Source organism: Peromyscus maniculatus, chromosome 2 (assembly GCF_049852395.1).
Source record: "Peromyscus maniculatus bairdii isolate BWxNUB_F1_BW_parent chromosome 2, HU_Pman_BW_mat_3.1, whole genome shotgun sequence".
NCBI lineage: Eukaryota > Metazoa > Chordata > Mammalia > Rodentia > Cricetidae > Peromyscus > Peromyscus maniculatus.
In genome coordinates this window covers 91787672-91859760 of record NC_134853.1, presented here as the reverse complement: position 1 = coordinate 91859760, position 72089 = coordinate 91787672, and positions in this window count along the sequence as shown.

Sequence of the window (72089 nt, the reverse complement as noted above, 5' to 3'; positions counted from 1 at the left end):
CATTCTATTTCAGGGGATAGCTAAGTATGTGTCACTGATTCAAAAAGAGATTCTATAATATGAGGATTGTTATGGAACCCCTAGTGACTGAGGTATCCTGGACACCCAGGGTCTTTCTGAGACTTGAGTTCCTTTCCCAGATCCCCTGATGGTCAGAGCTGTAGATGGGATATGCATAGTGACTGCTCTGAGATTCCCTTTTGCCTCTATGCAAAAAACAGGAAGACTGAGATGTTGGGACACTGGGCAGCCCTTGCCAGTGTCATATCTGTAAGTAATGGGGATGTTAAGGCTTGGGCCTAAACCTATAGACCCCTACAAGCTAAAATGACCACTACACTTTCCTTTCATGTGACGAGTGGGCCTCACAGTTTATGAGAGCTCTCTATTAATGTACTTTTGTGCACTGCCAGTTACTGGATGTGTATTAACCTTCCCATCAGCCTCTCAAGGTTTTCATGAAGGAATATGGTCTGATTCCTGTCTGTCTCCTACAGGCAGTCCAAGACCTGGCATGTATTAGACACTTGATAAATATTTGATGAACTAAATTGAACACCAGGTTCCTAGGACTACCTTGACTCTTTCACAAATAACACTAACAATATCTCTTTGAAAATTGTTCCTGGTGGAACTTACAAAGGGTTTGCTCATTGGCAGTCTCCAGTTTAAGTTCCATCTAGTCAGATATAAAATGCTGCATTCGTGTGCATGCGTGTAGATGCACTCATGTGCATGCATGATTGGGAGGTTGCATGTGGATACCTTGCATGTCTGTGTGTGGAAGATTTAGTCTCTCAGACACCACAAAGACAAAGTCACAGGAAGTTGTTCACAAGACATCTGCAGCAGTTTTAGGGTTTGGAGAACTGGGCTCAGCAGTTTGGAGCCTATGCTGCTCTAGAAAAGGAGCAGAGTGTGGTGCTCAACGCTCACACAGGCAGCTCACAACCATCTGTAACTATCTCTAGGAGATCCTGATGCCTTCTTCTGGCCGCTGCAGGCACCACATATATGCACACCCCCACCTATATAATTAAAAATAAATCTTTAAAAATAAAGAAATAAAAACCATTTTCACTCTCGAGTCTACTAGGTAAGCCATATACATTGGGGGCCATGGTGAGGCCAGGATCCACCCCATACTCAGGAGGTCATGTGACTTTCTTGCTCACAGAGAATAGCCTACTACTCCAACCTAAACCCACTTAGAATAAAATCCTTAAACTTTTCCTCCTTGCAATAAATAATAGCCTGGCTCCCCAGGGTCCCTAGTTGTGTGCACCAAGAGACTCATCTCTAAATCCATTCTCTGAAATTTCTTCCCCCTAATGGGCTTATTAATGGAGAACTTTTTCTCACATCACATAAAAAATAAAGAATGTGGAATTCAGCGTTACCCCAAAATGTCTTTTTGGTTTCTCTGCTTCCTACTGCCTCATACTTTATGCCAAAGTTTATGAGTCTGTAATTTCCTGGAAGTTTATATAGCATGAAAGAAGGGGACGTGATAAAATATGCAGTTTAATTGTAAAAACCACGTACCAATCTCACTAATGTGCTAGATTAAGACTGTAATTCGAGAAGCTGCAAGGTGGTTAAACTGATTTAGAGCAAATTGTCCCCTAAGTCTCTTTGTCTGTGCCCATATTTTATGCCACCTAGACCTAATAATTTACTTTATTTAGGTTATTGATTTAGAGTCCAAGAATAATAATGTCACATTGGGCTGTATGTTATTTAGAATAATCCCCTCTCATGCTGAGCTGTGCGAGCCTCCAAGACAAATCCTGCTCATGGCTTTGTCCCTGCCAGAGGGCTCAATTTTGCTCTAAGACCACAAACATCTCATTTCTAAGTCATAACCCAGTGGCTCTGGCTGGCTCCTGCAGCAATGTTCAGGAATCAAACATTGACAGGAAGGGCCACTTTGACTGACTCTCACTCAGCACCCTCAGATAGTGGGACCCAGGGCTCTAGGGCCATGGTACCAGTTCAAAACTTGGGGTGAACTCTCATGTTGCTCTGCATCTTTGAGCTGAAGTTTAGTTATGTAATATGGCACTGGTTAGGCCTATCACACACATTGGGTGAGGAGTCAGTCATGTAGTTAGTATACCAAGTTCAGGGTCTAGCAGCTCCCAGTGATGGGGAATTTCAGAGAAGAGGAGGGACTTCCAAAACATTTTCTAATACTAACACTTTTGAATTGTAAAGTGTTTGGTTATCCTGAGAGAAAACACTGATTCTAGTTCTGGATATTTGGGCTTAGCTATCCTCCTCCCCTAGGGAAAAAGAAGAGGAAAAAAGAAAAGAAAAAGAAAAATGGAGATCAAAATGTATTTGAGTGGTTCTGGAGAGTATAGCTATCCAGAGTTTGGGTTCCATCCTGAAAGTAACAGGGAAGAACTCAAACAAAAACCTGATGGAGATAGACTGGGGATTTGAACTCAGGTTCTAATGCTTGCACAGCAAGCACACTTATGCATTGAGCTATTGTTCCATCCCCTAACTTGTTTGTTCTTCAAGAGTCTATTTGTTTTGTTTTGGTGTATGTACATTGAGAATCACCATACCCTCACGTGGTGTAAACTGTGCTGCTATTTCTTTTGGTGGCCCACAGATAATCTCAGCCGGTCTACCATGGGCTTTTAATTTTCAGACTTTGAATCTCAACAGGGACAGTAAAGGCAGTCTCCTGGCTACTTTCTCCAGAAAAGACATTTCTCAGTGGCAGCCTTGTTGGGTTGTTTCTGCTGGTCTAATTTCTGCTCTGGAGCTGGCATAGATCCCTGTAGGTTGATGCTGTTCAGGCTAACAGTCAAGCCTGACCATTCAGGAGAGCTGAGATTTTGATGCCCATTTGATGTATTAGTTCTCCACAAGTAAATCTGGACTGGTGCTGTGTAACTAGGGTCAAGGGATCCTTGCTTTAGTCATTTCCAGGAGCAAATGCAAATGTCCCCTTCACAAATCAAGGTCTTACTCCCAAAATGTTCAAGAGACATTTCTCTGAGTTACTGAGAACAAAATCCAGACTCCTGGGCACCATGCTGGAGATCACCCTTTGGGTTTAAATCTAGCCACCTCTTTAGTTCTGACTTTCACAAGCTTTTCATTTTGTTTACTCTTCTGCAATTACATCAACATTCTTCTTGCTTCATTGCAAAGCTTTTTTTCTACTCCGGGACATTCGAACACTTTCCACCTCTTCCTAGAGTGCTTCCTTCCAGACTTCACTCCAATCCCTTCCTCTTCCCTCCTGTCTGAACTTACGAACTGCGTCTTTGCAGAGGGCTTCCTCATCTAAACTTAACTTCTTGTTCACTCTTTCAGCACATCCCATGGGTTCCCTGTGGTCCGTCTTCCTTCCTTCCTTCCTTCCTTCCTTCCTTCCTTCCTTCCTTCCTTCCTTCTTTCCTTTCTTTCTCTTTCCTCCTCCTCCTCCTCTCCTTTCTTCTTGTACAACAGTCTGCAGTCATGTATTTGTTGAACTACTTATTCTTTGTTCTTTGCAAGCTCCAGGAGCCCATGGACTCAGGTTGCTTTATTTTTATTGTGGTGTCCAGAATCTTGGATAGTGCCCAGCAACAAAACAAAACAAAACAGGTTGGATAAACAAAAGAGGATCAGCATCACCCTCCTTGGAGCCAGTAAAGTGGAGTTCACATGTGGGATTTCCCAATTCTCTGTTCTCCTGCTTTGATTTTATGTCATCAGGGACTGTGTTTCCCGCCCCTGGGTATCTGCTTGTTTTCACCCTCAATATAATTGTCCATTTTTTGTGTCTAGCCAGAGACTTTGTGTCTCCCAGATAGATAGTTAGGATGGTTGTCTGTGTTCCACAGGGCTCTGTGGCGTCCAAGGGACAGACACCCAACTCAATGGAGAGAGGCAGAGAAATGGACTTACTGTAAGGATGCTGAATTCATCCTGGAAACCAAGGGCATTGATGTTGCTTCACCATAGTAACAGATGTTCCAGGCTTCCATACACCAATTGTACTCTCTATTTTCACCCTCATTTCATTATTCCTTACCTTGCCCCTCCTCCTCCCCCTCCTCCTATACTTTCTTCTGTTCCTTACGCTACCTACCTCTGCACCTCACTTCCACACATGCTCTCCAATCCTTGATGCCTTTTAGGGCTAAGCTCCAAGTATTCCCAAGCTCTCTTGTGTGCCATGTGTTAAGATGTGCTGAGCTCAGGAAGTTACCTCAGTGCAGGCAGCTGTGCCAAAGTTGTAGGGCCACATAGGAGCTTGAACAGAATGTGGATGCAATGGGGAGATTCCCATAGCAGGCAGGGCCACTAGACTTTTTTCTTGCCCCATATTCAGCAGGAAAATGAGCCTGTCACTGACCACGCTGGTCATAGTTTTGCACTCATTTTACATAGGAGAGAAACAGGGTTGGGTCATGAGCTGGGAGCTTTTTCTTATGTTGAGATATAACACTCTACTCGACTTCTGAAGTCATCTGTGCAGCCTGGATAAAAGTGAATCAGTATTCTTACTGGTTTTGGTTTCAGGATAAGGTGTAATGACAGAGTCCTATGGAATCAAGAAAGGAAAGGATTTAGTAGAGGGCACTGGTCACTTCTAAGAGATAAAAAAAAAAAGAACCTGGATAAGGAAGTCATGAGTTGCCTGGGGACTGAATGGGCACCCAACCAGAGATGTGGTCCAGAGGATTGGGCTGCAGCTACAGTCCCAACTTCTCTTTCCTGTGAAATCAGTCACTGCAATACTGTGTTGATATCCACCTCCTGAAAGGGCAGAAAATGACCCATACCTCTCTTATTCTGAGCTTCACATGAGTACATCTCATTGGTGAGGCTCTGTTTGTCTTCAAAACACTCACTGCAAGGGCATCATGTGGTTTTTAGCTTCTCAAGTTTATAATATAGTAAAGCATATAGTACAGAGACAATTTTCAAGTACTATTTGACCTATAATCTCCATAGTTACCACTAAGCTGTCAGTTGGTGACATGCCCACACTGATATGAATACAAATGTTCTTCTGGGTGAGCTAATTTCACTATTGTCTTCTGAGATTTTTTTCTCTTCTAAGATTTTAAAATTTTTATTTTATGTATATTTGTGTTTCGTATGAGTATATATCTGTGCACTATATGCATGCAGTGCCCATGAGGCTGGAAAGGGGCATTAGATCTCCTAGAGCCAGAGTTAAACATGGTTGTTAACCTTCACGTGGGTGCTAGGAATTGAACCTGGGTTATTAGGAAGAACATCTGGTGTTCTTTACCACTGAGCCATCTCTTTGGCCTCTTCTGGGGATTCTTGACACTATTTCTGGTCTGGGAAGTCAAGTCTGATGAGCTAACAGAGTCACTGGTTTCCTTGTGTGTATCAACCATTCTGAAAGGGAAGTAGTAGGTTAACAGAGCAAAAAGAAACTAATTATTCTGAAGTTCTGTGGCCTCCCACCACTGTCCAGATGGGGAAACTGAGGCTCCACAAAGGCACACAGGTCATCTTATCCATACCTGCATGTTTGTTTAGGAAGTATTTTTCTGTGTTTGGCTCCTTTTGTTTCCTTATATGCTTTTGACAAGGTACTGTTGCTTTACAGAGGAAGCAGTCCAGGGTCTGCTCAGCAAAGTAAATGCAGGTTACAATATATTTTACAGCACAAGTATGGCCATTTCACTGAGCTCAAGGTGGACTAGATCAGGGAGGTTAGAGAACAACTTCATTGCTTTTCTTCTTGTATCTTTATGTGGGTTCTGGGGAATCAAGCTCCTCCAGAGCTATGCTACTGTCTTTGTAACCATCATAAAGAGGATGAAGTGAACACTGCTCCATTGTTTTGAAAACCTGATATGTCAGCTAATTTTCTATCAGGCAGAAGCAATGTAAAGAAGTGTGGTAGTTTGAATAAGAATGACCCCCATACTCACATATTTGAGTTCTTAGTCAATAAGGAGTGGTACTGTTTGAAATAGTGGAATAGGAATGATGGCTTGCTGGAGTACGTGTGTCCTTGTTGAAAGTGTGTTGCTGGAGGGTGGTCTTTAAAATTTCAAAAGTCCAAACCAGTCCCAGTGCTACTCTCTCTACCTGTGGATCAGGATATAAAGCTCTCAGCCACTGCCCCATCACCATGCCTACCTACCTTCTGCCATGTTCCCTGCCATGCTGATAAATGGAGTAACCATCTGAAACTGTAAACAAGCCCTTAATTGAATGCTTTATTTTATAAGCATTGTTTCGACCATGGAGTCTCTTGATGGTAACAGAACAGTAACTAAGATAGGAGGGAAGGCTTCCTGTGATGCTCATTCTCAATATATCATGGGAGTGAGGGCATGGAGGGGTCATAGGTGCAGGAGTGTGTGATAGAGGCTTCTTGCATCTTGATACATCAGGAAGCAGAGATTTCAGACTGAAACTAGAAGCTGATGTTCCCAGTTTACCCACATTTACTAACTAACTCACAATCTAGAGTTTGCACAACTTTTCAGTAGAGTGGTGCTACCACATGGGAAACAAGTGTTCAAACACATGAGCCTGTGGAGGACCTCACAGGCTTATGAACTACAGGTGCATGACCATCTTAAATGAAAACTGGATTCAGACTAATGCTAAAGGTCCCATAGTTTTTGTAATAATTGTGGTGGTTTGAAAGAAAACGGCTGTATGCTGTGAATGTGTGTTGCTCTGATTTGGTTGATAAATAAAAAGCTGATTGGCCTGTAGCAAGGCAGGAAGTATAGTATAGGTGGGATAAGCAGAGAAGAGAATTCTGGGAAGAGGAAAGCTGAGTCAGGAGTTGCCAGCCAGACACATAGGAAGCAAGATGTGAAGGCAGAACTGAGAAAAGGTACCAAGCTACGTGGCTAAACATAAATAAGAATTATGGGTTAATTTAGGGGTAAGAGCTAGTCAATAATAAGCCTGAGCCAATGGCCGAGCAATTTTAATTAATATAAGCTTCGGAGTGATTATTTTATAAGTGGTTGCAGGGTCTGTGGGGCCAGGCAGGACACAGGAAAATTTCAGCTACAAATGGCCCTCAAAGGGAGTGGCACTATTGGAAGGTGTGGCTTTTTTTGAGTAGATGTGGTGCTGTTGGAGGAAATGCGTCACTGTGGGTGTGGGCTTTGAGGTCTCCTATGCTCAAGCTACTTCCAGTGAGATAATTCTTCCTGTTGCCTTCTGATCAAGATGTAGCCAGCAGCATGTCTGTCTGTGCACTGCCATACTCCCAGCCACCATGCTCCCAGCCATGATGATAATGGACTGGACCTCTGAAACTGTAAGCTGCTACCTCAATTAAATGTTTTCCTTTATAAGACTTGCTGTGGTTATGATATATCTTCACAGCAATAGAAAGCATAACTAAGACAATGATAGCTTTTTTTTTTGAAATTACAATATAATTACATCATTTTCCCTCCCATTTCCTTCCTCTAACCCTACCCATGCACCATCATCCTCTCTTTCAAATTAATGGTCTCCTTTTCTTTTATTATTGTTACACACACCTCTCTCTGTCTGTCTCTGTCTCTCTCTCTTTTACTCCCAAATAAATAAATACCACCTAAATAGATATTCCTATGAGAGTCAAGATAATCTCTTAGCTATAAGCCTCTTAAAATAAGACAACATAAGGAATAACATTTCTGGTATACAATGGCAGAGAGGAAACATTCTCATTCCAAGAGGGAAGAATGAGAGCACAGAAAGAATGGATGAAATTAAAACAAGACTCTAAGCCAGCTGGGTAAACATTCTGCAGCTCCCTATTCCACATCTGGGAATTTGGTGGCATCATATGGGCTCCAGTGGGCTTGGTTAGCTGTATCTTTCCCTAATGCCCACAGTACAAGAGTTATTCTTAGGCCATTCTCACTCAATGCCTACAGCTTTCCTTGGCAGGTATTCCACATTTTTGGCATCTCCAGCATCCCGGAGTATCCATTACCTAGTTTGTTTTGGAGCTCCAGAGACTCTGACACTGCTGGACATTGCCTGTTCTCATCAGCTATTTAAAATCTTGGCACTGTTCTCCACAACATTGTAACTCTTGCATTTTGCATGCCTGAGAAACAAGTACCCCTAACATCAACATTTGCTGCCAGCTTGAGATATATCTATATCTCTTTGGGACATGGCCGAGTGCTTGAATGGCTAAACCTTGGACAAAACATTTCTGTGGGCCACCTTGTTAGAAAAAGTGTGGACAGAGTGTCACTTTCTGCTTACATAGCCCTTACTCAGTAATTTACCTTTTAAATGAGAGCTTGTCAAATGAGTTTGTATCTTTGCACACCAGATCCTTCAATGGACTGAGCCTCATCATCAAGACACCTTTCCTATAGTTCTAGTGCAAAGTCTGTGATTTCTCTTTGATGCTATTATTCTCCTTAACAAGTACAGATATTATGTCTGTACCCACCTTGTCTGCAACTTTAAATGGGCTCAAATTTCTTTCTTTATCAAAGTGCACATTTTTATTACACCTTTTTGTTCAATTTTTATTGTAAAGCTTCGTAAAAGCAGTGAGTAATAACCATGCCTTAGTCTGAAAGCTAAAATTTACTCTGCCAAATAAATTACTTTATTTATTTTTAAATATGACCAACTCAAAATTTTAGAACATAGGAATAATTTGGAAAAATTCTTTGTCAGAACATCACGTTAATGACTTCTAGCTCAGTTCCTGGTAGGTCTGGTTCCTGTCTGAGCCTCAGGAGTACCACCTTTCCTCTCTGCATGTCTGTCTGCATTCTGGTCTTCTGAAATCACACTGTAGTTGCCCCTTGAGGGTCTAGTGACAGGATTATAGGGCTTCTCTAGCTCACAGCTCCAAACTCTTCCAGATTTCTCCTACAAACAAGTTTGGATGACCGATGAACCACATGCTTAGACTGAGCACAGCATCTCTAGTGCTGATTTTCTGTAAGACTTTTCTCTCAGGTGTGACAGAATTCCTAACAGAAGAAATTATGAGAGCAAAGATTTGTTTGGGCTTATAACTTCAGTCCATCGTGGCAGAGAAATCATGGTGGAATTCACAGCATCTGGAACATATACTGGAAGCTTCTCACATCTTGGTTAAGGAAGCAGTGAGTTCCAGAGGCAGATACCATTTTCAAGGTCTGTATTCAGCCACTCATTTCTGCTAGCTGGGCTACCTTCTGAAAGACAACACTTCTTCTCAAAGCAGCACCTCTAGCAGCTATGGGTCAAATGTCCCACTGCAAATGAAGGACATTTCACATTCAAATCATGATACTTGATATAATCAACCTTTTTAAAATGAAGCCCAGCAGTGGGGAAGCTGAAGATCTCAAAGACTCTTTGAAGTTCACGAGAATCAGCCCATCACAACAGACTGTAGATGAGCAAATGATGACTGGAGAAGGCAGCCAGCAAAAACATCTTCCCCTCTTCTCCAAGAGAACAACCATACCCTGAACCCAAAGAACAAATTCCTACACAGAACAGACGTTCTTAAGGTCTCCTTCCATTTTTGTCCTCTGGAAGGGTTTCATTTTGCCTTCACTGTGCCAGAATAACAACAGCACAGCTAAAAAATAAGTTTTCATGTTCATTTCCTTGTTGAATTTTACACATTTTTTTTTATTGAATCATACATTCTTTTTCAGAAGCCTAAGTGTTTTATTTGAAATGTGTGTTGATTTGTAAATTAGATTGTCTTCTGTAAAAAATCCACACTATTTATGCCAAAAAGAGATTATCATATTCTAGTGGGTACAGAGGAGGGTCGGGAGGAGGTCTGTGGGAGGAGGAGCACTGGTTGAAAGATTGGAATGAGAAACTGGAGAGATGCAGCCTGGCTGGGAGCCTGGCTAGGAGAGAAGAAGGTCGAGGTGAACTTCAGAGGCAATTTCAAGAGTTGGTGGGAGGAAGATAGTCTATAGGGAGATATTTGTGTTTCTCCTCTTGGCTATCCTATTATGATGATTAGTTTTATGTCCACTTGACACAAGATAGAGTCATCTGAAAAGAGGGAGTGTTGGTTGAGAACATGTCACCATAAGTTTGGGCTGTCGTGCATTTTCTTAATGATTCATGGAGGAGGGCCTAGCCCATTGTGAGTGGCAGACTAAGCCACCCATAATGGGCAAGCCACCCATCAATATCCCATCATTACCCATTCTTGGTCTTTGTATCAGTTCTTGCTCCCAGGTTCCTGCCCTGTTTGAGTTCCTATCCTGACTTCCTCCCATGATGAATGGTGATGTGGAAGTACAAGCCAAATGAACCCCTTTCTCTTCTCCCCAAGTGGCATTGGCTATGGTGTTTCACCATAGCAATAATAACACCATCTAGGATACCAACCAATCATTGAAACAATGGTTACCAAGGAATTTGAATTTCCTATGAATCTCATGCTGGCAAAGGAAAAAGCTGGGCCCTGGGCCCAGCCAGGCAGGAAGCCCATTTCTCTCAAAGAGACTTTGCATAGCTCTGACAGCTTTTCAGACCAGCTTGCCTTCAAGACTAAAGGAAAGATAACAAGAGGGACTACACCTTGCCTGGGATTATGTAGTCATGTATATCTCTTGTGCTCTATTTAAACTTAATGTTAGAATCCCAAAGATGGACTTGGGTTAGAGTGGGGTGTCACTGAATTTACCAATTTGTTCATTTTCCTTGTGTGGTCATACTGAACAAATATCCTTTCTCTGCTTTTTGATATTAGTTATCTCTGTTGTCAAGGATGGGTGCCTGAGTCTAGAATGGTGGGGTGCCAAGGGCCCAGGTTCTTACTGTAGCAAGTTTGGTAACATGCAGGACATATTACCATCAGTGGCCATGCCTTATTATGATGAGGAGCTTACTGTGATTCCTATGCTCTAGCTTCAAGGATGGGAATTGAAGTGAAAATAAATTGATGAAAATAACTTTTCATTGAGACCCTAAAGGACCTGAAGGCTACTCAGGCTTTCAGATGTATTAAAGGATAAAGGAGTGTGGGATTGGGTTATTGAGAGAAGAACAATCGAGATAGATTGTCATGGACCTTGAAAATGTACTTGAGTATTCAAGCTTGATTTTCTAGGCTGTGGAAGAGAAGAAAAACATGGCCAATTCACAGAGGGAGGATGGCTTTACACTTGCTAGAGTCATTTTACATGATTGTGGATACACACTGGTCATGGAATTCTAGATCAGTAAGGTTCTCATCCTGTGGAGCAGATAGAGGTGAGTCATTGCTATGGATTTGTGAAAGTTTGCCAGGAAAAGAAGGACTGGAATCTGGGGATCTAGATACCCTTGAGGGGATGGGCCATCGACCTCTGTGGTTTAGTCTGCTGTAGCTGGACAGTTTTCTCTCCGGGTCCCACCAAGCCCTGGCAGTTTGAAAGCCCACTTATAAAATAAACACACAGATGCTTATATTATTTAAACTGTTTGGCCTAATGGCTCAAGCTTCTAGCTATCTAGTTCTTATATCTTAAATTAATCCATTTCTATAAATCTATACCTTGCCACATGGCTTGTGGCTTACCAGCATCTTCACATGCTGCTTGTCATGGTGGCAGCTGGCAGTGTCTCCCTCCCCCTTCCTGTTTTCTCAATTCTCTTCTCTGTTAGTCCTGCCTATACTTCCTGCCTGGCTACTGGCCAATCAGTGTTTTATTTATTGACCAATCAGAGCAACACATTTGACATACAGACCATCCCACAGCAGTCTGCCAGTATGCTGATGTCTCTAGGGCATTCATATCCTCTTCTCATTCCATCCTACTTTGTACTATACCCATCCTGGTTCCTTTTAGCATCAGGACTTCAGTTTGCATTCTGTCCCTGATCACAATCTGAGAGGACCTGAATGTTGATACTTCTAGTCTTTTCATTCATCACATGGGGTCATTGTTGATTCTAACAGGATTAGTGAGGTTAATATTAGGCTTGAAGCCCATTAAATAACTAGGGTATTGTTTGGTCCCCAGTAAGATAATTAGAAGTTGGATCTAGATTGTGGCAGAATTGGCATGGCTTGGCTGTTCCTACTCCAGGAAGCCTTCCCTGATTCCCTCCTCCCTATTCATATAAGATCATATAAGAACCTCCTTTCCCACTGTCCTCAAAGCACAGCATTGTGCTCCTTGTTGTTCATCTATTTGAGCATTGGGGCTGACATTATACAGCAGGATGGTTGAGTTTTGAGATCATTGAGGTCTTAGCTGAAATTTTATCTCTGTCACTTCCTACCTGACCTCTTGGACAAGTCTTTCCATAACTCTGAACCTGAGTTTCCTCATCTGTATAATTGGAATGCTATCAATGGTACCAATAGGTGCCATAGGATCTTTTGAGAGAGAGAGACACACATTCATGGGTTTGGGACTCAGTTAACCGTTAGAGAATTTTCTGATGTATCTGGGACTGTTATAGATCAGTGCTTAAGTAATGAATGAATGGGCTTTTTAATAAAGAGAAGCCCATGTGACTACTTGTGTCAATTGTTTCTTGGGCCAGGTACACACTAGGTGATGCATATAAAGGTGTTGGTGGAGTGTCTCTATAGGGAATAGACTCTAAGGGGGTCTCTGTCTTGCCTTCTGTGCCCCACCCTCCTGGTGCCACCTGCTATATGTAGCTTGGTCCCTATCCTGCTGTTTCTTTTAAGTCCTCTGATGGTAGCCTTGTGTTTGCAGACACCACGAGGCAGGTGGCCTGGGGTGCACACCCACATAATTCGGTCTTGCTTTGCATGCATGTATATATTTTAGAAATGTTTCTCTTAATCATATCTTGAATTAATGCAGGCCTCGTTCATTCCCAGCTCTCATTACCCTCTTAATTAACTCGGCACAGATGGAAAAAGTCGGAATTGCTCTAGCCGAGTTGTTCTGCTAGGTTTAAAATGAGATGGCAGATGGAAGGACGAGGTGGAGCGGGGCCGGCTCAGAGGGAGGAGATGAGTTTTCAAGCTGTCACCGGAGCGTCAACAAACGCTCCATCTGTTGGTGGTGAGGCCTGGCTGAGGCTTAGTGTGAGGGGCTGATGTATACAGGACCAGTGTAGGCTAAGGCTTGAAGACCCTGACCATCACAGGTATCCTCAGAATGTGGCCCCAAACACTGGGAAGGGCACTAGAAATTCTGGGGTCCTAATGTGCCTGCATACCTCCACCCTAGACCATGATGGAAATATCTGGGCCACCCAGTGTTCTGTGGGAACTAATGTAGGGTTATATTTCCTTTCTTCTGTGAAAGTCTTAAGGAATAAATGCCATTAACCTGACATGCTGTCAGATGAATTTTAGGAAATGCATGTTGATTTGCTGTTTGAAACTTGTCACTGGCTCTGGTTCTCCATGCCATCAAGACCAGTTCTGGCTCTGCCACATCTGTCTCCATCTTGCTGTTAGTCATACTGGTCTGCTTTAGTGGCTCTGGCCCCTGATGCCTAGCTCTGGGATTCCTATGCTGGAGCTTTGGCTTCCTTTATCTTGTAAGACCACTTGTGCTTCTAAAATTTCTTCTTTCAGCTCTTACGTTTCTTCCATCGAATTGTCTTCCAAAGGATCCTTGTGAGGGAATTGATGAATGACTGCGTAGTGAAAAGCTTGTGGAAAGGTGTTAGATTTGCTCAAAGATTATAGACTCTTAGAGTTGAAAGATATCTTAAGATTCTCTTATAGTTCACTGTGTATTCTGGAGAGGGATACTTAACCATGGCTTGCATAACCCCCCAAACAAAGTGCTCACTATCTCCCAAGATGAGTTTTCAACTAGTGAAAAGGCCTAATTGTTCCCTTGTCCTCTACTGAGCAGTGACCTGACTCATTGCAATGTGTGTGGGAATAAAACATGCTACCTCTGCCATAGGTTAGTACTTTGGTGGTTTGACAATAGACTCAGAATTTCCTTTACCTTTCCACTTCTGGCAACATCATGGATCCTTGTCTGCTCTCTGACATCCTGCCAGATGATAAAGTACTGGGGTAACTTTGTCTTTCATTCTGGTAGTTTGTAAGTAAACATGTCTCAGGCATCAGCATGAGCACTCCACTCTGATATTTAATTTACCAGGTGCTTGGCATCAAATATGTGACTTAATCTTTCTAAGCTCTGCTTTCTCCCATGTGTGTACATGGGACTGAATTAGCTTCTCATTGTTATGGTTTGAATTTGAAATGTCCCCTATAGGCTCATAGTTTGAATATTTGGTTCCCAGTTGGTGGCGCTGTTTTGGGAAGCTGTGGTGCCTTTCAGAGGTGGGACTTGGTCATTAGAGGTAGATCTGTAGAGGTGTGCCTCTGAAGACTTAGCTTTGGTTCCAGAGCTTTCTTTGTCTTCCGGTCTGCTTAGCTGTGAGGAGACGTTGCCACATGTTGCCACTTCTATGGATTCTGTCATGCTTTCCTGTCATGAGGGATTGAAGCCTTCTGAAGTAATGAATAGAAACAAATTTTTCCTTCTTTAAAGTTATTTCTGACAGGTATTTCATCATAGCTATGCAAATGTAGCTAATATAGAAAATTAATTAGAACCAGGAGTGGAGTTATTGTTTTTATAAATGCAACCAAGTGTTTCTTAGACCTTTGGAACTGGTTTGGGGGTGGGTGGGATAGGACTGAAAATTCTAGAGAAGTCATAGAATGTTGTAAGTAGAGATTAATAGGTGATTCCTATAGGAGTTTGGAAGACTTTTAAAAATGCCATTGAAAATGTGGACAGTAAAGACTATACTCCTAAAGTTTCAGGTGAGAACAAGGACTTTATTGTGAATGACTTGACAGATGAGGATAAGGACTATATTTTTCTTGGAATAGAAGGTATTTATTTTATATTCTGTCCTGGAAATCTGAGTGAGACTGAACTCAACAGTAATGAACTAACTAATTTGGCAAGGGAAATTTCAACACAGCATAACTTTCAGACTTGGACAAGGTTATTGCTAGCTGCTTTTAGCCAGGTTTACACTGAGAATCCAGAATGAAAGGGGAAAAGAAAGACATGAAATACATGCAGTTTGCTCAGAAAAGGAGCTCATTTAAAGTTGCAAATAAAGTTGTTAAAGAAAAAAGATTTTTTTGTTTGTTTTTTTGAGACAGGGTTTCTCTGTGTAGTTTTGGTACCTGTCCTGGATCTCGCTCTGTAGACCAGGCTGGCCTTGAACTCACAGAGATCCACCTGCCTCTGCCTCCTAAGTGCTGGGATTAAAGGCATATGTCACCGCTACCTGGCAAGAAATAAATTTTAAGAGAACTTGAGCACTTTGCCCTGGAGTAATGGAAGAGTGTTTTGAGGGCATTTCAGGAAGTGGCCAGACCCTACCTATCAATGTCTGTAGTGGTCCAATAGCTGTGGACTCCATGGGACTGGACTAGGCCCTCTGCTTAGTCGAGACAGTAGTGTAGTTTGACCTGTTTAAAGGGCTCCCCTGACAGTGGGATCAGGATCTGTCCCTGGTGCATGTGTGGGCTTTTTGGAGCCCAGTGCCTATGCTGGGACACCTTACATAGCCTTAGTGCAGGGGGAGAGGCTTGGACCTGCCTCAACTGAATGTACCAGGCTCTGCTGACTCCCCATGGGAGGCCTTGCCTTGGAGGATGTGGGAAAGGGGGTGGGTTGTGGGGGAAGGCTGGAGGGCAGGAGGAGGAAGGAGAGGGGGATCTGTGGTTGGTATGTAAAATGAATATAAAATTTCTTAATAATAAAACAACTGAAAATGTACTTAAAAGAATTTGTTTTAAAACAATAGATGGTGTAGAACATGAAATGATGTCAGTATGTGTCCCAGATGATAGACATGAAACTACAGGATTTAGGGTCATCTCTGCCAGATTTTAGTCTTGCTTTGGTCCAATCTTGGTATCCTCTTATTCTTGTGATTTAGAATGGGAATGAATATTTACGCCATGCCATTGTATATTGGTAGTATGTAACCCTCTCTTTTATCTTGTAAGGATGCACAGTTAAGAGTTTGCCTGGAGCCTCAGAAGAGTCTTTGAACTTTGGACCTTTGATCATAGTTGAAACTTTTAAGACTTTGGAAACTCTTGAAGCTGGACTAATTATGAGTTGTCCATGTGAAATGTCCTTTACAACTTCATGTTCTGAATGTCTGGTCCCTAGCTAGTCACACTGTTTGGGGAGGCTGTGGGACTTTTAGGAGGTAAAGATAGGTCAGCAGAAAGTAGGCCTTTGAAGGTTATCCCCAACCCCTGGTCTGGTGTTCTCTCAGCTCCAGGGTCTGCTGTGCTAAGAGGAGCCTCTATTACATGTTCCTGCATCCGTGAACGCCGTGATGGAGTGAAACCCTCTGAGAATCTGAGACAAAGTAAATCTTTCCTCCCTTAAGTTCTGTCAGGTATTTGGTGACAGTGATGTGAAGGTCACGTACACAGAACTTTTTTGGCTGTGACTATGACATTTCAGATTGGTTATCTCTGATTTTCTTACTGTTGCTGCTGCACGAACTTCTTTCTTTTTTGACCCCTCATTTCCTCTCCCTGCCCCCATCCCTCCACCACTAACTCCAGATAATTGCACTGCATCCCAAAGTTTCCTTGACACTCAATTCTGAGCAGGCCACACACCCTGCTTCTGTCTTCTTGTCCTCCATCAGCTTTTGGGCTCCCGCCTTGTATGTCTCCAGTGTTGATAATCTAGTATCCTACTTTGTGTTTCCATTTTGAAGTTCTCCATTCATGTTCTCATTCCAAGACTCTGTTACCCACATTTACAAATTTCTCTCCCAGCTGCTATCAATTAAAAACTCCAACTGCTACTCTAAAACCCTGTCTGGTTGTCACTTTTTCTTTTGAAGACCATCCTTTCCATCGAGACAGTTTGTCATTTTCTCTGGACTCCTTTATGGGGATGATCATTGCATGCATCCCAGCGTGTGTGACTAGTCATTTTTTAGTGTTTCTTCTGTGGGGGTCACAAGGTGGCAGGTGCTGATTTCTCTCTGTATCGCTGGTATTGGAGACAGGGCTTGGCAGGCAAGGTTCTTACCCTTGTGACTTCTATGGCTGCACTTCTGACCCCAGCCTCTTTACTCACCTTTTTTTCATGAGGAAATGACAGGAGTTCTTAATCAGAACTTCTTAATCACACCACATTATCCTTCTAAGATGCTTTTACCTCCAGGAACCCACTGATCCACCACTCTAAATTACTGTAATTACCACAAATGATAAAATAGCAGCTTTCCCAGTTTTCTTTACCCTTGTCAATTTGCATATGCTAATGCATTAACAGTTTCCTGACCTATCTCCCCCTGCTGGCTCAAGTCAGCTTCTATAGTTGGCTCTCACTTGGCTCATGGCTGCTAGGACCACATTCCTCTTAGGACCATATCCCTACAAGGAAGAAAAAAAAATTCAGAAACTCTTATTCAACTCAAATACAAGGAAGAAATACACGTACAGTATTTCAAGTTCAATGAATCATTAAGGGAAATCTTTTTATTGCCCCAGGAAGGGTCAGGATGGTAGGAAGCAGATTGAAAAGAGAGGGAGGAGAGACCTAGTTCAAGTTGCTACCCCCAATGATCTAGATCGGGTCTACCTTCCTCTTTGAACTGTACATTCCTCCTCTATAAGCAGAAGAACAAATGCATTCCACAGCCTGTAAAGAGGAAGAAATTCAGATGTTTAAATACAAAATTACTGTAAAATGTATACAATCTAAAATTAACCTCTCACCTACATTTAACTCTACAGGGCAGTGGTGTGATATACACATTCACCGTTGTGCAACCCTCACAACCACTTGCCTCCAGAATTTTTTTAATCTTCCTAAACTGAAACTTGGTTGCTGTTAAGGAATAACTTTCCCATCCATCCACATTTGCAGCTCTTGCCAATCACCACCATCTTTCTGCTTCCATGTGTATGTGCACTACTGGCATTCTAAGGAAGTGGGAGCATACACTTCTGGCTGTCTTTGTAATTGGCTTATTTCACTTAGCATAATGCATTTAAGCTTCCTTCCTGTAGAAATGTATTAGAATGTCTTTACCTTTCTAACACCTCTTTTCTAAATAATATGTCATCATGGGTCAGAAACATACTTTGCTTATTCGTTCATTTATTGATGAAAACATGATTTGCTAGTGATATAAATTAACAAGTTATACCTTCTAAAACATACAGAGCAGTGCAATTTTAGGCGGTAGAAGCATTTAAAGTGCTGAGCCGTGATGTTTCACTTGACTTTGAATCCTGGCTGGTGACCTTGAGGTTCCAAGCTTCAGTAACTATCTGCAATGCTGTTATGAGGCCAGCCATATAAAACATGCCAAGAGGCCCTGCCTCAGGCTTGCCCACAGTAAGCATTGATTCTGTTAACCATTCATGCAGCAAATGTGTGTGTGTGTGTGTGTGTGTGTGTGTGTGTGTGTGTGTGTGTGTGTGTATGCACATGTATGTGAAGGTCAGAGGGCAATCTGAGTATTGTTTCTCAGGAGCCATCTACATTAGTTTCTGAGATATATCATTTCAACAACCTGGAACTTGCCACTAGATTATTAAGCTGGCCATTCAATAAGTCCCAGGGACCTGTTTACCTCCAGAACACTGCGATTACAAGTGTGCACAGCTTTTTAACTGAGTTGTGGGGATCAAGCTCAGGTCCTCATGCTTATGAGACAATCACGTTACCAACAGCTATTTCCCTCGATGTATTCAGCACATCTTTACCATGCACTTACTCAATTTCAGTCACTTAGCTAAATGCTGGTGATGGAAAAGTATGTGTCTTGCAGAATGCCTAAAACAAGAAGACAAGACAGATTATAATAAAGAAAATAAGAGAAAGTATTTATGTCAGATGGTGCTGTGTGCTATAGAGAGAAACAGTTGATTAAGAAGGGTTGTAAGTGCTTGGAGGGATGGTGCTCTTTGATGAAAGGTGAGCAGGGGAGGTCTCCTAAGGACACTGAATTGTGAGGGTGAAACTGGGGAGGGAATACTGGGGAGGAAGGGCAGAAAATGCAAAGTTCCAGAAATAGGAGCATGCTGGCACACTTAGACAGGATCATGTCTGGTGTAGCTGGAGATGTGTAAGGTAGAGGCTAGCTGGAGATTAGCACAGCAGGCTCAGGTAAGCTGGGATAATTAAGACAAGAGGGCATGGAAGAGCTCTCAGCAGGGAAGTGATCTAGTTTGACTCACATTTACAAAGCATCATTCTTCCTTCTGGATTGAAAATCAACTGTAATGGGGACAGGAGTGAAAAGGGGAGACCTGTGATTATAATAATCTAGGCCAGGGACTGGTGAATATATTTCTGTAAAGGATTAGACAGTAAATATTTTCAATTTTGAGTGCCATATGGACTCTGTTCAATTATTCAGTTCTGCCCTTAGAATGCAAAATGTCCACAGACAACTGTAACTGTAAGTTTTCCTCTGCCCACCCGGCTCCTGTGTCTTCTAGGTCCTACAGCCTCTCAGACCAAATGAACACACAGAGGCTTATATTAATTATGAACTATATGGTCTATTGGCTCAGGCTTCTCACCAGCTAGATCTTACATTTTAAATTAACCCATTTCTATAAATCTATACTTTGCCACGTGGCTCGTGGCTTACCGGTACTTTACATCTTGCTTCTAATGGCCGGGGCTGGAAATGTCCTCTCTCTTCTGTCTTTTTCCTCCCTTTCTATCTGTATGGATTTTCTACCTGCTTCTAAGCTGGCTTGCCATAGGCCAAACGGCTTTATTTATCAACCAATCAGAGTGACATTTTCACAGTATGCAGAAAGATATTCCCCCGTCAGACAACATGTAAACAAATGGATGTGGCTGTGTTCCAATAAAACTTTATTTACAAAACAGGTGGTGGCTGGATCTGCCCATGAGCTTTAGTTTGCTTATTTCTTCCCTAAGCAAGATGATGGCAATCAGGCTGTGAGAACCGCTGATTATCAGATAGGTTTTGGAGAAAAGTAGAATAGGACTTATTGTTGAGTGAGATACAAAAAGCCAACAGAAGTTCTGAGATTGCCATCTGTGGATGGAAGAGGGAGAATGGGGAATTTGTCTTGAGTTGTTCTTTAGTTACCTAAGGTGAGTGTCAGTAAGATGTTAGGTGTGCTAGAGATGAGATGTTTGGAATAGCTAGAGGGATCTGTAACCAGGAGATTCACTGAGGTTACACATGGAAGGAGAGTGCAAACAGAAGTTAAGATGGTGTCTGAGGGTTGAATCCCAGGAACCTAGAGAACAGAGAATAGTGGTCATTGAGATAGGAGTATCCTATTCTAGAACAAAGAGAAAAAAGTATTTTTAAGAGAGAAGGATCAGTTGTGCTTAATGTTACTGCATTGGGTTGAATAATGCTCCTCAATTTCATGTCTACTAGGAACCTGAGAATGTGACTTTATTTAGAAATGGTTTCTTTGTAGACATAATTAATTAAGATGAGGTCACATTGGATTAAGATGGGCCTTAAATTCAAAATTCATTTTCCTTATGAGAGACAGATACAGAGGGGGAGAAAAGACACTTGAAGACAGAGGCCCAGAATGATGTAGCTACAAGGCAAGGATAACATAGCCAAGAGCTACCTGGAGGTATAAAGAAAGTATATTTTTTTTGAGTCTTCAGAGGCAGACTAGCATCGCTGGCAGCTTCATTTTGAATTCCTAGCCTTTAGGACTTTTACCAACAAATTCCTTTTATCTATAGCCATTTGATTTGTGGTCATTTGTTATGGCAGCCATGAAAAGTTACATATGTTGCCTATGAATTAAAATAAGGCCAGGTTTGGGAATGATGGTGAATTTGGAAATCTTTGGTATGGAGATGTTCATAGATGATCCCAGAAGGATTTGTTTTTTGTAAAGTGTGTGTGTGTGTGTGTGTGTGTGTGTGTGTGTGTGTGTGTAAACATTTGTTGATTGGGTTCGGGTAGTATTAAGAATGGTTAGAGATCATGTATGAACAACCCTTTCATTTTAGAAGGTAAGGAAAAATGGAGAGAAGGTATGAGGAATTGGAGACATAAAAACATGTCTACAATTGATGGAAATGATATGGTAGAGAGGCGAGAATTGAAGATGTGTGTGTGTGTGTGTGTGTGTGTGTGTGTGTGTGTGTGTGTGTGTGAGAGAGAGAGAGAGAGAGAGAGAGAGAGAGAGAGAGAGCTGGTGGTATCATTGAGAGCTGGATTTGTTAACAAGACAAAGGGCTACAATGTGAGATTATCCACTGTCTCAGGAGCATGTGTATTACTATGGATGGTCATCTTGTAAGATGAGGTGCAGGATTTACAGGAGTTCTCTTCTCTTTGTTTTCGTTGTCTCTGAGAAATAGGACTCAAGGGCATCCATCAGCTAATCCCAAAGAAGGAATGAGGTAGTGAAAGTGTGAATTGAGAGAAAGAATTGTTTGGGAGACAAGGGAAGTGAGTCACTGGGGGACTATAGATACATGGCTGCCCAGTCCAAAGGGCCCACTAGAGTTTCATGTCAATGAATCTGGAGGTTGAGTCAGCAGAGATCCAGGGGTTTCCTCTCATAATATTTCATATTCAGCTGTTAGACTAGATTAAAAGCCAGTAGAGGCCCATATTAATTCAGCCAGTGGAATGAAGCAAGAAAGGAATAGGGTAGCTGAATTGGTTAACTCTCACTGTGTAACAAACCACGCTCCAGGACTCTGGTTTAAGGCAACAATCATCATTCATTTTTCTTGTGACTTCAATTTTTGGCTAGGCTTGGATGAGGCAGCTTGTCTTAGCTCAGCTATGGTAGCTTGCCTGGGGAAGTGAGGATTTATTTTTAATATGGGGTAGTGTATGATAGTGGCCCCCAAATGCATTCTGCCATTATCTTGGGAACTTCAACCCTATCTAGAAAAAGGGATGTAGATATAATCAATTAAGAATTTTGAGGGGGGGGAGGATTTCTTGGATTTATAGACCTGTGGCTATGGAAGGCCAGAAGAGGTACAAATGAGCTTATGAGAGAGAAGTAGAGCAGATTTGAGAGAAGACATAGGTCCAATACAAGCACTTGGAAGGGAGTGGAGTCATGGAATGAGATGTCAAGGAATTAGAAACAGAAGGAAGCAAAAAACAGGCTCTGCTACAGAGCCTCTGAAGGCCCACGGTCCTTTTGGCAGCTTAGTCTTAGATTTCTAGTTCTCAGAACTGTGAAGGGATATGTTGGTGCTGTTTTAAGCCACCTGCCTGTGGTAATTTGTCACAACAGCTGTAGGGAACTGTTACAGATGGTGAATGGACATGGCTGGCAAGTTGGTCCTGTCTGCCATCTGTGAGCAGGCACTGAAGGCCAAGGGATCTTTCTACATGAGCTTCTCATCACATGGTTGCTGGGTTCCGAGATCAACTCTCCCAAAAGAAGTAGGTAGAAGCCCTCTTTCCCTTTATGACTTAGCCTTGGTATCACTTATGCCAGAGTCATAGTCCAATTCATAGCAAAAGAGAGGAAACAGATGCATTTCTCAAAGGGATAGGCACCACATGAGAAGTAGATATGAGTTACACATGTGTAAGAAATTTATGTGAGATAGGGATGCTGTTGTAGCCAGCATTTAGAATGTATCACCTGCTACTGGCACAGGGAAAGGAAACGAGGACAGCGACAATGATAATGCTGGCGATGCTGGTGGTTTTGATGATAGCAACAATGACGATGATGGCAGTGGTATTGTTGATAATGATGTTGATGGTGATGCTAATGATGATGATAACAACGGTGGTGGTTATATTGATAATGTTGCTGCTGTTGAGGATAACAATGATGATTATGATGTTGATGATAACTATGATGGTGATGAGGATTGGCCATGACTTCCAGGTGGGTAAAGAGGGTAGTGAGGACACATGTGCGAGGCTAGTGAGAAGACAGCAAACTCAGTGTCCCTAGCCTCTTCCATTTTACTAATGGGAAGAATTACCGACTTTTGAACAAGCAGAGGTCAAAAGGGGAGTCTTGCAACTGAGGTTATGAGGGAGAATAGTAACTGTAAAGAGGAGATGATGAGGTACACATTAGCACAGTCTGTCCATACAATGTGGCTTTTGGAATTTCAAGGAATGATAGACTTAGTTATCATCTAGACGAGAGGACATTGTGTGGATACTGAAACCAAGTCAGATAGAAATAGTTACAATGAGTGTGAAAGTGTTCTGGCAATAGTAGCAAGGAGCAGCAGGAATGTGAGAGAGAAAGCTTTCTTGAGAAAGTTGTGGAATGTGGGGACAGGGGATCCAAGGAGAGTCAACTCTCAGAGGTAGAGGAGAGATTTAGAAGGTAGGGGATTGCAAGGCATGGGGGTGTTTGGGGGGATTGAGGAGGTGTAGGCCCAGGAAGAAAAATACCCTGAAGAGGGTAATGCTCTGGGAAACCTGAGTGGAGATGTGAAGCACAATAAAAGACATGATGGATTAGCTGTGGGATCCCAAGGGAGAAAGCTGTGGTGCATCTAAACTATGTGAGGTGTAAGGAGCAGTCAGCATAGCTGACGCTTGGTCAAGATCCTTGAGCTTGGAGACTTTTGCTTTGCTTCTGCCTATGTGTGGTTGTGTGTGGTTGTGTGTGTGTGTGTGTGTGTGTGTGTGTAGGTCAGAGGATAACTTGTGGGAGTTAGTTCTTTCCTTCTACCATATGAATCTGGTATCAAACTCAGATCATCATACTTGTTGGCAAGCACCCTTACCCAATGAACCACATTACCAGCCCCAATTCTCTCTCTTTCTCCCTCCCTCCCTCCCTCCCTCCCTCCCTCCCTTCCTCCCTCCCTCCCTCCCTCCCTCTCTCCTTCCCTCCCCATCCTGTGAATGTGTTTGTATTCCTGCAATAATCTAAATTCCTCTAATTCTTGAAGTAGTTACCTCTTCTATCTCCTCTCCCTTTGCCCATTTATTTTTAAGCAAGCTGTGCAGTGGCAGCTGGAGTTTGAAGCCCAGAACCTCCACCAGTGTTCAAAGCTTCACTCTTTTTGCTCATGTATAATCTTCAAAAGGGCTTTTTCTCCCTTGGTGATCTTCCCTGGGGTACTCCTGGCCAGCCCTACTAAAATAGAACTTGAGGGCTGGCTAAATAGGGATTTTCAGCTAACAGAGTAAGTCATTGACAGGCGAGAAAATAGAGAGAAGCTGGGAAGATCTGGGCTTCCTTGTTATCTGTGTCAATTTTGGCATTGGGGGCTTCTTAAGACATTAGCCACGTTCTATCTCTCTAGTTATTCACAGTGAAGGGAGGAGGGTGACCAGCCAGAAATGCCCTGAAAGTAGAGCCCAAGCTGACTGGTTGAGATCAAACAGCTTCAAGAGGTGTTACCTCAAATATATCTAAGGATCTGAGAAGGGGAGGAGAGCACCCATGCGGTCCTTGGGATCACAAACTCCCTTCTGAGTTCCTGACAGTTGGAGTCTTGGAGAAATCCCTCTTAGAACTGGGATTAGAAAGTATGGGTGAGCTGTGCTCTGTAACCAGAGCAGACAGGATTGTTTCTGGTCCATGATTTTTCTCTCCTCAAATTATCATAGCTGGAACAGGCACCTGGGAATAGAGATGGACACTCGGGAACCTGTCAAGCACACTGCTATGAACAGCATCATGATGGGGGGGGGGAGAGGAAGACTAATACAGAAGATGTAAAAAATAGAACCCCCAACAGAGGCTGACCTTTGGAAGTCTTTTCTTTGGTCCCAAGAGAAAACATAATTTATTGGAAGGAGACTGAGGGAGGAGGAAGATGAAGTCTTTGGGAGTAGTTCTGAGGAAAATGAGTTTATGTTCTTTGTGCCTCCAGAGAGAAGATATGAAAGTGACATGGGGTAAGGTCCTGAGTAGGCATAGCAGAGCACATTCCAGAAGGGTGGCCCTGAACACATATAGTCTAATGAACTCCTGTGTGAAGACTGTGCAATCCTACATGGGGTCAGGTGACCTATAAGGAAAGCAGAGGCTACTCGAGGCTTTCCTTTTCTGTCACCTCCACTACATAACCCTGGGCCTCTTATTGGTATCACAGTCAGAACACATCCTACTCTGCAATGCTCTCATCTTCACTGCTGGAATCCCAGGCCAAGCCATCACTGCTTTCCTGGACAGTTTCTGTAACAGCATACTAGTTTCCATTCAGCTCTTAGTACCCTTGGTCCATTTTCTTCATTTCATTGTGTACATTAGACTATGGTGCTTATTAAGAAAAGAAAATTCATGTATACAATCATATCATCTGCAGACAGTGAAAGTTTGACTTCTTCCTTTTCAGCTGATAAACACCTTTAGTAATATGTCAGGATACAAAATTAACTCAAAAAAGTCAGCATTCCTCCTATATACAAATGATAAATGGGCTGAGAAAGAAAAGGGAAAAACATCCTTTACAATAGCCACAAATAATATAAAATATCTTGGGGTAACTCTAACCAAACAAGTGAAAGTTCTATATGACATGAAATTTAAGTCTTTGAAGAAAGAAATTGAAGAAGATTTCAGAAAATGCAAAGATCACCCATGGATAGGTAGGATTAACAGTAAAAATGGCAATCTTACTAAAAGCAATTTACAGATTTAATGCAATCCCCATCAAAATCCCAACACAATTCTTCACAGACATTGGATAGACAACACTCAACTTCATAAAGAAAACCAAAAAACTCAGGATAGCTAAAACAATCCTGTACAATATAGGAACTTCTGGAGATATCACCGTCCCTGACTTCAAGCTCTCCTATAGAGCTATAGTAATAAAAACAGCTTGGTATTGGCATAAAAACAGACATGTGGATCAATGGAATCAAATCAAAGACCCTGATATAAATCTACACAACCATGAAAGCCTAATTTTTGACAAAGAAGCCAAAATTATAGGATGGAAAAAAGAAAGCACCTCAACAAATGGTGCTGGCATAACTGAAGGTCGGCATGTAGGAGAATGCAAATAAATCCATATCTATTGCCCTGCACAAAACTCAAGTCCAAGTGGATCAAAGGCCCCAACATAAATCTAGTCACACTGAATCTGATAGACGAGAAAGTGGAAAGTAGCCTTGAACTCATTGGCACAGGAAACCACTTCCTAAATATAACACTAGTAGTACAGACACTGAGATTGACAATTAATTAATGGGACCTCCTGTAACTGGAAAGCTTCTGTAAGGCAAAGGACACTGTTAATAAGACAAACAGCATCCTACAGAATGGGAAAAGATCTGTAGTAGGACAGGCCCATAGGGTTGAGGAAATTGGCTTAAACCAGTTGCCAAGGCATGCACATATGAGCCAACCAGAAGTCTGCCTGAGGGCCTAGCAACAGGTGCTGGATAGAGAAAATGTGATATATCTACACAATGGAGTATTACTCAGCTATAAAAAAACAATGACATCATGAAATTTGCAGGCAAATGGATGGAACTAGAAAAAATCATCCTGAGTGAAGTAACCCAGACCCAAGAAGACAAGCATGGTATGTACTCACTCATAAGTGGATATTAGGAGTAAAGTATAGGATAACCAACCTACAGTCCACAGCCCCAGCGAGACTAGATAACAAAGAGGGGCCAAAGAGGATTGTATGGATTTCCCTGCGATGGAAAAATAGAAGAGATCTCCTAGGTAAACTGGGGGCAGGGGTGGGAAGGTATGCATGACAGTAGTGTATCTTGGTCTGTTTGTAAGTATCCTAGCAGTGAGATCAGGACCTGTCCCTGGCACTTAGCTGGCTTTTGGCAACCTGTTCCCCATTCTGGATTATCTTGTCCAGAGTTATACATGGGGAGGAGCTCAGTCTTACTTCAACTTGATGTGCCATGCTTTGTTCAAGCCGGTGGGAACCCTGCCCCTTACTGAATGGAGACAGAGGAAGAGATGGTGGATGGGGAGGAGGTGAGGGGGGGCCAGCAGGAGAGGAGGGAGAAGACACTGTGGTCGGTATATAAAATAAAGGAAAAACATGTTAATAAAAAAAGAAAAGAGAAGAAAACTCCCTAGCTCATTGCTCTTGGAATAAAATCCAAGTTGCTGTCCCCAAATCAGCATGTGTTATTTGCTTCTGCTCACCACTGGCCTCATCTGAACCCTATCTGCTCAGTGAGTAAGGGTCACATCTTCCTTTTCTGAGAACAAATTGCTAAAGTCAGAGCTAAAAGTCCCTCTGCCCCCTCCATCTTGGATGCTCTGGTTGTGTCAGGCTCCCTGCTACTTCTCAGGACCTGTGGCATTTTACCTTTTTACTGAGACTTCATGGTGTCCCAGTGGGATTAGCAGCTGTTCCCCACTTCCACGTTCCTCAACGCCTTTCCAGGTTATATTCCCCCTGTCACTGCCTCCTGTGACTGGGAATAACCCCGCTGTTGTGTCAGTGTGTGTGCTGTTTTACACAATGAACATGATGTGGCATTGGGGGCTTTCCCCTAGAAGTGCTGGATCAGAGTGTTAATAAATGAGTGAGGAAATGCTTCAGATACTCTGAGAGTGGACTTCTTGATCTGCTACCTCCACGCTAAGGAACATAGAAGGGTATTTTCTACTGGGCCCTTGGGTGTAGAGTGACTTATGATGCAGACACTATGAGTATATGATACTTCAGCTCCTTCCTTGTGTACAGTATCTTGTACACAGTAGGTACTTCCTGGTTTTCTAGTCACTGATTCCACCTGAGGCAGTAGGATCAGGGTAGGCTACCCTCTGCTGGAAGGATCAGCATGGCTTCAATATGCCTCACTGGTCTCCAGCTTAAATCTCACCCCTATCTCCCCCTGACTTACTGAGTCCAGATTCACACCACATTTTTTTCACCACTCTGCTATGGCACTCTCATTCCTTACAATGTCTATATCACAAACAGTAGTTACTGCCCCCCCCCAGTCACCAGTTTCATGTACTCATATTCAATCCCAGTATAAAAATAATAAATGGAAAATTTTTCTGGTAAACAAGTCATAGATGGAAAATGACAATTTGTTACAATGTAAAGCTGTAATTATTCTATTTCATTATTATTTATTGCTGTATGATCTTTCTGTGCCTAATTTACTGATGAAATTTCATCACATGTATGTATGAATAAGGAAGAACAAAGTATGTATATAAAGGATTTGTTACTTCCCTTCGGTTGAAACACTCATCTTGGGATGCCTTGGATATATGGAAATGCTTGGAATATCTCCTCATAGACATTCAAAGCTCTTTAACACCGTGGTTTAATCTGTCTGTTCACTTTGGTTTCTCTTGACTTTAAGCTTCTTTTGTCTGCTCAGGCTGATGTACAATTTACATCCTACAGTCTACCTTACACCACATATTTCACTGTACAGTGAACTGGCCATCAGTATGCAAGCAATGGATGTGCAGGCTGCAGAACTCCCCATTTATATATATTCTGTAGAGGGAATAGAAATACCCACAGCCATTTTACTAGAGATGCTCCCACCAGGTGTAAGTTGAGTCAACAATTTCTTCTCTTTTTTGATCCAACTTTTCTTGTAATTTGAACTTTATGGGCAGGAAAGAAAAGAAGGATACATGGAGCCTAGGAGGAGAACACCTTGTCTAGCTCACAAAGAGGGTCAGCAGTAGAGCTGACACTAGAACCCAAGTCACTGTGGATTTTGGCTGCAGGGAGTTGGCAGCAGAGCACAGCTTGCATGGTCCTGGGAAAGAAGCCCGAAGCCCAGTCTGGTTTTGCTGTGCTTCCGGGCACAATGTAAATGGCAGCAGCTGGTGGCCATTAGGGGCGTGTGAGCCTCTGTTGCTCACACTCTGTCTACAAATATTATCCTTGGAGGCAGCCTCAGTGGGAGTGTGCACCCAGGGACTATCCATGCTGCAGCATGCTTGCCCTTCAGCTTCTTCTGAGGCCTCCTGACTTGGACAATTTGAACTGTGCCTTCAGTCATGGCCATGATTGGTGGGCAGTAAGAGGACACAGCTGAGACCTTTGTCTGGCCCCTAGGTTCAGTCAGGCTGCTACAGTCCTGAGTGGCTCTGTGATGCCCCTGCATAGCACTTCAGGTATTTATGAGGAAGTGTATTTGATTGTCCCAGGGTTTGGGGAAGCAATTAGTAATTAGCTGGTGGGTGGCAGAGATACCCAGCATTTTGTCTTGTGTTAGAACATTATACACTACAAAGCATCATTTGTGTCCTATTGAGACTCACATGGGCATGAATGTAAGGGCAACATTTGTTTTTGGTTATACATGCCTAGAATCAATGCCTCCATGTACCCTTGTGTGAATGCTCAAAGTATCCTATACATGGATAAAATACACAGAACTTCCCAGACATGCAGCTGTGTTCATCAATGAATTGGCGAATGCACTAAAATTTTGATTAAAATGTACTAAAAGTTGTTCCCCATCTCAGAAAATTGCTGGAGATGATAAAACCAAACCAAAACAAAACAGAAAAAAAAACCCATGATAGAACTAAGGATACCAATGCAATCCCCCAGGTGTGTTGTGTCTCATAGTTATAAATGTAGGGAAGCACTTAGCTCTTATTTCTAAATGTCGAATATAGAGGAAAAACAGTGTTCAGTTAACTATTGTCTTATGTCTCCTAAATAACAGCATATTCACTGCAAAGGGGAACAAACATCCCTTTACTTCTCATTTCTTCTCTGTGGTCACCTTTGAGCATTTATTTAGCCAAATGCATGTGATTTTGTTGTAAGTTACCTCCTTTATCTTTATAGTACATTATATTGATTTTCAAAAAAATATGTAGGTAGGTTATACTATCTATGGATTTTATTTCAACACATTAAAGAGGCTGTTACAAAATAATTGCTATGGAAAGATCTGGGACTGGAAGGATAATAGAGTCTGTTGCCTCTCTTCCGAAGCACACCTCTGGCTTGTCAATACCATTTACATCCACCTCTGAATGGAAGTTCTTGTGGTTCTTTTTCTTCTTGAAGCCTGCCTGATATCCAGTCATGTGATATCATTCATTTATTCATTCATTTAAGCATGTATGAAGACCCAGCGTATGTCAGGCATATTATTAGACACTTTGTGCCTATAGCTCATTTATCCTCTTGCAGAGGTTGGTCCAGGTCTCAGTGAACCTCCAGACAAGTGGAGGAGACAGTCAAGCAGATGAGTACTTATTTATAGGCTATTGTGGCCAAACTACAGGGCCCAGGGGAAGAAAGTTCCACCTTGTCATGGAGGAAGAGGGGACTATTTTTGATACAGCCTCCACTGCACCAAGTCTGAGCTTGAACTTGGCAGTTGAGTAGGGGGCAGATAGACAGAAGAAGGAAAGTGTCCAGTTGGTAAACTTCTTGTCTTGCAAGCATGAAGTCCTGAGTTTGATCACCAAAATACATGCTAAAAAAAAGCCAGGGGTGGTGGCATACACTTTTAATCCCAATTCTGGCTTATAGATGGACCCCTGGAGCTTTCTGTTCAGCTAGCCTAGCCTACTTGGCAAGGTCTGGACCAGCAAGAGAATCCGTCTCAAAAACCAAAGCAGATAGCTCTTGCAAAATGATACCTAGGATAACTCTCTAGCCTCATGTGCAACTACACTTGTATACACACATACACTGACCACACATATGACACATACACATTAAAAAGAAGAATCAGTTGCAAGGGATGAGGGATAAAGTATTCTGGTTCAAAGATACAAAAGTAGGGATTAGCATGGCAGTCCTGAAATGTGGTGTCCTATCCACTATGGGTGCAGCCCAGAATATGACAGGGATGGTGAAAAAGGAGGCTTTGGGCTAGGAGGAGGCAGTCTTGGGTTGGTGGCCCATGAGATCCCAAAGTGAAGCCCTGAATCTAATCTGTCCCAAAGCCAATAAGGAGCCAAGGATGGTAGATATAGTGAGTTGGTATAGTTAGTGTTGTGCCATGCAGAGGACACTAATATTGCAACCTGGAGAATAACTCATGGGGATTAAAGATAGTAGACCAAAGTCTTTTAGTACAATTAAATAATACAATATTTTTTTTTCTATTGGATTCTCTGTGAAGTTGGCCGTCAATTTAACAAGTCAAGTCTGGTCACATGTTAATTCCTATTAATCCAGTATGAGATAGAATTATGAAATTAACTGTCTCTGGGCCACACCCACCATGGCCTTCTGCAACCCCCAACACTAGATACCCAATCACTTACTTATTGACAGTGGTACCAACTACCACTTCCTCCTCAAAAGCAGCAAATATGTCATTTGGTTCCAGGGTGGACTTAACCATGGATAATTTATTATTATTCTGATACATCTTCTAATTGGCTGAATATTAATTGACTTGGACTCCATGCAGAAGATCCCTCATTATGAAAATGCTTATTAGTGCTCACACCCAGCACCACCATCAGTTCTGCTGCTGTGGGGAACATTACTGTCCTGTGGAAGGTTCTTCCCAGTGACCGAACCCTGCCTTTGAAGGCCCACTGGTGACAAAGAAGATGAAGAATCTACAGGTGTGTAGTTACCCTAGTTTGACTTTCTACTGCTATGGTGAAAATGAAATACTGTGACCAAAAACAACTTGAGAAGGAAAGTGTTTTTTTTTTTCTTATATTTTCTTACATTCCCTAATTGTAGTTCATTGTGAAGGAATTCAAGGCCAGAATTCAAGGAAGGAACTAAAGAAGAACACTGCTTACTGGCTTGCTACCCATGGCTTCCTCAGCTTGCTTCTTCTCTAACTCAGGAGCACATGCTTAGTGACGGCATCCTGCAAGCTTCCACCCTCTCACATCAAACAATTCATTAAGGGAATGCATCTTCTTTATTAAGCATGCTTCTTCCCAGATGACCTAAATTTGTGTCAAGTTGACACAAACCTAACCAGCACAGTAGGTGACCAGAGATACTGGGGAAAGAAGATGACAAGAAATACTGTTGTCATGGAGACAGGAGAGGAAGAGGATGAGGCAGGAGCCAGCTGTCTGTATGAGCTTTTTTTTTTCTCTCATCCACCTACTCAGTATCAATATAGAAGCTGCCATACATCACAGAGATCAAGAAAGAGGCATCTCATGTCTTCTGGAATACAGAGTTTATTGAGGGACATAGATGACCAATTAGCTTTATAGATGCTTGTTTAATTAAAGTTATGACAAATGTCATGGAACACGAGCTCAGGGCGATGTGAGGAGTGACTGATTTGGGGAGTGGTTTCTTGTTGGAAATGATGTTTGGAGGACAAACAAGAGGGAGTGAGATAGTGTAAGGAATGTAACTGAACAGAAGGATTGGTGACTGCAGTGGTTCAGAGTCAAATCACATGAGGAAGGACAGCTATAGGGACACAAGGCTGATGAACAGGTGTGAAGCTGGGGCTTAGTCTGCCCCATCTCTAGCCTTCATTGTGGGCTGTGTTGGAAGGTGAAAGGCAAAGCACTGGGTCTTCTCAAATGCTTCACAACCGTTATAATGACCACAAAGGTCAGATAGACTCTGGGATGGCAGGTGAGTTGTGCATTGTATGTTAATGCTGACTGCTAGTTAGTGTCCTGCTGAGTGGTCTCATCCAAGGTTAGTGAGGGATCATGGTATAATTGCTTAGTGATGGCTGCCATGGGAAAGGAGAAGCCTGCAAAGCCATTACTTACTGCCCCAGGTACTAGTCCAGCTAACAAATTACTGCCAAGACTAGGGGAGTGAATGAGCCATGCTAGTATACCAATAGACTTTATGGGTCAGGTTCTTGGATGGGCATAGCAACAGTGAGATTATGGTTCTGCTTCCAGTATCTGAAACATCAAATTCGGTTTGTGCCTTGATGACCAGGGAATAAAGTCCTCTGGACAATTCATGCATCAGCACTAGACAGGGATCACTCCTGCTAAAGCTGAGCCTGGCAGGAGAGTTGAAGAAAGTACCTAGCCTCGTCTTTCCATGTCTTCAGCATCTTTCCTGCATGGTAGTGAGTGCTGGGCAGAAGTGCATGGGGCAAAGGTTTCAGATGAGTGAGCACTCCAGAGGAACCACCCAAAGCCTTAGGAATTAATGCTTCCACTGTACTACACTGGTTTTAAAATGTGAAACCTCAGGAGAAAAAAATAGACTTCATCTCTTAACAGGAAGGTAGAAGGACAGTTGAAGACTTTGTAGACATGCTTTAAAACTGCTCACATGAGGCCAATTTTAATGTGTAATAAGGTGGCATGATGATTAGCTCTCAGATTTCAGAAATCTCCATCTGATGTTTGTTCACACACTCATAGGTCTTTTGGGTCTGTTTGTCTCAGTGGTTGATTCTAAGCTTCTGATCAAGTTCAGGTAGGTCTGCTCCATACACATTAATTGCATGGCCAAGAAAATGGAAGGGTCATGCCCTCGTATGGCCGAGCAAAAGCTCAAGCCAATCATGTAGGCACATTCACTAACCTGCCAATGGGCCCAGCAAGTCACACTGCAAGGCCAATATCCATGGGATGGATGCTGTACTCCATTTACATTACTGGAATACAGTGTGGAGCTACATGTGAAGGATGCGACTCTCATTTTATGACAGGAATGTGGTCAAGACTCAGTCTCCTGAAATTTTTCAAAATAAGTTGAATGTGGCTTAGATATTTGTGTTAACGTCTAAATGCTGAGAATCAGTGTGTAGGAGAATATTCTCCTTTAAATTTTAACATAATTTTTTTTGGAATTTTATATCATGCACCCTATCCCACTCATTTCCCAGTCCCTCCATTTCTGCCCTTCACCCTTGTATTGTCTCCTCCAAAGGAAAACTAAAAAATAAGTAACAAAACTAGGATAAAAATAAAAATACAAATGTCCTGTGTGGCTGCTGAGACCACTCCACCACCCCTAACCCCCCACCCCTGCTCATGTGAGGGGCAGAACTAGTTATCCCACACCCATAGTGAGGGGTGGGGCCAGCTTTCCTGTGCTGGGGGTTATTGGGGTCCATTATCTCAGGGCCAGAGAGGGGCAGGGTTAGTTCAGCACAGCTCTCATACTTCAAAACATGGATCAACACTTGGTTCAACACTTGGTTTGCATGGGCCCCTATGGTAACATGGGCAACAGGCATCAACACAGACCTCAACTGGGGCAGAATCACAGACCTAGACATAGCCAGCAGCAGCAGTTTGGGTCTGGGGATGTTACCATGGTCCTGGGTAGCAACACAGGCCTCTTAGTATAGCATGGGCCCAGAAGTAGCGTGGTCATGGACTCCAGCATGATCCCAGGTAGTGGCTCAGACTCTGGACAGTCAGACAGCCTTTTATGGTATCAGGAGCCATGGACCTCAACACAAGACCTTGGCTATGATAGGGCCACAGATCCAGACTTGGCCTATGGACACAACTTGGGCCCAGACACCAACATGGCCCTGGGTGGCAGTTCAGGCCATTCATATCTGTATGTCCCTAGTGGCAACATGACCCTTGGGCAGCATCATGACCTCAGGTGTCATCCCATGCCCCAGGCGTATGCATAACCTTCGATGGTACCAGGAGACACAAGGCATCAACACAGCCCCTGGCTGTGGTAGAGCCATGGACCCAGATACCGCCCTTGGCTGTAGCTCAAGCCTGGATGTCACCATGACCCCAGGTGGCAGCTCAGGCCACTCAGATCGGGATGGCCCCTGCAGTGGCATGGCACTAAGACACCAATGTGACAGACACCATGTGGCATCCCAGACCCTGGGCATCCTCATGGCCTTTGGTGGTAACAGAAGCCATGGACATGGACACAGACTGTGGCTGTGGCAGGGCCATGGACCCAGACATGGCCAGCAGCTGCAGCCCAAGACAAGACATCACCATGGCCCTGGGTGGCAAGCAGGCCTCCCACATCAGCCTGTTCCTTACCACCTTCACTTTTTCAGATTTGCCTCACTCCACAGGATATGAAATATTCTGCTTTTCTCATAGCCCACCACAGTTTCTTCTCCCCACCTAGGGCAATCAACCTTGGGTGGGCATGCATGTATCCATCTCCACCTGCCTGATCCTAATGTGAGAATATTCTTGACTTTCATCTTTTAAGTCAATCACAGCCATTTTGCATACATCCACCAAGTGGCTTAACTACCTTTCTGTATGGCTTGCCTTTCTTACTCTGCCTGCTTTTTTTTAACCTTTCTAGAGCTTTATTGAGAGAGAAAGGGAGAGAGAGAGAGAGAGAGAGAGAGAGAGAGAGAGAGAGAGAGAGAGAGAGAAAGACCGTGTGGAGGAGAGAGAATACGGAAGGAGAGGCGATACGGAAAGAGTGCCTGCTTTAATTTAGGGAATGGGTCATTATCTTTTACCCACCCTAGTAAACTTGGCTTTATTCATTCAATAAACACATGTACAATGTATTCATGGATGGTTTACCATGTTTCAGGAACTGTCCAGTGGGAACTGGAAAGGAAGCTTTTCTGGGTTCCCTTATTGATATCCTGGTCTAGTTGGGGTGGGACAGGGTGTACACTGATGTCTAACAAGTAGGGAATTTACTTATTTTGCTAAGCACTAGATAGAATATTGGGAGGCATAGAATGGCTATGAGAGTGTTGAGGATATCTCACTTATATAGGGTGGTCAGACAAGGTTTCATCAAGAAGGTGCCAAGAGCCAGGAATGAGCCTCAATTAAGAGTGCATTGTGCACTGGGGAGGGGATCGGGCAGAGGAAACACAAGGTACTGCTTGGAAACAGGAAAGAACCACTGTGATCAAGGTATCACAAGACTCCTGTCTAAGAGGGTCACAAGGAAGGTGAGGGCAAACTGAGATAGCAAGCGGATAATCCTGAGCCCACAGTTACTAGACTCCTCCCTTGCCTCTCATCCTTCACATGAAACCAGGTTGGACTATGTGACAGCCACTCCTGAAATTGCAGGGCTCATATTTCTCTCAGGATTGTTCTCAAATGTTGTGAGAATTTGACCATTCAGTCTAATGACCAATAGAATGGAGCGCGTTGGCTCAATAGGCCCGATTTCCTCCTAGGATAGGTGGTGCTTTAAGAATTGAGGGGGAGCCAGGTGCCTGCGGTGTGGCACTTTGTGCAGCCTTGGTGCGGCGGGGAGAGGCTTGGACCTGCCTTGGCTCGGTGCCGAGCTCTGCTGACTCCCCATGGGAGACCTTGATTTGGAGGATGTGGAGATGGGGGGTGGCTGGGGAGGGAGGGCTGGGGAGTGGGAGGAGGGAGGAGATGGGATCTGTGGGTGGCATGTAGGGTGAGTAGAAAATTTCTTAATAAAAAAAATGGAAGAAAAAAAGAATCAAGGGGGAAAGGGCCTCACAGCTGCTTGGATGGTGGAAGGCTTCTAGACACCATGGCTCGGTGACCTGGTCTGGACCTTTCCCCATTCCTCCCTGGTGGACAAAGAGTCAGCGGCACCACTGCATTCTGTATTTGTGAGTGTGTTATATCAATTTCTTCTGTGGACTGCCACTTTATCTGGTGCCCAACGTGGGGCTCGAACCCACGACTCTGACATTTAGAGTATCATCCGTAGACTGCCACTTTAAACTACCTATGCAAATCTTGGTTATTGGACCTGAAAGGGCCCCATTTCCTTCTCCTATTTTTTATCCCCTGCTCCAGTAGCCCCTGAGACCAACTTGCCAACAGACTGCCTTTATTCAGTGCCTAGAAGAGACCAGCCATGACTGGTTTTCTTGATTCAATGTTACACAGTCAGTCAGAACATCTGCTGTAGCCCTCTCATCTATGGTGACCAGGCATATTAAAATCTACAATATGTATTGATTTGTTTATATTTCCATAGGTCCCCTTTCTATTAACCCAGCAAGTATTAATTTGATAACTACTATGCCTTGGGAGGTAGACCCAGATAAAGTCAAGAGACTGACCTTATACAGGGGAAGAATTGGGACTCAAGGAAAAGGCTCTTGGTAATAGTGGTCAGGAGAATATTTCCCATGGTCAGACTTCCTCTGGATGTGGTTAGCTCCCCAGCTTTGGAATGTTGAAGCCTCACTGGACCTTTGCCTTGATGTAGGTAAGTAAGCCAGTGACTGCAACAGCAAAGTTTTAGCTTTCCAAAACCAGACTTTCTCAGTAGACTCTTTGCAGGTGCTTCTGGGGTGTAGATCATCCTCACATCTCCGAATTAGAGACTATGTTGAAGCAACTAAGGAGCTTGCATTCAGCGTGTTTCTCTAGCAACTCCCCGCAAATCCTGAGGCTTGAGACCTCTGTGACATCAGAAGAGAGTGTAAGATGGGGACAAGCTTCCTGCATAACATGTGGGAACCGAACGTCACATTTTTGGCTCTTCTAACAACTCCCTTGCTGGATGACCTTGGGCATGTCCTTTCTCCATTCTAGGCCTGAGTTTCCCCACATGTAAAACAGAGGTTTTATTTGCCACCTCAGGATTTTGTGAAAGCATACAGTCCTTTAATAAAAATAAAACAATCTAAGCTTTACATATAAGGTTCCCCTTTTTTCATAATTCTTTGAAAATAGAAAACAGCTCAGATTTCATGTAATTATTATTTTACTTAATAATTTTAATTCCATGCATGGTGTTAGGTTTTATCACGGCATTTTCAAAAGTAAATTTGTTTTTGTTAGATGTTTTCCCTGTATGCGTTTATTTTTGTTTGTATTTTATGATGGTAAGAACACCTTCTGTGAGATTGCATCAGCGTCGCACAGGGGAGTGTGGTTAGCCACTGGCAGAGCTGTGGAGCAAATCACTAAGACATAGTCAAGGTGACTATCTGGAAACTTGGTGCTTGGATATTGGTGACTCTTGCTCTCTCCCAACCCAGCCCTGGGACCCATCATGCCACTCTCTGCTTCTATGAGTTCTACTATTTAAGAAACATCATCTAAGTGGACTCTTGCAGTGTCTGCTCTTCCATGACCAGCTTATTTCCCTTTGTGCAATGTCCTCTGGCTTCACCCAGGAGTGCATTCTCTCTCTCTCATACACACACACACACACACACACACACACACACACACACGCACACACACACGCACACACACACACACACACACACAACATATATAATACATCATATATATATGATGTGTGTGTGTGTGTGTGTGTGTGTGTGTGTGTGTATTTGGTGTCCATCCACCTGAATGACAGACCGTTTAAGCTGCTTTCACATCTTGACAGTTGTGAGTAGTACAGCAGTAAACGTGGCACTGCTAACATGAGTCTGAGTCCTGCTTTCAGTTCTTTTGAGGGCCCCGCATCCTGTCCCCACATCCCACCAGCATTCCCAGCAACACTGCACAGTGCTTCCAATTCCTCTGAACATGCTCTAACATTTACTGCCTTTCAGTGTTTTGATAATATCTACCCTAAGAGTTACAGAGTAGTGTGGCACCAACAGCTCTCTGCCTTTTAAAGTAGCCTTGGGTGATATTTGTGTTCTAAAGACTAGTGGCAGGCATAAGAGGCAAAGGCATGAGGTTTGTTGTAAGTTCAGGGCTAGCCTGGACTACACAGAAAATTTTGGGTTTGTAAGGGGTAAATAGTGAGACTGTCTCAAAATCATGACTTCCAACACAACCCCCAAATCAAAACAAAAACATTGAAGTTCTAAAACATTTAAAAAGCATATTTTAAAGAAAGAAAGAAAAAGAATAGACGAATTTTAGAGATAAACTCAAAACCCTACCGTAGGTGACACTTTAGAAATAACTCTTGCTCGGCCCTCGGTTTCCTGTGGGTTCCCGGAAACAAGAGTGACTCTGGTATGTCTTCAGGGATCTCTCCAGGAGGCAACTACCTCCCAACATGGAGGAATGCTGGGTCTTTGGAAAGTGGAGCAATGCGAGGGTGTGGCTTTCTGAAAACAGATGGCTCCTAAGCAGATGTGTGAAGAGAGGTATTGGCTCAGTGCAACTCCTGGGCACAGTGCCTTTGAGAGAGGAGGGGCAGGGCTGGGCAGAGGGAGGACTCGGCTACCCTGCCTTTACAGCAGAGACCTTCTGAAGCTTGTCAAGGCAAGGAGAGAGCCAGGTTACAGAAGCTTTTCTTGGGGAAAGAATGAGCACTGGTCCAGTCCAGCAGCTTGCTGCAAGAAGAGAAGCTCCTGAGGGAGAGGCTTTGAGGACCTCTAGCAGCCAGTTCTCTCAGAGGAGGCAACAGAATTCTCTGCTGTCAGCAGGAGTCCCTGGACAGCATCCATGGAAGCTCTGAGTATGATCTCACCAATCTTTGGCTGATTGGTCATTCATTAGAGCGGGTTCATAAAGGCAAGAACCAGGTTTGGCTTCACCTTCAGATCAGTTTATCTCCACGAATTCTGGAATGGGAATGTTTAATTTTACTTTTCCATGAATAAGTGAGAGAATATGAAGGTGAAATTTACTCAAAATAAAGAATTGTTCCAAAGGATATAGTTGCCTTGAGAAAGGCAAGGAAATCCAAATATTTTGGTTCTGTATTCCAAACTTTATGCTGGACCATAAACAGTGAGGACTTCCTGAGTGAGTAAAACTAAGTCACCCAGAAAAGTGACTTATTGTAAGACAGGACCTTCAAAAACAGAGCATATCAAGATCAAGGTGTGTGGTTTAAATGAAATATTCCCTATAGGTTCCCATGCTGCTTGGGAAAGTTGTGGACCCTATGAGGTGGAGCCTAGTTGGAAGAGTGGATCACTGAGACTGGGCCTTGAGGCTTCATAGTTCAGCCTCACTTCCTGCTCATATTCTGTTTCCTGAGTGTGGGTACAATGTGACCAGCCAGCCCCATCTTGCCCTGTGCTGCCAAGCCTTCCTCCATGAGGGACTGTATCCCTCCAGATAATGTAAGTGAAACATAATTCCTTTCCCCCGTTAAATTGCATTTGTCAAGGTATTTTATCACAGCAACTAGAAAGTAACTGGAAACAAATGGAGTGTGAATAGGGCAGAATGTCATCTTGGTGGACGGACAATGAGAAATGCTTTGAAGGATGAGTGGGAGTTAGCCAGTGTCTTAGGTAGGGTTACTGTTTGCATGATAAAGCTCCATGACCAAAGCAACTTGGGGAGAAAAGGGTTTATTTTGCTTTATGCGTCCACATCATCATCACAGGAAGTCAGGACAGGAACTCTAGCAGGGCAGGGACCTGGAGGAAGGAGCTGATGCAGAGGCCATGGAGGGTGCTGCTTATTGGCTTGCTCAACATGGCTTGCTCGGCCTGCTTTCTTATAGAATACAGGACCACCAGCCCAGGGATGACAGCACCCGCCTCGGTCTGGGCCCTCCCCCACCAATTAGTAAGAAAGAAAATGCCCTACAGGCTTGCCTACAGCCTAATATTATAGAGGCAGTTTCTTAATTGAGGTCTCCTTCTTTCAGATGACTTTAGCTTGTGTCAAGTTGATATAAATCTCTCAGGCACAAACACACCACACACACACACACACACACACACACACACACACACACACACACATACACATACACCCCTATTGTGGCACTTTTTCAGTTTAGGCCAAGACCAACCAACGAGTGTGTGTGTGTGTGTGTGTGTGTGTGTGTGTGTGTGTGTGTGTGTGTGTGTGTGTGCATGCCTGTGTGAGTTTACATGCATCACATTCATAAAGGTGCCCATGGAGACCAGTGGGTGTTGGATACCCTGGAACTGGAGTTACAGGCAGTTTGTGAGCTGTCTGATGTGCATGCTGGGAAAGGAGCTTGGGTCTTCTTCAAGAACAAAAAGTGCTTTAACCGAACCATCTCTCCAGCTGCAAGAGAAATGTTTTATACTTTGATTGCGACTTACACAGACTTAGTGGAAGCAGAAAACTTTTGAGTGGCTTTGGGAACGGGATGATCCGATCTCTGCCAACCTCAGCGGCATCCACTGGAGTAATCATGGGGACCAAGGGAGAGGACTGTGTCTTCTGTGGGATTGGCTTAGTTTAGCACAGCTGTCCCCCCTGCCCTGTCACATGGCTTTTCTTCAATAGACTCTACACTGAAATCACTGAGGACACAGATTAAAATTTCATGGTGATTAAAGAGCTTCTTCCCTCTACCCATGCCTTTCCCAGGGGTTTAACCTCTAATTAGCCAAACGTTCATTTTCTGGGGAGTTCCAGCATTTGCGATGTAATGTGTTAGTCCAAAAAAGAAACCAGCATCGTATTTTAAAAGTCACAGTGGCAGTTGTTTTGGGTGAATTACCATTTATACATTTCCATCTGTGAGTATTTTTCTGGAGTACCACCTGCTTTCCACACTTTGGTAGTAGAGAGTCCAACAGATCTTATCTCAGAATACATGTATTTTATCTATAGTAGTTTCAGCAACTTTTTTATCTCACAAAATAATCTCCCTCTAAATACAAATCAGCATTTAGAGCTGCAAATAGACATGTATGCTTTAAATTTTTTCCCCAAAATCTCTTGCCTTGGAAAGTCAATCTAAGGAAAGAAACTCACAGTGACAATGACGATGACAGGAAACCTGAAATAGCAGGCCTGTCTTGTAATAAGAGAGCATCTATGAGCCATGGAGGGGGCAGAAGAAAAGGCTGAGTGTCACTGGGAGTCAGGGCGCAGAGAAACCCTGTCTCTGAATCCAGGGACCTGAGTTCAGACTTCCTGTGGGTTTTTGCTCCCATGTGGCACTCATTAGGTTACTTAATTTCCCTGACGTTTGTTTCTTCATCTGTCAGCCAGGGATAACACTCTCTGAAGAGCTGAAGCTTGATTCTCCCCAAGAGAGATGCCTTCTGGGCGTGTCTCCATCTAGTGCAGGCTTCTCATGCTGCAGGCATCCTGGGGGAACACACCTACCCAGTCACTCTCAGCAAGTAGCCTCCATTGGATAAGGGCAAAGACCTCTGGGATTGAATTCTTTAGGAATATGCAGAGAGCATCCAGAGCCCGAGAATAGATGATGAGCACCTTGGCAATTAATTGAAAGCACAGTTTTCAAATGACAATAAACATACTAATATAATAATAATAATAATAATAATAAATTCCAGTTTCATTTTGGAATTTGGAATTCAAAAGGTATTTTGCTGGGAGCTACGGGCACTGCCTGCCTGTTTCCTGGAGGAATGACTTTATCCTCCTTTGGCTTTAAGGGACTGTGGCTTAAGGGAAAGAACTGATTGGAAGGTCATCCTCACCTTTACAGGGAAGAATAGAAGCTATGTAAAGCTGTCCAAGAGAATGACTGAAACGGGATGGCTTGTTTTGACCTGTGCATACAAGCAAATGTGCAAATACCATGGGGAAGATGGTTGCTAAGCAAAACATGCCAGGCATCCACTGGGTAGGAGCATAGGGATCGTGGAGGCTTCACTGTATTGGCTGGGTGATTGTATCATGTATCCCCCAGACTGAGACCTTTGAGACTGCAGGAGTGCCATTGATAATTTCCCTGGGAGGGCAGGACGGAACAGGAGGGCTGCCAGTGCTCAAAGCGATCTATTCATAATTTCCCATCCCTTGATTCCAAGAGCCCCTGACATAGAAGACACATCATGGATTTACTGACAGCCTTGAAACAAAAGAAAAATTATATGCATCCATTTTAGCATACATGATGATTTCAGAGATGGTCACCAGATGTGGATTAGAATTGAAAAAAATTAGGTTTTTGCATTTTGAGAAACTAGCATGTTAGAGCTCTGAGGGGTGAGATAGGAAGGAAGCCTCTTCAGCCCTGTCACCCACACTCTTATGGGACAGTGGCTCTCTTGCTCTGGGCAGCACATGAGGGAGTACTGCTTGTGGTGACTGGTCTAGATTCTGTCCCCAAGCCCATCCCAAAGGCTGTCCTGATTCTGCCCCTCTCACTGACCATTTATACAGGCTGATCACAGCCACCAACGTTGTTAAGGAGACTCATTGCTTCCTTCTTTCTTTCCTATGATGCCCCATTGCCAGGTACTGGTCCCAGGTATGTGCAGAAGTGGCCTTTCCATTTCTTTCAAGAGGTGGGAGTTTGGTGAGAGACAGCCAAGCAAACAGAAAAAAAAAATCACAATGGAAAATAGAGTGAAGGAGGATCCAACCAAGGACTCCCTAGGGGGACGATGCAGAGCAAGAGAGACCTGGATGAGGGGAGTATCTTCTCCAACATGGTATCCACAGGACACCTCACCCAGGGGCATTAAAGTAAGTTCAAGGTTAGTGTGAGCTAATGAGACCTTGTCTCAAAAATATGGAACAAAATGAAGTATAGAGGGTGAGTCAGATGAGAAGAAAGAGTTCCTGGAGTTACTGGAATGGCTTTGCTGGGCATGGTCAAGGCCAGAATGGCCAGAACTCCATCGAAGTGTGGAAGAGGGCCTAGAGTAGAGGCCCAAGGGGAGGAAAGAGGTCCTAGCACAGAAGGCCTGCTAGGAGATGAATAGATTTCCTTTTAGAAGCATTGGAAAGCAACTGCAGGGCTCATATGGGAAAGGGAAATTCACAACTCTGATTTGTACTACAAGCTGAAAATCACAGTGGCTGCCATGGGTATAATGGGTAGAAGCCTGTAGAGTGGCTGTGGGGAGGAAGGAAGGAGACTAGTGTAGGGACCACAGTGGTGCCCCTGACTCATACACCTTTGGAAACTCTTGCTTTCGACAGTATGGGTTGTTGCGCCCATCTCTGGAAACCTGGGTCCGGATAACTGGCCCAGCCTTGCACAGCAGAACCTTATCTAGTCACCCATAGGAAGATCTCAGGACACTAGACAAGGGAATTTTTAAATGTTAGATAATCCTGAGAAAACCTGCTCCAGATTATCTTTGCTTTAGCCATGCAAAGAATGTTAGCCAGACAACAAGTCGCTGGGAAGCCAATGGCAGTAGGGATGAAGGTCTTTGCAGACCTTACCCTGGCCTTTAAGGGGACACATTTACAAGGCAATTTAGAAAGTTGCTGTTGTTTTTCCTTTTAACTCTTAAAAACATTCCTTGAATTGTGGGGAGAATAGGACCTACCCTGATGTCTGCCATCCTTCACTGTCTCCCTTCCTCCCATCTCCCTCCTCCTCTTCTCTTTCTCCTCCTCTTCCTTCTTCATGTGCGTGGTATATGTACACACTTGTATGTGTGTATGTAGAGGTCTGTGTGGGTGCGTGGGCTGCTGAGAACAGATGTTGTTGTTGGGAGTTTTGTATTTTGCTTTGTATTTTGAGACAGTCCATTGCTGAGCCTGTAAATCACTGGTTTTATTTAGCTGGCTGGCCAGTGAGCTCCAGGGACCTTCTGTCTTTTTGTCTTCCTGCATATCCCAGCTCTGGGATTCTAGACATATATGGCCATGCCCTGCTTTTTCCATGGGTGCTGGGTATATGAAGTCAGGTCACTGTGCTTGCACTCAATCATCTCCCTAGCTTCTGTCCAACGTTACCACAACAAGTTTGCTAGACATCTGAGGTGGCTAGTGGGAGGGGAACATCTATTTGTACTCACATGTTCTGTCTCTTGTTCCCAGTGGAAACAAGATGGAAAAGTGTCTCATGCATGTCCATAGAGGAGGAAGTGCTCATCTGACTGATCACGCAACAACCGTAGGACATGGTTTCCTTTGAGTCTATTTCAACAGACTCTCTAAAAATTAGTCTCACTATAGTGAGAACAACAAAGGTTCAGGATGTTGAGTGACCCTTCTTCAAACCTTGTGCTTGGCTTCAACACCCCAATTTTTACCATACTCCAGCACTCTGCTTGGATTTTAGTCTTTCATGGATCTCTCACTCTCCTCTACCCCAAAAGCTTTGCACACAAATCTCCAAATTCCTTGAAGGCCTTTAATACCACCCCCCCCCCACACACACACAACTGGCCCATTTTCTTTGAATCTCAGCTCAGTGCTCACACTGTGGGTGGCTCTATCTAACTAGTCTCCCTAAAGTAGGTTTTCTCTCTTGTCACCCGCTACCTCCAACCTGGCACAGTCTGCCACCCTATTATTTAACTGTTTGTGTGAAGGATGTTCTTTCTAGAATGTAAAGACAGAAATGACTTCTCTCTATCTCTGTCATCATCTCAATGCCCAGCAACAGTGCTTGATAAGTATCAGAAGATCAGCCAATATTTGTGAAGTGAATACATGATCTTTTGATTGAACAGGCTCAGACCCTCATATTAAAGAGCCCAAGAGATTAGAAATCCCCACTGCAGCCTGCTATCTCTAGAACTATGAGCACAGGAGTATGCATCTCTGCTCCTGGAGAAGAAGCCCCTCAGCTGCATAGGGAGAGGCTATCTTGAAGAAGCAACACTTGTCTTGCTCTCTGGTCCCATTCTGGAAATTAGCCATCTGCCATTTTTTCCTGGGACACACACTATTCCAGACATCAAGTAGACTTCACCACCTTCCCATGCCAGCTGGAGTCTCCAGGGAGCAGCCCTAAATCACACAGCCAGCCCTAGGTGGGACTGTAACCTGGCCTCGGCCATATATCTCAGGCATGTGGTGTGCATCGTATATCACCAAGCTCCATAAAGCCTTCCCGCACCTGGGGAAGCTGCTCGAAGCGCTTCGATGAGCAGCGGCTTAGCTCGGGAATAATTGCCCTCATCTGTAACTTTCCCTCCACCCCAGGCTGTCTTTATTCCTTTCCACTCTCTCCTTTTTACTTCTCACTCTATTTTCCTTCCCTTTAAACAAAATTATTTATTTTTATTTTCTGTATATGGTGTTTTGCCTGTAGGTGTGTCTGTATGAGGGCATCAGATCCCCTGGAACAGAAGTTACAGGTGAGCTGCCATGTAGGTACTGAGACTTGAACCCAGATCCTCTGGAAAAGCAGCCAGTGTTCTTAACCGCTGAGCCATCTCTTCAGTCACCCACCCACCCCTCCTGCCACTTCTTTTCATCTCTTCCATCTTGCCCTCTTCATCTTTTGTTTCTTCTCTTGCCTTTGTCTAGAAAATTGCCATGTGATGTCTGGAGAGAAGACTCCCTTCGTCAAGTGTTTGTGGCCAATCATGAGGTCTCAGGTTCAGATCTCCAGCACCCACATGAAAAACTAGATGTGGAAGTGCATGCTTGTAATATCAGGTCTGGAGAAGCAGAGATAGGATGCTCCCAGGGGCTTCCTACCTACCCAGCCTAGCCTAATTGACAAGCCCCAGACCCCAGTGAACTATCCTAGCTTACAAAACAAACAAAAGAACCAGGGGCATGGCTTCTGAGGAAAGGCATCTAAGAGGAAGCATACCCAAGGTTAACCTCTGGCCTCACAAGCATGTGCATAAGCATACCACCAATGCACACATATGCACATATAGAAAGAAGTTGCAATGTCATCAAGTCAAGTAAACAAGGCAAGGGATGGAGGACTCCTGAGAGTGTCACAGAACAGATGGCAGAACCAGGAAAACACCCATTGGGCTGTGAATCTTCAGGGAAAGAAATTCTTGGTATGGCCTCAGTGATGCTCAGCTGTCCAGGAGGGGTCCCGAGGAAGGGGGAAAATGGTGTTCCTAGGACTGAGACAGACATGAATTCAGATCTCCTCTTTCCTTCAACTTTATAAGATGTGTAGGAACTTTCCCAGCACCTTTTATTAAGGGAGGCTGTGGAGACAATCTGACATGGCCTCCAAAGCCTGGTGGCTTGGTTACCTCTCTCCTGCCTCAAATTTTCTCTGTCCAGGTAAAGAATCATGTGCCCCCCACAAAGCTGCTATGAAGAGTGGAACAAACAAGGGTTGGGTTCCCAACAAACGGTAAGATTCCCCGCAAGTGACAGGCCTAGACAGCTCTTTCAGAGCTCTTCTCCCTGGGAATATTGTGTGACTTTTCTCAAGGAGACATGAGATATTCATCAACAAAGGACCAAAGATGCAAGTCTATCCAATCCTTGATTAGTGAACCAGTGAGTTTATGGGACTTACAGGGGTGCAGATGAGGACTTCTTTTCAGGAGAATGGACGATTCCCAAAAGCTCAGCCTAGCGTGGATGACCAGTAAGCCTCAGAGATCCTTCTGCTTCTACTCTGTTTATTTAATGGTGTCAAAGTGCTACCAAGTTCAACATCTAAGTTGCCTTAGTTACACAAGTTACAAACTCAGCAGCAGGTCTGTTCAACTCCAGTTCCTTATCAAGAAAATGGCTAGAGAGACTCTTTTTTTCACAGTGATCCTGTCCTGTCTATCCCTTTATTGTCAGAGGGGGGTGGACCTAGGTGAAGGGAGAGAGAGAGAGAGAGAGAAAGAGAGAGAGAGAACATTTACACATACATTACAGATTATATGTAATGTAGAAAATGGACATACACACTGAGAGAAATACAGAAATACAAAATGGAGGGGTGTCTGGGGAGAGACACAGAGACAGAGTGAGACGGAGATGCCCAAGCAGAAACAGAGCAGAAAGAGGATAGAGATAGATAAAGATAGATGAGCAATGCCTCTTAAAGGGGGTCTAAAAAGTACTTGGGTGGAATTTTCACAAACCATATGATAAAGAATAAAAAAGAACTCTGGTGTGCTGCCAATTCTCTTTTACCTCTTTATAAAATATCATGCCGGCTGCACTTGAGGAACATTGCCATAAAGAGGAGAGAGAATGAACAGAGCAGAAGGAGGGTTGGAATCAATTTTGTCATCATCCTTCAGCCTCCTGGGATGGCTGGCTGGACACTGAATCTTGGAGAGAGCAGAGACTAGGGTGGTGGTGTAGAAGACGATTCCAGTGTGTCAACAGCAAGGGAATCTCAGAGGGAGGTGGATTTGGCCTCCTTCTTGTCTTTAATGCGCACCCACTTTTTCTCCTTGACCTGGCACTCCATTGCACCCACTGGCTATTCAATCACTTCTTCTGAATCTGCTACACTTGCTGGCTGTCCCACTTCAGTGTTCAGAGCCATCCCTCCATCTCCAATCAGCATCAAATGTCACTCTGCTCTTGCCTTCATTCTCTATAGACTGTTACCTGACCACACTCCTTTACCTCCTAAAATACCTCTCAGTACCACTCCTGGTGATACACCCCATTTTTTCTGCTCCCTCTCTGTCCTGTATTTCCTGGACTTTGCTACATTTCCTAATGGCTTCTCTGCTTCTGGGTTGTCTTCCCCTGTAACCCCTCTTGCCTGAATTGGACAGAAACTCCCAAAACAGAACTTAGACCATGGCATTCCCAGAACAGAATCCTAGGGCATCCATTCTCCTTTGGAATGTGCCTGAGATCTGGGACCCTATGCCCATGGGACCCTATGCCCATCCTGTCTTGTTTCTGCTTTGCCCACTTTCCAGTACAACCACAATATACATTACTCCCAGGCATCTCTGATGCTATACTTCCGCCCAATGTCTCACTCTGTTCCTTCTTCCAGGAATGTCCTCGCGCTACACCATATGACCAAAGACTTGCCTCAGAGATCACTTCTAAAGGAGTTACTTTTTCAGTTTTTCAGGCCAGAACTTTGTTTCTTACTGTGTCAAGCATGGACACAGAATACTAGAGCAAGGCTTGCCGGCTAGACTAAGAGAAGTCTTCACTGAATTCTCAAGTCTTTTGCTAGGTACCCTCTCCTGCCTTGGCTAATGATGAAGCCCCCAATGATGCCATGGCTCAACCATTTTCCTCCATCAAGAGTAGGGTGACTGACACCTCTAAAGAGTGTCTGAAATCACCTTTCTGAATGAATTAGATATCTAACCTAGAGAGGGGGAAAAAAGATTATCTGTCCCTGAACATTTGCTCTTGCTCTTTAGATGAGACAATAGGAACTTGGGAAGAATGCCCCATGTGGCTTTATGAGTGGAAAACCAGAAGACCTTTGTTTTCTTTGGCTGACCCAAGAGAGCACCAGAGAAAATAGGATGGCTATGGAGTAACATCTGCTCCCCATTTACAGGGCCATTGGAGCAGCTGGACTGGCAGCTGAGCTGGCTTGTGTGCTGATCAGAGAAGGTTTGGAGTCCCACAGATCTGGGAATCATTATGGCCCAGGCATGTGCCTCGAGCTTTCCAAGACTCAGACATTCCAGGCTTCTGAGTAGGGAGGATAGAGAGGGTAGAAGTGGGGGGGGGAAGAGAAGGAGGGAGGGGAGGAGGGAGGAGGGAGAAGGGAGAGAAGGAGAGATAGAGTGTGTGTCTAGCTTCATGTTATCAAGGTCCCTGGCTCTTCTCTATGCTGGTTCTGTACCATGCAGATGAGTCTTCAGTTTCCCAAACTTCCTCCCCAAGTGTTTCTGGTTAGTGGAAGTCATTGGGAATTCTGGAGGAGATGCTAATAATGAGACTAATGCCTTTAAATTGGACTGACTGCCCCAAATCCTTAAAAGTCTCTCAGCCCGAGCTATCACTCTTTGGTATCTTCATCCTTGGGTCTCTCCAGCCTTGTCCTATCCTGCTAGTTCTTACATTAGTTTTGTGAGTGTAATGGCTAATCTTGGTTGTTAACTAAACCCCAAGCTGCTGGGCACATCTGTGAGGGACTTTTATTAGTCATATTATATGCATCAGGAAAACCACCCTAAACCTGGGCCAAACTTTCTGGTGGAAGCTGAGATAAAAGAACCTGGAAGAAGAAAGCTTTGCTTTTTGCCTGCTAGCCCACACTTCTACTAGAAAGATCATCTTCTATCTTGTTGGTGTGGCACTAAAACAAATTTATTTAGGATTCCAGCATAGACTTAAGACCAGTAGCTCTTGAGAAATCCTTCAGAACTCTAGCCTGGGACTGCTGAGACATCCAGCCTTGTGGATCAAGCAACTACTGGATTCTTGGCCTTTGTTCCATGAGACAGTTATTGTTGGAATACTCGGACCACATCCTATGATCCAGTCAAATACACACACACACACACACACACACACACACACACACACACACACACACACACACACTCTACAATTCTATCATTTCTGTTCCTTTAGAGCACTCTGACTAATACAGTGAGTTTGCTATAACAAAAACTACCCAACAGAAATTATATTCTCCCACACTTCTACAGGTTAGAAGACCCAAATCAAGTTGTTTTCATGGTCCTATTTCCTCTGAGGCTCCCAGGGAAGTTTCTTTATGTACTTGAGTGGTTTAAGGTAGCTCCATGCTTCTTTGGGCTCTTATCTCTGTCTCTGTCTTCATGTACTTCCTTCCTTCGGGGTCTTCCTCCCATTTACCTGTCTGCACATGACATTCCTCTTTCTGCTTCTGCTTTCTCTTTTTATAAGGACCAATTCTGACCAATTGTTATGTGTTAAAGCTTGATTATATCTGCAAAGGAACTGTTTTTTGAGTGTAACAAGTAAGTTCACATTCCTAGGTATCTTTTGGGAGAACATAACTCAACCCACTACAGTACTCCTTACTTTTCTGTTCTATTTTTTCACTTTTGGAATGTCCTCCAAAGGCTCTACATCTTTCTCTGTTGTGCAGAGTCTTCTGCCTTTCTGTCTATTTTCAGTTATTGAAAACTACCAAGATGACCATGGTGTTTTGTGTGTATTTGTGTGTATGTGTGTGCAGTTGCATGTTCACATGTATGTGTAAGTCAGAGGACAACCTTGGACATGTTCTTTGGGAGCCATCTATGGAGAGAGGGGGAGGGAGAAAGGGAGGGAGGGAGGGAGAAAGAGAGAGGAGAGAGAGGGACAGAGAGAGAGAGAAAACAGGTTCTCTCACTCCATTAGAGCTTGCTAAGTGGGTTAGGCTATCTGGCTAGTGTATCCCGGGGATCCACCTGTTTTCACTTCTCCAGCACTGACATTACAGTGTACATCACCATACTTGTCATTTTCTTTGGGTATTGGGGATCAAACTTGGATGGTCATGCTTGTAGTACAAGCACTTTAGTGGCCTGTCTCCTTAATCTTAAGCATGGCATTTAATGTAGCAGGTTGCATGCTGCTAAATCAAGAACAACAACTTCTTCTTTTTCTTCCTTTATTTTTACTTTAAAATTTTTATTTTATTTTGTGTGTGTGAGTATCTTGCCTGCAGGTATGTATGTGCACCACATACATGTAGTGCCTGTGGAGGCCAGAAGAGAGCATCAGATCCCCTGGAACTGAAGACATATTTGTGAACTGTTATAGGACTTGAACCCAAGGCCTCTGGAAGAGTAACAATTGCTCAACCACTGAGACATCTCTCTAGCTTCCTTTTCTTTTTTTTTTATTATACTTACTATATACTTGGGATCATGTTATACATACTGTTATAGACTTTGTTTTTTAGTACTTTGCAATACATCATGGCCATGGTTCTATATCAACAAATATGCTTTTGCACCATACTTCTGAGGAATATATAGAGTGTCACCATGTGTTTCTTTTTTCACCATCATCTAATTCATTAATCATCAGCTGTTGGGCACACGGGTTACTTCTATCTTGTCTCTGTTGGTGGCCTTGCCTTGGTAAGCATGGTTACAAGCAGATGCACCATTCTAATTATTGGCATTTGCTGGTCCCCTCGGTGGGCTGCTATCCATGTGGGCATTCTCTGGGTAAACAGGAGGCATATGCTTTGCAAAGCTAGCAAAATCATTACAGTCAGAGCTAAAGATGAGGGCAGGCTCCTGACACAGCACCTTGCACTGTCCATTATTAGGGCAGAGTGATGCTCTCAGATACCTTAAATCTGCAGACCTATCTAATTCTAGGAGGAAACTGATGGCTCCCATCCTGGAGTCAGCGTTTGGAAACATGCAACAAAGGAGAAGCTTTATTAACACTGGAAATGTACTCTCGGTGCAGGTTTCCTTTTCAACACCCGTCTTGTTCATCTCACAGCTCAATGAACTGTTAACGTCACATCTATCTTTTGTTCCAGCAGCGGATCCAGTTAGTTGGGGCTTCTGCTAACTCCAGACAGATGAGCTTTAGCTTTCCCAGGGAGCAAAAGGAAGAGTGAGAAGGGAAATATGTACAGATGGTTCTAGTAAGGCTGTGGTGGGTTTGGGAAAGATGGTGGTCTCCTGACCGATGCAGTATTGTATCCTTGTATTCTTGTGGTGTGGTTGTAAACTTCAGAAGTGTTTCTCGTTGATGACAAACTCCATTTCTTCTATATACTCTTTGGTACCAAGTGTTCAGTTGGCTGTGGCCACTGCTTCATTACTGTAGGCGTGCCTTAGGGATACTGGAATTTCAGGAAGGAACATCTCTTCATTCCAGGTTGAGAGTGGTTTATGCTTTACCCTTAATATCTTCTGTGATAAGCCTCCTTTCCCAGATGGCAACATGAGGTTACAACAACAGAACATTTAAAGCATAGTTTCTCCTACTTGCCTAACATCGTCCTTGACTTGACCTTGAAGGCTTACTAGCTAATGTCAGCCCTGGCCTCTAATCCTTGTTCTTGTCTCTGAGTCTCTGTCAGAGCCTTTTTCTGCCTGTCCTAGTCCATGGAGTAATGTATTTGGAAGGAGGAGAGATATGTCAGAGCTTTCTCTGTAAAGTTAACATTTAGAAGCACCTTCTTAGCCTTGGACATCTTTTCTAGGCTGCTTAGTGGATCCATGGCAATGGAGTCTGCTACCTGTAGTGATACATTGTGTACCCTAATAAACTTGCCTAGGGATGGGAGGACAGAGCCAGCCACTAGATTAGACATAGAGGCTAGACAGTGGTGGCACACACCCTTAATCCTACCACTTGGGAGACAGAGATCCATCTGGATCTCTGTGAGTTCAAGGCCACACTGGAAACAGCACCAAGCAGTGGTGGTACACACCTGTAATCCCAGTACCGGGAAGCACACATGCCTTTAATCTTTTAGGAAGTGGCATGGCTGGGCGGAGAAAGGTATATAAGGTGTGAGGAAACAGGAACTAAAGCAGTTCAGCTGAGATCCTTTCGGGAGAGGACTCAGAAGCTTTCAGTTTGAGGAAACGGAATTGCTGAGGAGTTGGCTGTGGCTTGCTCTGCTTCTGTGATCTTTCAGGCAAGTTTATTAAGGTACACAATTTGTCGCTACAGGTTCCCAGAGTCAAGTTCAGGCCCTGGAAGCCATCAGGTCTTTGGAATCAAACATTAAAGCTCAAAATCCATATGTGATGTTTACTGATCCTACAATTATATGTAACTCAAGGTTCTGCCTCACCATAAAGCAGGGCCCACAGGAAACCTAATTTCTGTTCACTACTAGGACTTTTGCTACTATCTCTGGAAATGTGAAAGAGAATTTTGCAGGGAAATGCAAATAAGGTAGAATTTTGAAGACTTTTGAGTTCCCAGAAATGGGAATCCACTGGTTTCAGAAAAATGAGGAAGAATGGGGTTTCGAGTTGGATGGATGTGGGTTTGAGCAGTTTGAATTTCTTATGTGTAACATTTGTAATAGCTAATGCTCACTGAGAGTTTTTCACAGCTCACAGGATATTCTAATTTTTAAAAATTTTGACTTAATGCATTGTTTGCAATATGACCCTCCAAGGGTGGAGACCACAAGCATGCTCTATACAGAGTAGAGGAAACTGAAACATAAAGAGAGATGTTATCCCAAGGATTAGTGGACACTGCAGCTGGAGTTTGACTACCGGTCAGGTCCATTCCTTCACTGTTTTTTCACAAGGGTGCACTGGATTTCCCTACGAAACTCTAATTTTCTCTCTTTTGTAATTGGCACTATGTGGTGAGATATTTCAAGATGATGCCTGTATCCTATTAATCTTAAACTTCTAGGCACCAGCCATAGCTTACTTAACTTAGTATGTTAACTCCTACCTAAATAAACCTCAACATTGATGATGGTTGCCAGAAAGTATTTCATTTCTAGCATTCCTTCCATATTTATTTGTTGGCATTCCATCATTAGGAAGAAGTCTATCTTCTCTCTCTTGTGCTATTTAGTATTGGTACTGAATCTGTGGATTCCTATGTTACTTAATTGGTTAGAATACATTACTGTCATTATTTACTTAATGATCAAGCTGTCTCAGGTTTTCCTAGTGGGAGCCCCTTCTGTCTGGCTCCAGTATACTTCTGAACACGCCTTCACTCTCTGACACAAGACAGACAGTCGAGGTTTATCTTGTACTTTATTACCGCTTCCATCCCTACAACCACGCAGCTCTTCAGAGGCTCATGTTCTTCTTAGTGGAGAAAGACATTTGGAAACAAAGATTTGGCCATTCTGTGTGCTCATTTCTACAAGATTGTCATTGTTTTGGGATCTTGTAAATGGCAGAGCTAGATATAATGTATGTATTGCCATATGATCAGTATATACACATACACACAGCTATCAACCTGTCTATAATCTATCTATCTATCTATCTATCTATCTATCTATCTATCTATCTATCTATCTATCTATCTATCTATCTACCTATCTATCTATCTATCTACCTGTCTATCATTCTATCTATCTATCTATCTATCTATCTATCTATCTATCTATCTATCTATCTATCTATCTATCCATCCATCTCATATTCAGCCTAAATTACAAGCCTAGATCAGTGTTTTCTGTTCCATTTTGATAACACAGTCTTCATTCTAGACTTCTTTATTCTTGCATTTTAAAGTATCTTCTCTGATGGGGAACACCTGGTTCATAGTATCCACAGTATAGCTACCTATTTGTTAATATAGCTGAAGGTAATCAGTCTCCTAATTATATCATTCTTATTGCCTCCTGCCTGGATTAGTCACATTCACTGGTCCACAACTTTGGCAGATTTTTAGACACCAGGCATCTCATCACAGATTTCAAGAGAAATTCTTGACACAAAAGGAAGGCCTTTAGTTGAGCCATTGCAGCAAATAAATGGTCACAATGACTATGCTATACATGCAGGGTTATTTATTGCCATTCTACTCAGTGACACACACTGTGCTAGATTTTGAGAAAACATATGTGATTAAACCATAGACTGACCCTCAATAACCTCACAGTTTGACGAGGGAGACAAAACTGTGCACTGATAACAGTGATGATTGTGTTAAATATACTGTGGGGAATCCCAGCTGTAGGATGGACTTTGCAAGGGGGGTAAAGGGGAAACATAAAGCAAAACGTACCTTACTAGTAGCTGAGTTGGCCAGGTGATATGAGGGAAGGGGTGTGCTGGTGAAAAAAAAAAGGTGCTTTGTCTGCCATGCTGGTGAGGCAGTACATTACAGAATGGTTACTCATACCCGCCTCTGATAATCATGAACTTGACTCTTGAAAGTCAGATGCGTTTTCATGGTCAGACCAATGGGAGCCATCAGCTCACCTGGCTCACATGCCTTCATTCTTGTTTCCTTAGTGCTTGAGATGAATCCCAGGGCCTTCACCTTCCAGTCTTTAAACTTTCATTCAGTTTCCATTTGGAAGGGAAAGGAAGTTAATAGTTCATGTTCATAAAATAGATACCTCTTTGATTAGTTAAAAATAAAAGACTTTTGGTAGATTCTTCCAGGTCAGTAGGTCTTTATGTGCAATCTTAAGAAATTAGGTGGCTGGTGTGGGCTCAGTGGCACAGTGTATAGATGCACCAAGCTATTTCTCATCATGTAGATGAGTAACTCTGGTGTCTTCTGTGACCAAAAAGCAGTGCCAGTCAATTCATGTGCAATAAGAAGTGAGACGCAGACTGTGATTGTGTGAATCAGAAATGTATTCCACATGGGCTCATGTGTTTGAATATCTGGCCTCAGTTGGTGGTGTTGTTTTGTGGCACTGTTTTGGAAGGTTATGGAACCTTTAGGAGGCAGAGCTTTGCTGGAGGAAGCACATCTCTGGGGGTGGTCTTGGAGTGTGGATAGCCTGATGGTCTCACTTCCTGTTCTTTCTCTCTCTTCCTGTGTGTGGGTAAAAATGTGATCAGTTCATTTACTGCTTGTGCCTCCAGGCTTTCCCTGATTTTTGCCATTTCTTTCCAACCACAATAGACTTCTTCTGAGACTGTAAACCAAAATAAACTCTTTCTTCCCCAACTTGCTTTTGGTCATGACATTTTATCAAATAGATGGAGGGGTAACTAATACAGAGATCAAGACCTGAGGAATCTTCTTTGGATGAGCAGATGTGCTTGAGCAGCTACCCTCCTGACAATTGCTGTGGTTACACATTGACTCAGAGACATGCCCCATTTTCTAGCTGATGAAGCATCACCTCAGTATTACATTATATTTCTTATTTTGCTCAATCCAAACTTTTCACTTCTACTCACCTCTAAGTATTGACACCATCAAGTATCTTCTGACCAACCCCTGACTCCAGTTTTGATCCAGAACATGGTAGAAAGAAAAGGGGGCATTTCTCTCAAGGTAGAGCCCTCTCTATAAGCTCGTGGGATCCCATCTGGTACTACTGAGACCAGGGACAGCAATTAGGAATTTGTCACAATTCCTTCCTGCCTGGGCCAAATGCTCCTCTGTGGAGGACATAGAAGAGAAAGTTGGAGGAGGAAATTGGTGGTGTAAACAAGCTCTCTGGGGTAATGTTTTCTTGAGACAAGAATTTGTTTACAAGCTCCTTGGGAGCGTTATTTACATAAAACAATCACTATGCTCATTACCCAGACGTGCTCAGTTATTCATTAAAACAGGTGTGGTGGTAATCTAATTGTATTGAAATATTATTTTGATTTGTACTGAAATATTAATTTGATTGTATGTTAATAAATAAAGTTGTCTGGGGGTCAGAGCTATTAGAGCCATAGCAAGAGTGTGGCGGTGGTGGCACACGCCTTTAATCCCATAGATATCTGTGTGCTCAGGGTCAGAGCTATTAGAGCCATAGCAAGAGTGTGGCGGTGGTGGCACACGCCTTTAATCCCATAAGATCTCTGTGTGTTCAGGGATACAGCCAGCATTGGAGACATATGCCTTTAAGACCTAGGGGGCTGTACATTCAGACAGTGACGAGGCAGTCATGTGTTTGGGTTTACAACCAATGAGAAGGCAGAACAACATACTTTAAAAATACGAACCGAGAGGAAGTAGGTCTCTTTTCGCGAAGCTGGGACAGCAGGAGGAAGGGTGAGATTTTAGCTCTGAGCTCTGACTTCTTGGCTTTCTCTTTTACATTGTTTCTGTGTTTCTTATTTAATAAGACGGTTGGTTACATCAACATCTGGCGCCCAACGTGACAAGAATCCATTAAAAACTGCTTGGCTTGGCGGCAGGTCCGCTTTCCCGCAAGGGCGGCAGGCGGCCCGCGGCGGCGGCGGCAGCGGCGGCACACGGCGGCCGGCGGCGATCGGCTTGTTAGTCCGAGCTGCTGGCGTCCTAGTCCGGGTAGCAACTTCTAGCCCGGGCCTAGGTCTGTGAGCAGCTTGCCTAAAGCCGGTGCTACAAACAACTCAGACCTGCCCTGCCTGTAAAGCCAACGCACGTGGTCGGAGCTTAAGGAAGCCAGACCCAAGCCTTGACTCGGCACAACAAACATCATCCACAGATCAGCTTTGAACTACAAGGTGCTCAGAGCAATTTTGAGATGAATAGCTGAGATGATCCAGTCTCAAAGACTACTTGAATAAGGACTTGAGATAAACCCTCAACTTTGGCATTATACACAGACTGGATAATGAAGGATATAGTTACCTCTCCTAGAATTTGACAATTAACCTAAAATTTTTCTTTCAGGATAAAGAAAACTTCGCCCATACCCAGCAGGAAGCAATTTTAAGAATACGACGCCCACATTCCCAAAGAGGTGGTGTGGGGCGGGTGGTTTTTTGGTCTTTTTAATGGGTTTTGGGTCTGGGATAATTTTCAGTATTTAGGGGGGTTGGTTACAAGTTATTGTCAAGGGTTAGGAAAAAGGTTAAGCAAAGGAGATTAGATTTAAGGTTCTTGTTTAAAAAAAAAAAAAAGAAAAAGAAAAAGAAAGAAAGAAAAGAAAAAGACAATTACTAGTTTTAAATACTTTACATTGGATTGAATTGTTTTATATTATATACAAATTTGAAACTGATATTGTTAGAAAATGCTATATGTATATTTCTAATTGTATTTATTCCATCCATTTAACAATGTAATGCAAATTTCTGATCCTTGAATGTTATTATTATCAACTATTAGGATATAAAGAAATGAAAGCTAGTAGTTAGACATTATCATAGAACTTGTAGTCATATTAGATATGTTTTAAAAATTGAGCAGAGATGTTTTAGACAGGTCATCTTCAAACCCTTCAGAGATCTACAGAATATGGCATTTAAAATGTTTTAATAACTTAGAAAATTTTTCTTTTTTGAGACATGTCGGCTCCTGGCAGTACCAATCTACTTTAGAGAAAATATGGGCATTGAAGAAACTGCATATGGAGTCAACTTTCATTCTGGCAAAAGTTAGCCACTGGACAACAAAGTATCCTCGAATCAACAGGACAAAATGGACAGACAGATCACGAAACAAGGGACTACTGATTCTTGCCAAAACAAGTGTGGTTATGGCTTTATCAAAAGGCATCTTCTGAGGCCAGGACAATATGGCCCCATCCCTGAAGTGGCCTTCGCATCCGGAAAAGGTACGGTGCCCTTTTCTTCGAAGGCAGCTTAACAGGCAGAGGGCCGATGGATTCTGTTGTACAATGGAACAGCAGCTGAAAGCTCATGCCTCTCAAAAGTAGACTGGCATTTAATAGAGGGATGTGGAGAAGAAGGGGATGCTGAGATGAAGCCATATATACACAGCCAAGAAGAATGGACAGCTGAATTAAAAAACTGTCAACAATTTCCAGAATTTAAAATCCTGAATCATGACAGGACACTAGTGGAATTCAGGTGTTTCTGGTACGTGGACTGCTCTCACCCAATGTGAGGTTGAACTGTTGACCTTGTGTACATCCTACTTCACAAATGAGTCTGTCAGATACACTAAGCCTATAGGCTGAAGATGATGCCCCAACACTGCGGAGAAACCTCAGGTGACTGCCCAGGCAGCTGGCTGTTTCTGTCAACTCACAAAATTTTTTTGGAAGTTGCTTGCATGCACTTCCTGTTTTTATTTTTGTTAGCTAATATTATTCCCTTCTTGGGTCTCTGAGGGAGTTGAAGATTAGTTAGTTATGGTTGAAGATTAGTTAGTTATAGTTGAAAATTAATTAGGATAGAAAGTACATTAGATACATCTTGGAATTATCAAAATAGGATAGATAATGGAATTATTTTCTCTGATTCGTCAAATACCTGTTTAGGTATTTATTACTTGTATATATTGTATATAGTTATTGTACTTTTGTATATAGTTTTTCTTTTGTTAGTCATAACCTTTTGCTTTTTTTCTTTTTATTAAAATAGAAAAGGGGAAATGTGGTGGTAATCTAATTGTATTGAAATATTATTTTGATTTGTACTGAAATATTAATTTGATTGTATGTTAATAAATAAAGTTGTCTGGGGGTCAGAGCTATTAGAGCCATAGCAAGAGTGTGGCGGTGGTGGCACACGCCTTTAATCCCATAGATATCTGTGTGCTCAGGGTCAGAGCTATTAGAGCCATAGCAAGAGTGTGGCGGTGGTGGCACACGCCTTTAATCCCATAAGATCTCTGTGTGTTCAGGGATACAGCCAGCATTGGAGACATATGCCTTTAAGACCTAGGGGGCTGTACATTCAGACAGTGACGAGGCAGTCATGTGTTTGGGTTTACAACCAATGAGAAGGCAGAACAACATACTTTAAAAATACGAACCGAGAGGAAGTAGGTCTCTTTTCGCGAAGCTGGGACAGCAGGAGGAAGGGTGAGATTTTAGCTCTGAGCTCTGACTTCTTGGCTTTCTCTTTTACATTGTTTCTGTGTTTCTTATTTAATAAGACGGTTGGTTACATCAACAAACAGGTACCTGCAGGACTTGGCAAACCTTTGTGTGCTGAGTTCTGTGCATTCCTGTCCCTCTGCAGGGACGATGTTCACTCCTTTAATGTTTTCAATCTGGTGATCATAGCAGGTACCACTTCAGAGAGCCACTTTTGATAGATTTTATGGTTCAGTTTTTCACAACAGCCTGGCAAAGCACATCATCCCATCCCACCTGACACAGGAAGGAAACGAGACTTCCAGGTATGATAGTGGCTTCTCTAAAACATCCCAGCAGGTCAATGAGGAGGGTGGAGCCCGGCAGCCTTTCTGCAGACAGTTGGAAAGGATAAAGCTTTTCTCCACACAAAGGGAGGGTGTGCAGTGAAGGGTAGGCGGGACACATATTCACTTTCCTGGTCTATCTCTTTTCATGATGTAGCCCTATGGGGGAGCTTGGGAGCTCCAGTATGCTTAGGGAAGGAGGATTTACAATCATTTGCTAATAGTCTGCACCTAGGAGTCTGTTTTATTACAACCTTGACTGGAATGGATACTCATTCCCACTCTTCTTGCCATATTGGTTAGGATCCATACACTCTCCAGGGCTCTGGTTTTTTGCTTATAAAATGTGGGGAAAGATAAAGAGTTTAGAGCTTTGTGGATCTTAATGTGTCCAGTTTTGGATGGGGAGTCCAAATGTCTTTGTAACTAAATGTAAATGTAGTGTGTGTGTATGTTCCAGATTCTCAAGACTTTGGTCTAATAATAATGGCAAGACTGAGACTAATGAAGACCCTTTGTTAAATGATGAATATCATGTTCTTTATCTTATTTAAGCCTGAAAAAATCTCATGAGTTAAATATTATTTTCTCTTTAACACAGGTAAATTGGAGGCTCAGGGAAGCTGGGTAACTTCGTTCAGACCCAGAGTAGGAAAGTGGTAGAAGTCCGGATAAAATCCCAGCTATGATTCCTAATTGCAAAATTTAGTAATGATCTTGTGTTCCAAGTATGTTTTCAGACCTCAAATGCAGAAGAGGTCACTAAATGAAATGAGAGTGACTGGCTGAATGAAGTTTCAAAATGCAGATTGATAGGGGATTGTAATGAACTTACCTCTTACACCTCTCCGCAGATGGTTTGTTGGTTGCCCCTGTATCTTTCTCCTAAGCACTATCATCATCACACATGAGGCTTACCTTTCTGTCACTGAAGTAACCAAGCAGGACAAGTGCTCAGTCTATTAAAGTGTTGCATCCTTGACACCGAAACAGTTCCAGGCCTATTCATTGAACAACTACCAAAGTACAATGGTCTGGCCCATGCCATGTGCTGTAAACTACTTGGAGTCTCCAGTCTAGCAGATAAGTTCCAAGGGAAAGCCTAGAGAAGATGTGACTAGTATGAAGGGTAGAGTGGGTTTGAGGTACATGGTGCTGGATGGAGGCTTTAACTCTTCCTGGGGTAGCCAGGGGAGGGAGCACACAGGAAGGGCCTGTCTGAAGAAGCAAACTCATGTGGGTTTAAAGAGCTGTCAAGACTCAGAGAAGTCTCAAGGGTCCATGTAGAGAAAGCTCAATGACATTGAGAAATACAACAACAAAAACAGACTAAAAAATACTCATTGGGTCTTTCTTATCTCCCAGGACCTCCCCAGTTGTGTGCAAACTGGTTCATTCAGCCCTTCTGTGAGTCTTGAGAGGGGTATTGGTGTCCTTATTTTACAGGTTACAGAAACCAGGGGCACTTCTTATTTCAAAAAGTAGTAGTAAATGTTGAGACTCATAACTAAGCAAAGTGCTGAGAATGAGTGACTGAGTGCTCAGTCACAGAAGGGAACATCTGCATCAACTTTCACCATAAGGTACAGGGAACACTGTGGAAGAGGGCATGGGAGGAATGTAAGAACTGGAGGATGGGGAGGTACTGTGGAAGGCTGGCTTCTAGATATGGCAGGGCTGTTACATCAGTGAACTCTGAGCAGCTGTGGTTACCCACACACAACCTGCACAAGGTCAACAGAGGGAGAAGAGCACTTCTAATGCCTTTGCCCAGCTGAGGAACTAATAGCAGTCTATGGCTGAGGAGGGAGGAAGCGTCTCTACTCTTTAGGTCGGGTCAAGGGTAGATTGTCTGTGTCCTTATGGGTGACCCCACACACATGTGTTCTTGGGTAGCATTAATTGGACTTAGTAGGATATATATATATAATGAAGATGTGAAAGAGATTCATTGGGGGATGCTAGGAGGAAGTAGGGGATGGTTATGACCAAGATACATTGCATGCACTTATGAAATTAAAAAACAAAAGAGGCCTGAAAGAGGAGACAGAAACAGGGTTTGAACTGGTGTCTGCCTGACACTAAGTCTAGGCCTGGCTCCATGGATCACATGGCCTCTATCCTTCAGGGAGGAGGCCAATTAGAGCCCAGGAGACAAGTGGACTTTGTGTGAAGGGAACTTGTGCATCTGAAACAAGCAGGAGGGGGTGTTGCCTCCATCTAGAGCTCTGCAGTCCACAGAGGCAGTGGGCCCAGCACAAGGCTAAGTGGGTAATTATTTCTGGTGCTGGGATCCTACTTTGGTCCACTGAAAGCCAGGCCTTTGCCATTGGTCCTGAGCCTCAGATCAAGTCTTTTCAAACTCTGTGCTGCCTTGACCCCAGGCTAAGGAATTCTAGTCATCACTTTCCCATCCCAATGTGCTATATGAGTTCAGCACCAATCACCTGGCTCCAGTGAGCTACCTGCACTTGAATTCATGCTCTGCCTTTACCATGTGACCTTAGGCAGTTTTCTTAGCCTTTCTGGGAGTCTCTTCTCACCTGTACAGTGAAGCACGGGAGATAATACAAATGAGGATGGGATGAAATCCCACCTAGTCCTGATGTTTAGAATGATTTTTCTTTTATTGAGTGTCTATCATGTTCCAGATGGGACAGAGAAGTTAGCAGAACTATGTCCCTCTCCTCCTGGAGATTATTCCTGTACTCAGTCTGGTACATGTGCTCATGCAGGAAATGTCTTGCCTGAGAGTGCATTAACACATGGCATTCTCTAACTTGACCTTTCCAGGCCTCAATTTCCTCCTTTGTTAAGTGCTTCATGGGATTATGTCACTTCTCCTGGATATGTAGATGGATATTTGATTCCTCCTTGCCTGACTATCTTTCTCCTAAGCACAGACCATCACACATGGGGATTACCATTTCCCTTGTCTGTCTTGGCTACTGTAGTGGAAGTAGGGACTGGAATTAATGGTGCTGCATCCTAGATAACCAAAACAGTACTTGACCCATATAACCTGCCTGATAAATATACTGAATTATTGCACAAGTTTTCAAATTGGATCTTCTTGTCTCAAATAACTAGCCTAGAGGCTGACTTGGAGGGAGTACCGTGGTATGTTTGTGGAGTGAGTGAGTGAGTAAATAGGTATAACTGAAGATCACAGACCAAGAACAGCCAGAGGTGGAAAGCAAAATCTTTACATGGGTGTCCACGACTGATGTGGTTCTTACTGAATCTTGCTTTAGGCATCAGAACTACGGTGTGCTCTTACTTCCAGGGTCTCTGCCACCTGCCTCACAGCCATAAACATCCACTTTATGCAGGAAGGCAGGGCTTGGAGACATCCATGAACTGTAACAAATCCTGTGCCTGCCTAGCGATGAGCATCCTCTTTACCTACGGTCCAGGCCTTGCCCCTTGATCCATGATAACCTCTCAGAGTGGAAGGTGCTCTCTGAAGCTGGCTCCTCTCTACGTGTTTACCAGGCACGTTTCCAACCTGTTTCATATGGATTAGGCTGGGCTCCCAGGCCTCACATGCTTCTCGGAGTATTTCAGAAGCTCGTGAAATTACATTATAGATTCATTGTATAAACAGGACACTGAGCACAGCTTTTGTCAGCCAGCCCCACAATCAAATGGCGCCGATCAGGGAGGCCGACTGAGGCCCCTGCTGGCGGCATGCAAACCCTCCCCGTAAGATGGTCACACGTTTGTTTATTTAATCTCTGGCTTTTAAATGCCAATTTGGTAACAAAAATAACCTCTTTGCACACTTTCGTGGGGAGGTAATGGGAAGAGGGAGGTGAACGGGCAGAAACAATGCAGGGGATGTCCCTTTGCAAATCTGAGCTGAGCAGAAGGGCAGTGCTTGGAGGCCAGGACTAGCAATTCTCCTGCAGTAGGGATGGCGGGAGGAGGGGGGAGCTGTTGAGCAATCCTAAGCCCCTCAGAGCCTTGACTTCTCCATTGTCAGAACAGTCAGCATAATTACTATGATATAAAGATTAAATGGCATATAGAGGGTGGTCAGCAACTGTTAGATCCCATCTTCCTCAGTGGAGTCTGGTTCAGATGAATCTCATTCATTTATAAATTGATTTGTCACTATTAGTTCACAAGCAATTATTAGAATACTTCTCCCTTACTCCAAGAGCACCTAAGGGAACAAGACTTTAGCAGAGCATTAGCATGGAGACCTGGAGACATTGGGGCTGGCTGTTTTTGAGATCTATGGCTAGGGGTGGAGGGGAGAGAGACTGCCTTCTGAGCTCCAGCTTTCATGTATGCACTGTAACAATTTCCCAGCCTCTGAGATTGCTCTGAGGATGGAATAGAGACTAGGGTGTCACATACATGACACCATGCAGAACTGGGGAGATGGCTGGGTTAAGTGCTTGCTGACCAAGCATGAGGACCAGAGTTTAATTTGTGTAACCTTGTAAGAAGGACAGACACAGTGGTACACTTGTAATCTCAGTGCTGGGGAGGAGGAGACAGATGAATCCATGGGGCTCACTGAGCAAGTCATTCTAGTCATCGAAGTAAAACTGAGACCTTGTTTAGGAACAAAACAAAAGCAACGAATTTACAAAACAAGAAAAATGATGGTTTAGAAATGGCACCCAAGGTTCCTACCAACCTCCACATGCATGCACAAGCATGCATGCCTGCATGCACATATGCAGCTGCATATTGAAGTATGCACATATGTGTACACATCTATGAATGGCAAAATGTAACACTGGGAACAGATACTTTTCTAAGTAGTAATCCCTCAGTTAACTCCTCTCCTAATAACTGAAAAGATAGGTGGCATTATTAATATCATGTTCATATCTCCAGGAGAAAACCAAGGGAAAAAAGATAACTGACTTGCCCAAGGTTATCCTGGGGGTCAGAAGTAGAACTAGAAAGCTTGCAGGATCTAGGCAGTGTGCTTCCACAGCCCTACCTATGACTACTGACTAACTTGTTCCATGCTGCATAATAGTAGGAACCACCATAACTGCTATGACTTGGGTAATTACCACTCCACAAGACCTGCTCAACTTTTCTTGAGTCCCCACAGGTCCAGAGTTCTCCTAAAAATAATTACTTTACTTTGCAAATAAATATTATATATACTCATTACATAAAATATTTTTTCAGTGCCAGGGACCAAACCCAGAGCTTTGTTCATGCTGAGCAGGTACTCTGTCACTAAGCTTCATCCTCAGCCCACAACACGATGCTTTAAAATACACATACCATGTGGAATGGGTAACTGAACCAATTAACACACGAACACATCAGTTTTGGGTAAATGTTGAAACAGGCAGAACTCTTTCCCTAGCTATTGTCAAGAAGACACTAAACTATTATCCTTGGAGTTTATTCTTCCTAGCTAACTGAAGGTTTGTGCCCTTTAATGTTTTCCAAGCTGCCTGCCTAGCCTTAGATGCTGGTAGCCATTCCTCTAGTCTCTTCTTCCAGGAGCCCCACTTGAAATTCCATGTACAAATGAGATCATGCAGTGCTTGTTGTCTTTCTGTGCCTGGTGTATTGCACTTAACCCATTTGGTTCTTGATACAATTCTAGAAATCTTCTCAAAAACAAAAACAGCAAAGGGTTTTTCACAGGAAGAGCATTAGGAAACTTATGAAATCAATATAAAGGTTGTAGAACCAAGATCAAGAGCCAAATGAGGCACAAGATACTTTGAGCCAAGCAGTGTACCGACCTCTATCCTCCTGCTTCCCCAGCACATACCTCTATTGTCCCTGGACATTGTTTCTATGCCTCACCCATTCTGTCTCTACTGAAGTTGTTGTCCCTGCTCTCTCCCTAGCTGACATTTGCCCTGTAAGGTCCTGGGTAGAAAACCTTTTCCCACTCATGTGTACTCCTTATGTATATTTGGAGTTAGTCATCAGATTAGGAAGAGTGCCTGTACCTTTTTCTTCATTTGGATTTCTTCCAATATGAAGTAGATTTGGATGGTCTGAGTCCTAAATGACAGACAAAAGAAGGTGCCATCTAAATAAGCAAACATGGAGCTTAAATGCCTCTCTCCAAGCCCCCGGCTGACAATGGATCAAAACTGCTTGGCAAAATCTTGATGCTCTCCATAGGTTTGGTTAATATATAATTCCCCCAATTTCAGGTTTTCAAGTTTAAGAGTGACAAAAAAAAAAAAAAACCAAAAAAATAAAACCAACTTTCTTTCCTACACCATGTTCTTTGTGCTATGTAAATAAATGAAGGTGATTAATACAAACATATACAGAGGGGGACTAATAATATAGGAGTATACAGAAGGATGTTCATAATACAGATATATACACATAAATATACATAAATACATAGATATACATAAATCAGACATATACAGAAAGCTATTCATAATACAGGAGTATATAGAAGTTTACATGCAGACATATGCAGATGGATGGTCATAATACTGAAGTATACAGAGGGATGTTCATGACAACTTTGCACATTATATGGAGATATTGTTGCAACTTGGGCACCCAACATCAAGAATTTACTTATCTATTTTTATTTATCTATTTATCCATTTATTTGTTTAGTGTATGTATGTGTATTCACATGTATACCTGAGTCTATATGAACCATGTGGATGCAGGAGACCTGAGAGGATATCAGAAGAGGATATCAAATCCCATGGAACTGAAATTATAGACAGCTGTGATCATTATGTGAGTGCTGGGAACTGAACCTGGGTCTTTTGAAAGTGCCACAAGTACTCTGAATCACTGAATCAACTCTTCAGCTCCCATTAGGAGATCTTTAAGAGTGGTGTGTTTCATGATGGGATGTTGTGTATTATTAAAACTGATGATTTCAATGGTTTGAGAGAACTAGCAGTAAAAGCAAAGCATAACAAAAGAGAGCTGAACATAGACTGTGATCTAAGCCTTGGGGAAATTTTCTCATATGTATAGAGAAAACACCAGGAAGAGCCATTATTAACTTTTTGTACCAATCATTTTGGGTTGGAGAAGTTATGATGATTTTTATAGTCTCTAATTTTTTTTGTCTAAATTTTCTACAAACAAAGAGTCAAGGAAAATAAAATTAGAATGCATAATATTGTATAGACTTCAGGTTAAAAAAAGGTATCAGTACCACATCGGCACTGGGTGAATTGTCATATTGTATGGGCATGGCATTAACTGGAATATTCCATTGGCATGGTATAAATTGGTATAATGATTTGGGGGAAAATACAATCTATGGTAATAGAGGAATGTTTCCATCTGTTGGTTTCTGCCTCATTGGTTCCTGCCCTTTGACTCCAAACACTGACTTCTGGGAATTTCTCTTTTATTGTGGTTATATAATTCACTAGATGCCAAGAGCTATGTGCACATATAATGAATGCTCATTATAGCGTCATCCATAATAACAAACAGTGTAGAAAAGCTAAATGTCCAACAATCGGCAAACTGTTCTGTAAATTATGGTGCATCAGCATGAAGGGTATTATGGCACCGTTAAAATGATAATCATGGAGATGAGCAATACAGGATGCATTTCTGACAGGATGCAAAGTGCAAAATGTTGAGTACCATGCCTGTAACAATAGAATATGTGACCCAGCTTAGAATAGATGCTCAGTACACACTAGAAGGGACATGATTGAGGTGGGGTGAATAGGACACGGAAAGATTTAATGACTTCATTTGCTAAAACTGTTTAAATTATGTGAACATGTTGTCTTCTTGATAAAACTTGCATCTTTATAATCAAAGGCTTTTGGATATTATTGTAGGACAAGCAGGTGGAGTGATGAATGGACAATACAGAATTAAAAGAACTGAACAAGGAGTAGCAGAGGAACACAAATGGGATATGGATGGGGCTTGGCAGCCCTTTACATGCTGATAGTTTGCAGTTCATTTTCAGATGATGAAAGGAGGAGGATGTGACACCGTCCCTGGACACTTTTCAAATCCATGGTATTTATTGAGTCCTCACTGCCATATAGACCACAATGCACCTTTCTGATTGTCCTTCTTTGGGGTTGACTCTACCATGTGCACCATTTTGAAGGTCCAGAAAGTTAGACCCAGAGCCATGTAATGATTCCTAAAAGACTAAAAGCAGGAGAGTGGCAAGTCAAAGATTTGATGGTTTACTTCTTCCTCACATTTCATCTCTAGCCAGCATGGCACAAGTCTGTAAATCTCATCCTAACCTAGTCCTGACATCTTACTTTCTCCTCTCCATCTTTTTATTAGATGTTACAGACTCATCTAAGTTGATACTTGTCCTTGACCTCGCAGAGTTACAGGTTCAAACGTCAGCAGGAGATGTTCTTTGTCTAGCGGGGGAGGTGGGGAAGGGGTGTGAGATTTGCCTTTTACACATGAAATATAAAAGTAGGTTAGAAAATCCCTGTCATGGTTGAGTGCTCAATCCTAAACTGGGTATTTATATATTCAGAGACTCAGGGAGCAGCACAGGAGGGTATGGAAAGAATGTAAGAGTGAGTCCACAGGGAGAAATTCTGTGAACTGCTCTCTTCAGAGAGAGACACAGCTATTGCATTTACAACACATAGCAGCTGTGTTTGCCCTTCACTAGGCATGCTCAAGACTAGACCTGTTATTAGTCATTCATGGACCAGGAAGGGGTTACGGAGCCATATCTCTTCTTGGCAACTACTGGATACAGGCCACACTGAGGGAGGGACAGTCATTGCCTTCACTTGTGTGCACCATCAGGTGAGCCCACCAGGCTCTAGTGGATAGTTCCAAACTCAGGGTCACACTGATATCCTCGGTTAAAGTCTGTCAGTCACAAAACAAAACCAAAAGACATGAGTTCAGAATGAAATTTGTGTGGAGAGGTAGTTCTCACAGTGCTGAGAGGAAGATAGGAGAGGATGAATGGCAAGGTGGTGGTGGTGGTGGTGGTGGTGGTGGTGAAAGTAGCCTGAGTGCATAATACACAATGTCTGAATTTTCCAAAGAACAAATTTTTTACAAGTGTAATAAGGAAAGAAAATCATTACTGTCATTTTCTTTATGATGCACATTTTCTGAGAAGGTTAAGTCTTGGACATCAACTCTTAACAAAAGCACAGTCAGTTTATGGTTAATCTAAGTTTTCTTTCTTTCTTTAAAAAAATAGTTGTAGCACCTATACTGTTTGTGTTGGTTAGTGATATGTTTCTTGAGAATCTATTTTAGGCTAGAAATGAAAGATAGATTTCTGCCTTCTAGAAACCAACTAAAAAGTACCCTGGTGTATGCCCAGACTGAGTGGGATGCAAGAAAGAATCATTGCACATAAAGCAAATCTGCAATGGTAGGCATTTACTAGCATGCCTAGAGCCATCACAGGACTTAAGGGAACAGGAAGAGTTTTCATGAAGAAGAAACACATGTATTGCAGATTAAGAGTTCAGTGATTACCTGGATCTTTGCATTAGCTTGCTTGCTGAGATGACGGGGCTTCAAGGGATGCTCCAGCAGGTAAACTGCTACCTGCATTAGAAGAGTAGGCTTCACCTCAGGATGGAGAACTCTGCATTAGAGAAAGGAAGAGATCTTCTAAGTATGACTTACTGTGGGACCTTGGGCAGGTCATAGATGTTAAGGCATTTGGTGGGCCAGAGAGGCAATCAGTTCAACCCAATCCTGTTCTGAATCTGTAGATGTCTTGCACTACTCAGGGAAGAAGTAAAACGATGCTAATATGATTAAAGAATTGCCACTGTTGTTTAACTCAAGCATTGTAGCAATATTGCAAGGTCAGTCAAGGTCAGTGTTAGGATCCCAAGACTCAGGATCTTACTATGAGGATTTGAGATTCAAAAGGAGAAGGAATGAAACAATGAATGAGATAAAAAGGGATACTCACAAGTTTTATTACATAGATTATAAGGGAGAGAACAAGCTGTTCATGAAGATAGGTCCCTAGTGGGATTCCCAGTGGAAGGGAAAGCTGAGCCCACAAACTCGACTTCAGCATACAGTGTTCCTTATTGCTAGCAAGCATGGCCCGGTCAAAACCAGGAACTTGGTAACTCCACTTACTCCATGTAAAAGAAATGAAGCCTTCTCTACTCTCTAATTCTCAAGCAGATGTATTCCCTAGGGAGATAAGGTTTCTGCTTGGAGTGTGAGTTTCTCTCTCTCTCTCTCTCTCTCTCTCTCTCTCTCTCTATCTATCTCTATCTCTATCTCTATCTCTATCTCTATCTCTATCTCTCTATCTCTCTATCTCTCTATCTCTATCTCTATCTCTATCTCTATGTGTCTGTGTACACATGCATATTTAAAATATGAAAGAAAAAGGCAGAAGACCTTCGAGGAATTTCAAGGTTAACTACCAGCTCAGGAGTAACACTTTGGGGACTCCATGTGTAGACTTGGCTGCAATTTCTCAATTGACCTTCTTAGCTAGGTTTTCCTCAGTTCCTCAGGTCTCCTTCATTTTACCAAAACCACACTCCATTTTCCACTGCATTCTCAAATCACAGATTCTTAACTAATATATGCTCTCTACCCTCCCCAACCCTGGGTTTCTGTCTCAGCTTTGTTCTCCGTTGTCTGCCCTCAGCCAGTGCCTTTCATTCTCTGCATGGGCCTCTGAAAGTTCAGCCAGGACATCGGGATGGTCTAGGTGTTAAGCTACTACATCAGGACAGTCTCTCCCAGAAGCTTCTACCAACTCCATGCTTCAGAGCCGAGTCTACCTCTCAGACAAGCTGTCTGATTTCTGTGGCCATCAATAATTTTCTAATCATCACATCCCTTCATTTTCTCTGGAGACTGGGATGGAAGCTAACTAGTTTTTCCAGGTATAATTTCCACATTGTCACAGTCAATACATGTGGATCAAACCTGGATTGGGAAGCAAGCAGGAAGCTGGCTCCCAAATGCAGCATCAGCGTAGATGCCCGCACAGGGTCCTCATGATTTCCCTTTTCTTACCCCTCTCCTCAGACTCAATCTCTGTGTGCAAATGCCAGCAACCGGCACCAGTCCACATCCTGCCTTGTCTTCCCAGTGTGTGCTAATGAATGCATCGATTTTCCTATTCAGCCCCACACTGTTATTTCAGAGATAAACACCTCCGGCTTGTGGTTATTAATCTGTAGCATGTTGGACAGCTGGAGGCAGGTGGGTGGAGAGAAGATTGGTCTAGATATTGCTAATTGGGGGTGGGTGGGTGGGCACACTGGGACAGATATCAACTCAATTGCAAACAAGCTGCAGGACTGCAGATCATCCACTACTCTTCCGGCCTCAGTTTCCTCACTTGAAAATGAAATAGTTATACTAAGTAGGAGGGTTTGAACATTTAAAAATATCAGCAGTGTGCTTTAATTACAGGAAGTCTTCTGCATCAGACAATGTATATGATGTAAAAAGCATCAACTATGTCTGGAATGAGGTGGCAGGGAGAGCCCTCTAGCCTTCCCCTTGCTCCTAAGAAGACCTCTATGTGTCTCCATGAATCCCAAGGCTTCATCCTTGCTCATTGTGGACACTTCTGGGTGTCTCTTGGAAAGGTAAGACTCAGATGAGTATCCTTGGGAGAGGCAAGATGAGACAACCAGCATTTTAGGATTTCCAGTAACTGATGAGGAGCAGTAGACAGGGAAAGTGACAAAAGAAAGGGAGGGACTGGCTTGACCTATAGATGAGACAGCTCTGCTTGCAGAAGTGGCTGAGTTGATTGCTTAACATTCAGCCTTCATTTCCCTATCCATGTACCACTGGTTTTGGTCCAGAACCTTCTCCGCTCAAATCCCCATGGTTGATAAAATATAAATATCCTTAAGTTGCAACTGAAGCTCTATGAACCTTGGACAAGTCTCTATGTTTTGGATTCTCAGTTTCCTTCTTAGTAAAGTGGGCATAACTCCCAACTAATTGCAGTTACCTGTATAGACCTAAGTTCTGCAACTCAAGCAATCACACGTATTTTATAAACTATTAGTAATACACTGTGGTTTATTTGTTGATCACTTATTTCCTATCAGTCCTTGTGCTTTTAATCTTTGTCTGTAGTCTTTATAAGCTCCAAGGACAAGAAGGGCCATCATCACTCACACCTTCTACACAATGCTTAGAGTGGAGAGGTTGGCTAGAAGCCAATTACAACTCTATTTCTGTGCCAAACATCTGAAACCCTAAGCCATCTGTTCTATCCTGGTTGTTTTGTTGTCAGCTTGATACATTAAGGAAGAGGAAACTTAAGTTAAAGAATTGCCTCCATCAGACGGCTTGTGGGAGTGACTACAGGGGTGGTTTTTGATTGATA